Source organism: Xenopus laevis, chromosome 5L, assembly GCF_017654675.1.
Source record: "Xenopus laevis strain J_2021 chromosome 5L, Xenopus_laevis_v10.1, whole genome shotgun sequence".
NCBI classification, from domain to species: Eukaryota; Metazoa; Chordata; class Amphibia; order Anura; family Pipidae; genus Xenopus; species Xenopus laevis.
Genome location: NC_054379.1, coordinates 147,290,385 through 147,362,473, shown reverse-complemented (window position 1 = coordinate 147,362,473; position 72,089 = coordinate 147,290,385).

Sequence of the window (72,089 nt, the reverse complement as noted above, 5' to 3'; positions counted from 1 at the left end):
CTTTTTTTTTTTCTTATGGGCGTTTTTATCTGCAACTTTTCTGATGCAGAACATTTTTCTGCAACTAATTAGTGCTGCAGTTTTGCAAAAAAAAAATAGAAATGGCAAAATGCAGAATTATGCCGCAAATCCATGGCAGACAAAAAAAAAAACGTCCATCACTATTTAAAAGCTTACGAAACATTAAGAGATATTCCAGCAACTAATCTATCAAATTGTAACAGTTTAGTGTACTGTCTCCCAAACTGTGGGATTGACTCCCCCAAGGGGTGCTTGGGAATAGCTGGTGGGTCCTGCATGAAAAACCGTTAGGGTAGGATTAGGTAAATCCCATTTTTAAAGTCAGCTAAATTGAAAGTTACCTTTGACTTATATTTTAGTATGTACATGACCTTTTCTAAGAAACAGTTGGCCTAGTTGGTTCAGCCTGCAACTAAAAATGTTGATAATTTGTTCCCAATTTAGAAAGTTCTGTCATAACTTTTTTGTGACTTGGAGTGGACGCACCATAGCATGAGCCCACTATAATGCTAGAATTTCGGGGGGAAAACTGCAGCTTGAGAAAACCCAATGTTGATTTACATCCAACCACATTGCGCAAGCTTTGTAAATGAGCCCACTGGTATAACACATATAAATGAATTCCTTGCTGAGATTTCATCCTCCTTTAAAAGGATTCAGTATTTTATAGTAATTGGAATAGCTAACTTTCTTACACAGACAAAATACCAACTGACAATGTCAACTGACAATGACTTAACTGGTTTAGCGGAAAGTAGGGGATTAAAAAACCCTTCTGTTATTGCTAAATCTCTAAAACATGCAAAGCCAGCCACATTTTTTATGATTTAAATACTTTTGTGCAATGTTAAACTTGCTTTTTATTTAAATTATCAACATACATTATTTAGTTACTTATTACATTTAAATTGCTAAGGGAAAATGAACTATAATTTACATTTTGTGCTTGAGTCTAAAACATCTGAATAGCTTATAAAATAATAAAATGTATGGAGACAGTGGGAATTCAGAAAGAATACATGCCAAGTGGGTTACAATACATTGATATTTTGAGAAATGAAAATTGAATAATTGGGCTTTTTTTTTTTTTTTTACAAAGAAAAACTCCAGACATGAATACTCAATCAAAAAACATGCTATTAAATATGCAAGTAGTGGCAGCAGGTCATTTACACACAATTGTATTACTCACGGATACTGTCTGATCCTTTGTTAGTCAGCTTTGTGAATTGAGCTGCCCTTTCCTGCCTTTGGTGCACAATCCCTATTGAAGGTACCTCACAGCTGGTTTTACACTCCAAGGATCTCTCTATCCCTGAGCCTAACCACTTGAGTCCCTAACCTGGCGGCCTTGTCATCGCAGGGTGCTAAACCTTCACTAATCGCCTTGGCTGCTCACTATCTTTCCTGTCACTCCTATAGTGAACTATTACAGTTTCTGACCTGACACTTGCTTGCTCCTATACTGAGGCCTACCTCTACCTCAGGCCCTCCCAGCTACACACCATCTCCTCCAGCGAGTGGGTGCAGAGAAAGAGAGGGAACACATGGCAACATCCCTTTTTATAACCTCTGGGGAAACTACTCTCCCTCTCCTATGGGAACCCAACCTAGCTGGCTAACATAATTCCTGGATAGTGATGTGCGAATTTATTCTCCAGTCGCAAATTCACATAGAATTCCCGCAATTCGGCGCTGGTGAATAAATTCACGAAAACGCTGTGAAAAAAAGCGTAAAAAAAAATGGACACCGCATCTGTTTTTTTTGGACGCCGGCGCATTTTTGCCAGCAAATTTGCGCCGTCAAAAACGGACGCCGGAGTCAAAAAACTAAACTCTGGCGATATTTCGCAGATTTTTCGCCGTTTTGCGAATGTCGCGGTAAATTCACGAATTTTGCGGCAAAGCGAAACGTTTTTAATATAGTTAGTTAGCCAGAAATGTAATCTATAAAGTCTGGAGTGAGCGGATGTCTAAATGAAAAGAACAGAACCCAACTTCCTGCTTTTCAGCTCTGAGTTAGTGAGTGAGTTTAAGGGGGGCCACATGGGACATAATTGTCCAGTGAGTTTTTCATTTGATCCTTAGCATGCAGGTCAGATTCAAAAGCAAACAGTTATGACCCATGTGACCCCCTCAAGTCCCTGATTGGTTAATGCCTGGTAACCAATCAGTGGAAACCGAGAAAGCTGGAAAACAGGAAGTTGGCTATTATGTTAGACATCCAGTTCCTCCAGTCTTTATACATTACATTTTTGGCTAACTAGCTATACTGAAAATTTTTTCTGCACTATTTTCCCTTAACTCTAAGGATGATGTTGAAAGTATCAGTCTTCCAACCTATATTGAAATACAAAATATTTTCAAAAAAAACTGTACATCACTTGTTCTTTAGGCTTTTTGTTTTGTAGGGACCCTGATAACTTAGTTCTTCACACAGATACAATCATTTAACACTTATATGTAACAGACATGTAACAGCTGTCCTTAAGTTTAGTTTTCTGTTTTAAGATAAATTAGGGTTAGAAGGATCTGGGCTCATAAAAGCATAGAGAGGGAGTTTGTCACTGAGAGACAGTACCCTGGACTTCTGAAGAAAGGTTTCATTTATTCTGTACACAGTTTAATTTTCATTTTAAAGGGGTGATTCATCTTTGGAGGTGGGGCAGGCAATCACTTTCACTTTTCATTCTCTACTTCCTAGATGTCGCTGCACTCCTTTACATTCCCCCCTCTCTACTCACTGTCTAAATACAGTGCATGGGTATGTGGATCAGGTCCCCCATTTTGGCATATAAACAAAACTATGGCTTGATGTAAATTTGAAGACTGAAGGAAACACAATTTAAATAATTTATATAGTGTAAGTAAAGTTTTTTTGCTTGATAAACTCAATTAAAAACTAATTTGGAAATATTTCTTAGGGTTACAGGTCCCTTTTAAATCCTCTTAATTATAACATGTGCCCAGAAGTGGTAATGATTCATAAAAAATAAATAAAGAATTATTAAAGCCTGATGCAGCAAAAAGCCTGAATCAGAAAATCCACCATCTCAGACCTGCCCAGGTTGTGTATAAGTCAGTGGCAGAAGTCCCTATCCTGTTTTGAAGTTTCTGTGGTCTGCACTGGTATTAGCCAAAAAATTCTGGCTGTTCGAGAAAAAACTCGATAAAATCATGTGAAAACCCGAATCGTACGATTTTTCTGAGTTTTGACCCGAACAGATTAAATCAAGCTTTTTTAATAATAAATAAGGTCATAGTGGATTCTAGTTTGGTCACTTTTTTATTTAAATAATCAGAAAAATTCAGATTTTAGTAAATAACCATCCTCATGTACTTTTGAACATAAAAATAAGTAATGTTATATAAAAAAGTCATTACAATCTTGTTGTTTTTGAGCCACCTATATTTTTCTCTTAACTAAACCTTAAATTGTAAAATCTGACTTGAATTCCTTAGCAACCATGCATGATGGGGAAGATTTAAATTTTTAGGAGTAGAACAATGAACAGATTATATAAACACATATCAATGTTCCAATTTTTGGAAAATAATTTTTTTTTACAGACTATCCAAATTACAGTGAAGTTGTTATCATTTCCTCCCCACCCCCCATCTTTAGATCGGCACCTTGGAAACAGAATATGCATATAAGCATGATACCAATTAAGTTTATGTAAAGTTCATACTGTGTTATATATAACAATGGAGGACTGTTTACATTAAATAGACGAACAATATTTAAGTATTAATGAGAAGTTTTTTTAAAAGAAACACAAAACTATGATAAAAAGTCTTTTTCATTATCTTTAGGCATTGCTATGCACAGGAAGTGAAAGGAACAAGAGTAATAAAGGTGGAATAATTATTCTAGCTTTTATCTTCTGTGTACAGTATTGTATTGAATTATTAAAATGTATTTTTAAAAAAACAATAATTTAATAACTGGTTTTCAAGATGCTAGAATAAAAAAAATAAAGCCTCGCTGTTATTAGAATTTACATTGGTTAACAAAATGTATCTAACAATAAAATTGAGTTACAGTTGATATTTCAAGAACTATTTTTTTCTTATAGCCTAATTGCTAGAAAACTGCAGTAGTATTGGTAATTTAAGAAATGGATAGCTTTGTCTAATGTACATGTAACCCTTATTTTCCACACAGGACTAGCTTCCACTCAAATAGTGCAGAGACCCTCAGTCTTAGCTGGGTCCTTGCATACATGTGTGGAGAAAGGGAGAGGAGTTGCAATACTATACCCCTCAGCTGCTCGGAACATGGTTTCTGGACACCAGGAGTTCTTAACCAAAATAACTTTAATAAAAGTTTTTTTACAGGCACAAGGTAGTCATAGTACATGGTTTCTTTGAGGCAAAGTGGTCAAGGCACATTCAAAATCTGCATGTATCACACACTGACACTCTCTTGATGTCAGGGAGCCGGGAGCTCCCTCCAGGGAGGTAGTCTGGATCAAGGAGGAAGCCCTCTTGAGGGAGCAAGGTTGTGGTATCCAAAGGGTTAAGCAGAATCAGTAGTAGTGGTCACAGGCAGGAGTTAACGAGGGCAGGCAGATCAGATGCAAATATCAAGAGTTCAGGCAGGGGGTCAGAACCAAGGTAGGAGCTAGAAACAGACTGGGAGCAGGATTCAGGCTGGGAGCTGGAAACAGGCTGGAAACAGGCTGGAATAAGGCTGGAATCAGGAATCAGGAAACACAAACGGGAAGCCAGGATTAATGGCAGCAAATCCTATTCTTGGGCGCCGTCACAGTGTTTTGGGCGCCCCTTTATGATGAGATCCCGGCACCAGTGATGACATCATCATACAGCGATGCTGCAGCCATTTGTTCAGCATGGGCGCCGCCATCTTGGATCTTCACTGTGACCGCCGGGAATGTAAACAGCGCCGTTGGGTACTTCTGTGCCGGGTACTTCTGGCAGTCCTGACACTTGAGGACAGACTTGGCAGGATTCCAGTTCAACTCTGTGACACCCTTTAGTGAAACATCCAGGGAAATCCTCTAACCTGATTCACTTTCCACTATGATCCTTACAGTAACAGGCAGTATCACCTGAAAGAGATACCTCCAATCTAGCACTCTATGTTGGAGCTCAGAACTGCTTTTTCTAGCTCAGCCTATATGACATATGCCCCTAGAGTGTACTATAACAGGAGCTCACCTGTTACCAGACTTCTCTAAGGCTTTCCTCCCTTGGGGCCTCTCCTTTTCCGAGGCCCTGGCTCCCAGAAACTTTCCACTCCCTCCAGAGGTGGAAGTCCAAAGAGAGTGAGAACATATGGTGCCTCCCCTTTATAAAGAAATAGGAAATAATGACACCTCCTGGCCAAATCTGCAAATGCTAGGGAAATACTTTAACTTGTGAAGGGAAACACGCCTCCATTGCATCTCTAAATTAGATTCAAGACTTAGCTGGCCTACCAGTAAGGATTTCCAAACCATAGGGGAAGTTAATCCTATGGATAGCTATATACATTATCTAGAATAGACAATGCAAGATCAGAAGAATATTTGAACTAGTTAATGCCTGAAAAGTAGTTATGGGCGAATCTGTGCCACACAATTACCGCAAGATTTGCAAAATGCATTGCAGTCAATTGGCGTCAAAATAATTTTGACGTGAGTGACAATTTTTATATGCATGCCAATTTTCTGTTTGGTGCAGCAGATATTTCACAGGCGAATTGTTGCTGCAGTTTCGTGAATTAATGCGCTTGTGGCAAAACACGGATATTTGCCGCAAATTTGTGTCTGGCAAATTTATTCGCCCATCACTAATGAAAAGGTATTCTGCCTAAGGATCACCTGGGCCACTATAAGGTTATTTTTTTATGGATAATAGATTCTTGGATTCTTGGATTATCCAAATCTGATGGTTTTGATGAATACCTAGCTGTAGGGATTTAATAGCTGTAGGGAAATGAAGATTTTAAGATGTCAAGGCAAATAGCAATGGTTCTATAGCCTCCTTTATAAATCAAACATAGAAGTCATTAATATGAACCATTCTTCAAGGAATGAATTACATTCCTCATAGGGGAGTACTTATCAAGGTTTCAAATTATGGAAGATACATATTGTAAAATGTCCATGTTATAGAATCAACAAAGGAGAAAGGATACAGCACTAATTTTTATTTACACAGGACAATTTATTACAAACTTTATGACAAACCTTATGACAATGGGGTTGACCTTAAGAAAATGAAAGGCTGGATTAGGTAAGCAAAACATAATTAAAAACAATTAAACAATTAAAATTAAACAATTAAAAACAAAGTCAAGTCCCATAGTCAGTAGACTGCTTTGTTATTACACTGTACTATTAATATTTCCAATATAAAAAAGCACTTTGCACTTCGCATTTTTTATATATATATACATTTTTATATCTTAGGCTATTCCAAAAGTATACAGAGCAAAACGGACCAGTAAGCTTTTACAGATAAGAAATTCTCTTACATAGGGATGAATGCAGGAAAAGTGCATTGCATGACATCATGATGTCAGTCTGATCTGGAGCTGTCACTCAAATCTTATCGAATATCTTTATTTTTGGATAATAAAAAGTGAATCTGTGTACAGGCATATAACATTGGTTCTGAATATATAGAAAACACTCAAACAAAATAACATAAATCAAAGCTTATCTTCATGTTTATTTAAGACTAACTCTTTGATGATGATGCCTTTCAAAGTTTCATAAGATGCAAGACGGATGATAGTGGTGGGACAGCACAGGAATTTATTACTTAGCTGAGCTGCTTCATGTATCATAATAGTGGCAATTAAATGTAGGATACAGTTAGGTCTGTAAATGTTGCCCTAGCTGTAGTTTGTAATTAGCCACTCAATATTCTTCTCAAGGCTGATCAGATAATCTCTGCTCAACCACTCCACCTCTCACTACTGGCTGGTCTGCTTCCAGCTGAAGCCAGTAAAGCCTAGATACACATGAGGTAAACCCAACACACATGAAGGATATTAATGAGCTGGAGAAATGGAAACTGATGTGCAAGTAAAGGAATGGAACTATTAGGTCATGGTAGCTGTCAAAGTTGGGGTTCCCTGGAGAACAGGTGCTTGCAAAGTGAAGTGACAGCTATGTTAAAGGATATTATAGCATAGGCTTCTTTTCAAAGAAATGAACAAATGATGCAACCCCCTTGATATGAAAGGCATTTTTATCTGCCTAGGGCAAGGGTGGTAAAGGTCTTCAATACTCTTGTTGTGTCTCAATGGCAGATAGCCATAGTCATGAACTCACAGAGTGCGAGAAGCATAGTTGGCAAGATCTTTTTTCCTAGGTCAGTGATTCTGGGTGATACACTGAATGGTTGAACTTGACTGACAGGTGTTATTTTTTTTGCTCCCAAATTCATAATGTAACTACAGTATATGTAACTAAGCTGAGTAAATGAATGCACTAGCATTATATCCATCATGTTATGTAGGTTCTGCTGATCACCTGTCCCAATGCAGTGAAGCATTTAAACATTTACTGACAGCTTTCCTGTAAGTCCAGATCTGTGGTTTCCACCTGATTTCTACATTTGTGTGTCTATGTACGTGCATAATTGTATAGAAGAGGTAAACACATTGCAATTGCCCAAGATTCAAGTCTTTAAATATTTGCATGTGTGGAAGCTGATAAAGCTGATTAGTCCAGTGAAATACATTGGGGGGGGGAACGTCACATGATGGGAATACACACACAGGCAGGAACCTGCTCATATAGCAACCCTGTAAATTTATATATTTATATGTGACTAGTGATGGGCGAATCTCTCCCGTTTCACTTTACTGAAGTTGTAAAACAGAGAAAAAATTCATGGAACACCGACTATTTTGTGCAAATGTATTCAATTCAATGGGCGTCTTGCTGACAATTTTGACGTGCAACATTTTTTTTGACGCACCAGATTTTTCGCCTGCAAATTTTCAATGCAGTTTTGCCACGAATCTATGCCTGACAAATTTATTCGCCCATCACTATATGTGACTGATCCCAAGAAACTTAAGGTGAATCACTAAAATGTATTGGCTTTTCCACCAAATCAATTTTTTTGAGTATTTTCCTGAAAACCCTGAAAAAGTCAGATTTTTGGGCTAAACTCACTAAAGACCTTGATAACTTCAAATTGAGATAGGTGCCTCTCCCACTGACTTATACAGGAGACCTCAACAGATCTGAGTTGGCAGATTTTTGGATTCTGGCTTTTGGCAGCATCAGGGTATAATAAATCTCAAAAGAATTGTCAAAGGTGAGGTTAGGGGGCTCTGTGAAGGCAGATGAGTGAAGGTCATTGAGTCCTTGAGGCCATAGCTGTATGTGGTTACAGGAACTGAAAGGGAAGGGCAGAACTGGGTGATGAGGGCAAATAACAAGGACTGGAGCAGGAACAAGAAGGGCAAGGCAGAGCAAGATTCAGGCAGGTCAAAGAAATATATAGTTCAAGGTACAAGATATAAGGCAGAACAGGACTGGAAGCAGAGCCAGGACTGGAAGCAGAGCCAGGCCAGGGCGGGCATGCGCCCTAGGCAACCTGGCCAGCTGTTGCGCCGAAGGGGGGCACGCATGGGCAAATAGACGCTGGCCCGCACAGACACTGGCGCGCATGTGCGAATCACTCCTGGCGCGCATCACTCCTGGCGCGCATGCGCAAATTACTGCTGGCGCGCATGCACGGACTGACGCCAGTGCGCATGCGCCAATCGATGTGAGCGAACAGACGCGGACAGTCGAGACAGGAAAGAGGGGACCGGACTAGGGGGTAGGAGCCAGAGGAGGTACGTGCCTGGTGCCCCCTCAGCTTTGCGCCCTAGGCAGGTGCCTACTCTGCCTACCCCTAGTTCTGGCCCTGACTGGAAGCAAGAACAAGGTCAGACAAGGCAGGGCAATATTAATGCAAGGGAAGGGTTTCGCAAGGCAGAGGTAAAGCAAGGCAAGGGTAACGCAAGACAAGGTTAAACAAGGCAAGGTTAAACCAAGGCAAGGTTAGGATGAGGCAGAGTCAGGCAGGACAAGGCAAGGAAGACAAGGCAGGTTATATGGCTAGAGCAGGAACCCAGCTAGGGGCAAAACCACAGTGCATAGGTAGGTCAATGCTCAGGCAAGGAGGGTGAGGAGGGCTTGCCTTATATAGGGCAGGATCAACCCTGATTGGATGACCAAAAACCACCAATCACGCTGCTGCTGGGCTAGGGCTGCAAAGGCCAGGTAATAGATAGTGAGTCAGCCTGCTGGCTTCTCATCTGGCCTAAAGGTTAAAGCTTAGAGCCAGAAACCCAAAGGTCTCAAATCCCAGCAGAGTCTGAGAAAATTAAAAAAAAATTGCCCCAAAAAGCCAGAGGAAGAAAAATGTAAGGGTTTAATAATTGAAATTACTACATAGGCACTGATCTATTATTGCATTGTGGGATATCATATACAGCCGGAAGACTGTGAGAAGATTGGCAGGAGAAATAAATCCTGAAGGACTAACACTCTTATTATTTGTTGTATTATTTATGTGTGCAAAAATACATGTAAGGTACTGAATTGTGGAACTGACTTTGCTTTTGATTTGATTCACTTTTGGTTTTTTAAGATTAATGGCTTCAGTGCCTCAGAGACTTGTCGCAAAGCTTCGTTTTGCATGGCTTGCCATTTTTGTCAAACTTAATAGAATAATGTGAACCTGCTGCCGCCATCATGTTAAAGCAATTATATTAAAGCTTGATCTATTCGGCATGCCCACACCACTGATAATCTATTTAATTAATGCTCACCTTCGTACAGAACTTTTTTTTTTTTACATAGCTTTAATAAGAGAGGCATAGGGAAAACTCAATTTTCTTTGTCTTTCTTTGTCTCAGGCTAACAATTTGCTGTTGTGGTTAGCTACCTCAACTTAGACAACTACTATTCTAGGGCGTCACCACAACCTCATTAAAAGGGGATTATTCTGCACTGTAATACTTTTTTTGCATCCTCCTGCTTCTGCATGATGGGAAAGAGAAAGAAAGTTACCCCAGTGTTTCATAGGTATTTATACAATGTAATAAATGTAATAGGTTTAGATTTTACTTTTTGTAAAATAAAGCCAAAAACACCTGAAACTTTGACACCTTCTCCATTTAACTAAAACCAGCAGAATAATGCAAACAGGGGCAGATTTTTAAGGGTCAAATTGAAAAATTTGATTTGAATTTTTTGATTTTTTTATGGTCAAAACTCTCAAATTTGAATTGTGAATAATCCAAACTCAATTAGAATTTTAATTCGATTTCGAATTGCGAGATTTATAAAACCTTGCCCCTTTCGAATTTCGAATTTCATTATTCGCCACCTAAAACCTGTCGAGTTCTGGTATAAGTCAATGGGAGAAGTCCAGTGACCAATTTGAAGATGTTACAAGCCTTCCTGACATTCAAGTTTTTTTTAGTCTAATTTGATTCTAATTCGATTTGAGTTTTTGGGTTGGCAATATTTATTCGAGTTTTAGATATTCAATTTTTTTATTCAATAACCCCCAATCAAATTTAGAGTATATTCAAATTTATAAGAGTTAAAAAAATTCACATGAATTCGAAATTCGACCTTTGATAAATGTGCATCTCCTAGTCTACATCTAGTAGGTGAGGAGCTAGTTGGGCATAAAATATAACTTTTTTGGGGGTTATTTACCAAAACTCGAATTTATTTCATTTTTTTATTAAACCAACCTCAACCAAACTCCCATCCACAATTTTTTTTTTTTTAAAATCTTTATTTTTTGTCAGGCAAAAAAGAAACATTACAGCAATTGCACATAGCCATAAAAGACATAGCCAAAAAGGCAACATTTCAAAAACACATTACTTCCGTTGCTACTACAGTTATCAAGATTTGCATAGAAACAAGAAATCCTAAGAGTAGGCTAAGCAATGGATCTTTACATAGAGCAGACAGATCTAACTTCAGTACGCTGCCAGGAGTATACAATCATAGTATAGTGCAATCTGATCAGAGAACAGATATAGGGGGGTAAGAAAAGGGGAGAAAGGGGGGGGGAGAACAGTCCAGGCTTACTAATACATTCTGAAAAAGCAATGATTCACAATAGAAAGGAAGCAGTGTGACAATATAAATACAGTTTAGGCGAAATGAAGTACCAAATGAGGCAAACAAATGCAAATAATAGCAGACATGATTTAACCTAAGAGGTGGCCCTGTCATGGTCTGGCAGAGAGCAGCCAACTAGGCGACCGGGTCTAGCTCCTTCCAAATATTGAGTCCACGGCAGCCAAGTGGCCCAGTGTTTCCGAATAGCTGTTTGGGTTACCGCATGGATCTCCTCAAACTTTCGAATCTCCTCCATTTCCGTCCACCATTCAGAGATAGTAGGCACCAAAGTGGATTTCCATTTACGAGGAATCAGGATTTTTGCAGCATTCAATGCATATTGAACCAAGGATTTATTGTAAAGGGATGGTGAAATATCATTGTGATGTAGCAATACCGCTGCCGCCGTCAGCTCGATCTCTAGATGTAGCTGCTCCTTGCATACAGACAGAAGCAGCGTCCAATATTTCTGAATTTCAGTACAGTCCCATAAAATATGGAGCAATGTGCCCCGGCCAAGTCCACACCGCCAGCAAATATCCGAGACCCCTGGGAAGATTTTGTTCAATTTAGTAGGGGTATTGTACCATCTCGTCAGGATCTTATAATTGCTTTCCAAGATGCGGCAACTCCTAGGACCAATACAGGATTTGAGAATCATCTGTTCCTGTTCCTGCTCAGAGAACGGATGGTTAAGATCGTGGCTCCATTTAGCAAAATGCGGTTGTGGAGGCAGTCGCTCATCAGTACCTGTCAGGAGTATCCGGTAAAATAGATGAGATGTTACGTCTGACCGGAGCTGCTTGACAACACAGGGATTCAAATGTCGTAAAAATAGAAGTGCCCAAGGGCTGCGGAAGCTTAGGGCGAATAAAACTCGCCAACTGTTGGTAGCGAAAGAGTTCTGATGCCGGTAGGTGTAATAACTCTTTGAGTTGTACCCAATGAGGTAAAATTCCCTTGGGGCATAAATGGAAAATTTGTGTTATTGTGCCTTGTTGCCAAAGAGATAGATAGCCCTTATTCACACCAGGAGGAAAGTCCGCATTATGCGTAAGAGGGGTCAGCAAGGATTTTGCCGACATAAGACCATTCCTAGTCTTAAGCATATCCCAAACGTTGAGGGCATAATTAGAAAGGTGATGATGTGAATCAGTGTTGCGATGCTTCGGAGAAAGCCAAGGAAGAAGTTGCAGAGGCTGAGCTGAAAATGTTTGTTCCATAGAGACCCAAGCTTTAGAGCGGCCATGATAAGTCCAATCCAAAATTCTTAGCAAAACACTTGCTTGATGATATTTGCTGAAGTCTGGTAAACCTGTACCTCCTCTAGTTTTAGAACGTGTGAGAATGTCGAATTTAATCCGAGGGCTTTTGTTATTCCACACAAAATTCCGGATCAAGGAGTTCAAAAGTCTGAAGAAATCGAGCGGAGGTTTCATCGGAAGGGCCTGAAACACATACAACAAGCGTGGCAAAATATTCATTTTTACTGTATTAATTCTGCCAAACCATGACAAAGCCTTACTAGACCAATCACTCAAATCACTCTTGATAGTCTGCAACAAAAAAAGATAGTTAATACGAGCCCAATCTGCAAAATTCGGAGTCAAGTGGATACCCAAATACAAAAGTTTATCTTTTGCCCATTTAAAGGGAAACTGATCCCTAAGCGCCATGAAAGTAGTATGAGGTAAGCTGATATTAAGTGCGCTGGACTTATCATAATTTATTTTAAAATTACTCAGCCTGCTAAAGTGTTTTATTTCAAGTAACAAATTAGGCAGCGTAACAATAGGTTGTGTAAGCGTGAATAGCAAGTCATCTGCGTATGCACATATTTTGTGTTGTACCTTGCCATCGGAAATACCATGGATATTAAGATTAGCTCTTATTTTACACAATAGAGGCTCCAGAGACAATATGAACAGAAGTGGCGATAATGGGCACCCCTGCCTGGTACCATTATGAAGTGAGACAGATTCTGATAGAGAATTATTTATCTTAATTTTAGCAGACAACTCAGTATACAGGGACGTGATCCACTTCATAACATTCGGGCCCATGCCTATATACCGAAGACAGTGGAACATATAGTCCCATCTTACCCTGTCGAACGCCTTTTCGGCATCAGTAGACAGGAAAAAGAGGGGGACCCGATGCCTCACAGCCAACGCAATAATATTACCAATTCTGTTCAAATTATCTCTTGCTTCCCTGAGAGGGAGAAACCCAGCTTGATCCAAGTGTATCAGTTGAGCTAAACCAGGTTTGAGACGTGTTGCAATGATTTTGGACATTAATTTGACATCATTATTAATTAAAGAAATCGGCCTGTAACTGGTGGGGGAAGCGGGATCCTTTCCTTTTTTAAGTATAAGACTAATATGTGCCTGTAGCGAAGTGTGAGACCATAGATGTCCCTTGCTAACCCATCCACAATTTTATCTTATTTATCAATAAAATAACTCAAAAATGTTGAGTCAAAAGAAGACTCGTACAAATGATTTGAAGCCTGAATCGCTTGATTTGTTTCGGGTTATCACCTGAAAACCCTGAATTTTTGAGATTATTGGATGAAACCCAGCGCAGATCATAATATCTTCAAATTGTAAAAGGGACACCTGCCATTGACTTCTACATGACCTCAGTGGGTTTGCGATGGAAGATTTTGGGATTTGGACTTTTAGCAGCTTTGGGTTATAATAAATCTCTAAACATTTACGTTTTTTCCTCTAAAATTTGAAAAAAATTCATGACCAGAAAAAATCAAGGTTTAATATGTAAATGTTAAATAGCTGTGGCTGCTTATAACTATATTTCTTTTACAGGTAAAAAGAAAATGAGGTCCTGCTCATTAGCCATAGAATTGCTTAAACCCATTAATATACAATTTTATTTCTCTTAAGGGGCTAGTGGAGTGTATTAAATGTTAATTATTTAGAAAACTGAAAGCAGGCATGAACAGTTGTCTTGGAGGTAGAATCACAATTTGAGATAAAAATATCTGTTTTAGCATTTTTATTCCATTGTATTACTTCTTGAGCAAAATAAGAAGTGAAGCTTGTGCTTTAATCTAGCAAGTGTATTGCCGGCATTTAGTGACTAAATCCCTGAGTTAGGAAGAAATACTGAGCAGTTTTTAACTGTTTCTCATGTACCATTAGGATAAGTACAGTATGGACACAACAGAAATAAACATTTACAGAAACAATGATACTATTATTTAACTGTGCTTCTATCTAACACCATTAGGATTTTTGATGGAGCTGTAACTAACAAAACACAATTCTTTATGTCATGGCATGTGTCCTGTACAGGCTTCTGATTAAAAACATAAAATTGACTGATATTTCAATCAGTGGTGCATTATTTGCCTTTAGCAGTTTATTATTCTAACCATTTCCATCAAAATGTAGACACTATAGATATTTTAGACCAGAATCCTATTACCATTAGACTTTAAAACTATGTGAAAAGTCCAAAGGAATAATGTTTTCATGCGGCATATTAACTTGATTAGTGAAATAAAACATTCAGTTCTTTTTTTTTTTTAATTCCGTTATTGGAATTAGAATTAGAAAATAGTATTTGTGTTACCCTACTCAAGTATAAATATTAGCGGCTGTCATTAATGTTTATATGCATGTACAAATTGGACATATACAAAACCCATAGGTTTGCAAGGTTTTGTAGAGAATTTTTTTTTAAATATTGTGCAAATACATTTAAACTAGTGAGGCAAATTTTGTATATGTGGTCATTTTCCCCTTGGTCCTTGGCTGATCTTAAAGGGGTGGTTCACCTTTCAGTTAACTTTTAGGGCCAGATTTATAAAAGGTCGAGGTCAATTTTTGAATGAAAAAAAAAATCGAATTTCGAGCTATTTTTTATGTACTTCGACTAGGGAATAGTCCTCATTCGATTCAAATTTGAAAAAAAATTGAAAATTCGAATATCGGAATTTATCATGTACTGTCTCTTTAAAAATTTGACTTTCGACAATTCGCCATCTGAAACCTGCCAAATTGTTGTTTTATGGGAGACCTCATAGAATCTATATGGAGTCAATTGGTGGACGTTTTGGGGAAAATTCTTTGAATCAAATTCAATTGAATGCGCTATTCCTTCGATACGTATGATTCAATCAGGAGAGGCAGTACAGATTCAGGAGAAAAGAGAGTAGTCGAGGTCACAGGACAAGTCACACACCAATATTACAGTTCAAAGCAGGATCCAAGAGAGTAGTCAATACACAGGCAAGGGTCAGGACAGGCAGTGGACTAGATACTAGCAGGGACAGGCAGGGTCAGTAACATCAAAAACACTAGAAATTGCACCCAGGAATGATGAAATAGACCTTACGTTGGGCAGTGAGTATTTGCCCGAGGCCCCTTTAAATATTTGAGCTTCGCGCCAAGGCTAGATGATGTCATGTCACTACCTTCAGGGACAGAGCAGCAGCGTGCATGGCCCCATAGAAGATTAAGGCTGCAGGGGTCCCCGCTTGGGCATAACCGCTGCCCCACTGGACCACCAGGTATTCCCACAGATAGTTCTCTTTAGAAAGTAGCAAAAACAGCATATAGAATAATTGCCAATCAGTTTAATAGTGGCATTTCAGATAAACACAGTGAGCCTAGAAGAAGGATAGTGATGCTGACTTTTTAGGGCTTTGTTTTCTATTTCAACCAACAAAAATACAAAGAAAAATATATAAATGATGTACTGACTATTGTTAGTAAGACAACAATTAGTACTTAGGCTGCTACCTTTTATATGACAGTATGATTGTACATAAACTTGTGTTTCAGTTATCGCAGGTTCTGTTGTTAATAATATAAAACTGTAATGCGCAATACTGTATTAAAAAGATATATAATCTCCCACGTTTTATGAAGCTGCAGCACTGGCAATGTACTATAGTACAATGAAAAATATGTACTGTCCTAGACATAACAATTACACTCTTTTTTTTAGAGTACAGAGAGGGCAGTAACAACCAAGCAGCAGTTTCTGTCAGTATTCTGATTTGTATGATTTACTGGAATTGTAGATCATATAAAAACAGACTTGCCTGTATTTGTCTTTTACAACCCAATATTCACATAAGTAATTACTTGAATCAGCTGCACTTAACTTTCAAAGAACTACTTGTAGAAGTCAGCATTTTTTTAATTAATAGGTGTGTGGCATTCCCCATAATGGCTGGGAGCACATATTATTTAATCATGTAATGTATTTTTTTAACATATTTTACAATGATAGATTTCTTGGGGGGGAATAAAGGCCATGGACTGTCTTTAAGAAAACTACTAAAAACTATGAAAGCCTGTGGTTTTCACTTCAGAGAATCTTTCACACATTAACGTTCTACTTACTTTTGTGCCTGGATGTGAATGAGCCAATTTGAGATGTATAAGATAGCAAATTGTTTTCATTAATTCACCTGGACTGAAATTCTTGCCTTAAGGGCTAAGGTCCCAAAATCCCATACTAACCTCCTCATGTTTGGAGTTGAAACCCATTGATGGTTTCCTAAGGACACTTTTTTTCATTATTTGAGGTATTACGGCATTAAGGAAAAACACCCTCAATCCTATAGAGGATAATTCAAAGTCAAATAAATAAATGAAAGGTGTATTTAAAAAAAAAATATATATAATTTATTTATCAAACAGAATTCTTAAAAGCTGGCCGGCCAGGAAACACAATAAATAGATAATCAGTAAAATTACATAAAAACAATTATCAAGTTACTCCAGGTGGGTAGTAGCTTGTTTCAGTTTTATTAATACAATATACACTCCTTGGTTATGATAGGTGCTTGCCCCAATTATGCAATAGCAAGGCTGTGAGTTAGAGTTCTCCAACTTAGAAAAGTTATTTTGTGTTTAGAGTGTTATAGTTCTCGGTAAATCGGTGTAGGGTACAAGGTACTTCTCTCAGTGGATTATCAAGCTAATTTGTATAAGCCTGTAGATGAAAAATGGGTTTCCAAAGGGATTTGTTGGGGCTTCCCCCACTCCCTCTTTTTTTCCAGCTGTAAATGCCTCCCAAAATAATTGGATTGATCTCACCAGATCCTGCATTCTGGTCTTTCCTCGAGAGCACAGCCAGGCATAGACTTTTAGTGATAACCAGCCTGTTAACGATGTCTCCACTTTTTCCCGAAGATCCAAGATGGCGCCTGGTTCACTTCCACACGTGCGTTCCACTGTGGTGCACAATTCTCTGAATCTCCGCACGATTTCCACTGTTTTACAGATTTTTAAGGTCTTTACCAATTCACAAAGTACCGGCAAACTGCCGATTTTCCCCAACCTTCTTTCTCCTGATATTACTCATATGTTCCCCAATTCTTTGTGTTAATGGACAAATAGTTTTCTCTATATTATACTAAATTATAAGTACATTGGATAAGGTAAACCACATATTTAGATTGACAATTATAAAAGTTATTTATCTTAAATTTCCCAGAGTCTGCATGCATTTGGGATGCATTTTTTAACCCAGCAGCATTTTGAGCAATGTCCACATGGGAACATTCCTTTTATATTTTGTGGAGGAAAGGTTAATTGATTATGTTGTGAGTTTTTATTTTTACTACTACTGTTTTCCTTCCTTAGGCAACTGGGAGATATTATATCTTTAATATTTAGATAGTATCTTGAAGATTACATTCGGTTTTTTTTCTAGAATCTTTCCCAACACTTTGTCCTCCATAAGAATATGCCAATGTTTCTTAACAATTTTCTTCAATATCTTCCAACTGTCTCTACTATATTTCGTTATTATGCATCAACCTTTTCTTTTTTCACTCTTTTTCTGTTCTTTTTGTTTTTGGGGATTAGTAGCTACTAATTCACAAAAAAGAACAGAACAAGAGTGAAGGTTACAGAAGGGGTTAATTGGGGAATCCCCCACACCCCCTCTCTTTCCAGTTATATGTGCCCCCCAATAATGGACTGATCTCACCAGATCCTGAGTTCCGGTCTTTCCTCAAGGGAACAGTTGGGCACGGTCACTTGGTGACAGGTCACTTAGCGCTGGATCCAATAGCCTTTTCGTGATGTCTCCACTTTACAGGTAGCTCTTTCCAAAAATCCAAGATGGAGCCTGATGTTTCTCAGGGTGTGCATTCCACTGCGGAGCACAAAATTCCAAATTAGCTCACAAGGAATCACCACAATTTCACGATTTTGGGGTAAATTCACCAAATATTTAATTTCAACCTTAGGAGTGACACACTACCTAGATATTGCCTATTTAAGGCTTTATCAAGAAGTTTTGCACTAAGTGACCATACCCAACTTTACCCTTGGGGGGCATGTGTAGCTGGAAAGAGAGGGGGTGTGGGGGACACCCCAATTGACCCCTTCTGTAACCTTCTGTACATATATCTCCACACTACAATACTCCCAAGTTGGAGAACTGTAACTCACACCAATTTTGCTCTACATAATTGTTGTTGCAAGATTCGGGGAATCTTTCAATACAACCTAGAAGATTTGGAACATTCCTATTACTGTGATTTTAAGTGACCACCTACCTGAACCAAATATTTTTGTGTATTTATATTGTTATATGTTGGGTTCCTGGCCGGCCAGGTTTGAAATGAATTTTTTTTAAGTAAAATAAAATTCTTATACATTCAGATTAATTTAGTCTCCCAATACACCTTTTAATTAATTTATTAGTTTAGTAAATAACCCCATTAATGTTGATAAATAATCCCCTAAAGTTTGCTTTATTTCTTTGTTGGGTTTGTACCTATTTTACATACACTCCCTCCATCTGATCAGAAGAAACTGTAGGAGGAAAAATATGTTTTTGTATCAATGTAAAGCCACTAAGGCGATAGTTTATAGAAGTTGCAAACAATGCAGACAAACATCTGATGCTATGGGTTACTAGCCCCTTTAAGTGCATACCCCTGATTTGTACTTTGTACAACCTTTCCATAAACTATAGGCTATGGAAATAATGCTGGAGACTGCTACAAATTAATTTATTAAATTGAAAGAAGTGGCATATCTAATACTATATAACTTTCTTATAAAATAGAATAAAAAAATAAATAAGGGGCACATTTACTTAGCTCGTGTGAAGGATTAGAATGAAAAATACTTAGAATTTCGAAGTATTTTTTTGGCTACTTTGAACATCGAATTTGCTACTTCGACCTTCGACTTTGAATCGAACGATTCGAACTAAAAATCGTTCGACTATTCGACCATTCAATAGTGTCTTTAAAAAAAACTTCGACCCCCTTACTTTGCCACCTAAAACCTACCGAGCACCAATGTTAGCCTATGGGGAAGGTCCTCATAGGATTTCCTAGCAATTTCTGATCAAAGGAAAATCGTTTGATCGATGGATTAAAATCCTTCGAATCGTAAATGATTTTTCCTTCGATCATTCGATCAAACGAAATGTGGTAAATCTTTAACTTCGATGGTCGAATATCGTGCCCCTAAGTGTTGGATTTTTTGAATTCAGTTTAATGATTCAGTTTTATATTCATTGTTGTGAATAATAAAAATAGAAAGAAAAAATGATCGATGATAAAAAAATTTTCATAAATTTGATATCTTGGCAGTCACCTTTGGGGTCTCATTTGTCAAAGTAGGTGAAAGAAAAATATATGCAAGTATAAGTATGTAGACATGCTGTCAAGGTTATAAACCTTGAATTTTGAACAATAGCAGGTAAAATTGTATGAAGCTTAATGGAAAACCAGCCTGTCACAAGTCACAAACCTTTTGAATATGTCCTCACCTTTGGGTTAGAATTATTCCGAAAAATTCTGTTCAATCCTCTTGATACAATCATTCAATCCACCCCAAGGAAAATATCTCCTATTGAGAGTATCCCAGAATATCCCATCACTGTATATTCTAAACTGGGCTGCTCTATTGCATCTCCCTTAACTGATACAGAATATAAGCTATGTGAAGTAGTTGATAACTAGATGTATTTAAACTCTGTTTTGAGAGTTGTATTGATTTTGTCTGTCAAGAAGTGATGGGCGAATAAATTTGTCTGTCACGAAATTGCAGCAAATTTCTGCATTTTGCCGCCAGCGAATAAATTTGCGAATCTCCCATGAAAATATGCCCGTGAAAATTTGCTGGCGGCAATTTGCCATTTTCATGTTTCTTTCCGTAAAAAGTCAGATTTTCATGATTTTTTGAGTGAAAACCTTAAAATTTCACGATTTTTGAGTGAAATCCTTCAAATTTCACGATTTTTGATGAAATCCTTCAAATTTCATGATTTTTTAGCGAAATCCTTCAAATTTCAAGACTGTTAGTGAAAACCTTCAAATTTCAAGTTTTTTGAGCGAAATGTCTGATTTTCACGATTTTCGAGTGAAATCCTTCAAATTTCAAGATTTTTGAGTGGAATCCTTCTAATTCCACGATTTTTGCGTGAAAATGTCCGATTTGCATGATTTTTAGTGAAAACATTTGAATTTCAAATTTTTTCAGGAACTTTCCTATTTTCATACATTTTTTTGCCGTTTTGCGAATTTTGCGGGAAAATTATCATGTTCAGATGATTTTCTTAATGCAGTGTTTGAATTGAATTGTGACTCGTCTTCAGGAACAAGTTGGGTCACCTCCAGTATACTGCTTGTGCATGGGCCTAGGGAATAATATGAGGTTCTTAAGGGCTGCATGCATTCACCCCTCAACCACTGCCACTGGTATTTCTGTATAATAAAAATAATAAGGGGTACATTTATCAAAATGTGAGTTCGCAATTTTTTTTCGACTTGAGAAAAAATGCAGCCAAAAAAAAATAATTGGGAATTGTGTAAAAACCTGATAAAATTGAGCGAAAACAAGAATTGTATGATTTTTTCCGGGTTTTTTCTGAGTCACTTATTTTATTTTTTTACTTTTCCCTAGTGATGGGCGAATTTGCGGCGTTTTGCTTCGCCGGAAAATTCGTGAATTTCGCGCGAAATTTGCGAAACGGTGAAAAATTTGCGAAACGTCGCCGGCATCTTGTTTTTGACGCCGGCGCCCGTTTTTGATGCCAGCGCCCGTTTTTTTCCGCAAATTTTCGCGGGCGTTTCGCGAATTTATTTGCTGGTGGCAAATCACGCAAATTCGCTGCGAATTCGCACCTGGCGAATAAATTCGCCCATCACTACTTTTCCCCAGAAATCCCAAGTTTTTGGGATTTTTGTCCGAAAAGACCAAAATGGTCAGATTTCTGGCTAATTACAGCACAGAACACAAAAACTTCCAAATAGGATAGGGACCTCTGCCACTGACTTATATAGAACCTCGACAAGTCTGAGATGGTGGATTTTTGGATTCTGGCATTTTGCAGCATCAGACTTTAATAAAAGTCGAAAAAAAATGGAAAATTTGAGTTTTGCCTCAAAAAGCCTGACCAGATAAATTCGGAGTTTAATAAATAACCCCCAAAAAGTTTCACAAACCATTTCACTATTTACTTATATAAAAACTCAAGCCTCAAAAACAGTGGGTTTAAATCTTATTTAATTGCAGTATCCTGAGAAAATAGTTTCACTGCTATTGTGGAATGTGAAACACAAATTGAACTTAAATTAAACAGATTTTTATGTTTTGGGTTTTGGGAAGTAAAGATATTTTCTACACAGGCTTTCCCTCTGTATACATGTTTTTTTTTTACCTCAAGAATTAGTAAATGTGCCTCCATGTTTCATTATTATTGCCTATAAGGATATAAATAAAATTCACCTACCACTTAGGGGCAGACTTATCAAAATGTTTATCAAATGATGAACTCCATTGATAAATATGAGTCTAAAAATCCCATAAGAATGAATAGAAAATTTTTCTGTTGTGAATTCTAGGGGGCCGATTCACTAACTTCGAGTGAAGGATTCGAAGTAAAAATCGTTTGACTATTCAACCATTCGATAATCGAAGTACTGTCTCTTTAAAAAACTTCGACCCCCCTAGTTCGCCATCTAAAACCTACCGAACTCAATGTTAGCCTATGGAGAAGGTCCCCATAGGCTTTCCTAAGTTTTTTTGATCGAAGGATATTCCTTCGATCGTTGGATTTAAATCCTTCGAATCGTTCGATTTGAAGGATTTAATCGTTCGATCGAAGGAATAATAATCGAAGGAATAATAATATCTGCGCTAAATCCTTCAACTTCGATATTCGAATTCGAAGGATTTTAATTCCCAGTCGAATATCGAGGGTTAATTAACCCTCGATATTCGACCCTTAGTGAATCGGCCCCCTAATCTCACATTTTGGTGAATTCTAATCTCACATTTTGATAAATCTGCCCCTTACTGTTCAGTGAGGGCATCAGAAAAAAAAACATTGACCACACCCCCAAATTAAAAACAATGTTCATAACCTGCTAGGGACCTTTCATTTTCCTTAAATGCAGCCAATTTCGTCATCTTAAAAATGCTTTGTTCTTGTGCAGTTCTTGTTCGACAAAAAGTCAAAACCTGTCAGTCCCTTGGTAACTGACTGCAAAGGTGCTTTAAATTATAGATAGCTGTCATTGCTGCATGTATTTCCAAATAGACAGAACCACAGGGTTTCCCTATGCCTCCATCACATATGGTTTTATAAGTGTTTGACCCATTTACTATTTTTTATAATTTCTCTCTCTCTCTCTCTCTCTCTCTCTCTCTCTCTCTCTCTCTCTCTCTCTCTCTCTCTCTCTCTCTCTCTCTCTCTCTCTCTCTCTCTCTCTCACTCTCACTCTCACTCTCTCTCTCACTCTCTCTCTTACCTGGCATTGAACCTACTGTATTTATTAACTAAGGTAAAAACCAAGTATTGGATTTATTTAAACCAAATATCTATATTTTTCTATCTATCTGAATTTATACAGCTCTATGCTATGTTCTAACAAATATTCTCAGTGTTCAGTTTAACTTGAAATATAAAGAAGAAGTCATAAGAATTAAAGATGATCAAGCTTAGTATAAAAAAGTTGCATATCAGAAAAGTTGTATATCAGAAAAAGTGACAGAAAAGACATTTATTCCAGTTACTAATTAAAACTTTTCTAGTTGGGGGTATTTTATAGTATATGGCTATTTTAATTTGCCCTTTTAGTAATGCAATATGCTCATACCAATGAACTTTTCAAAACTGGTTCTAAGCGCATTTCCCTTTTAAATTAGAGCATTCGGTTTGCCAGCCGCCATATGTTCACTGCCCAAGCAGGATAAATTAATAAAGGATGTGAAAAGGACTCGAAAATGACATTTTGCAGGTGTAATGAAAAGTCATACCACACAGTATATATGTATACATGCAGGATGACTGATTGTTTAAAAAATCTCAGACTAAATTGCAGGCTTTTATTCTAATTTTTGAAAGTAGAAATGTACTGTGGAAAAATAATGCATTATTGGCAAACTGGCAAAAAGGTGAACAGGGGTCTAGGATAGAGTTCTAGGGGGTTATTTACTAAAATCCCAATTTATCTCTTAGGAGCAAATTTAGCAAGGGATGAACTGAAAAATTAAATTTTTCAATTTCAATTTTGAGCTAGCTCCGACTAGGGAATAATAAAAATTTTATTTGAATTTGAAAAAAAAAAAATTGAAAATTCGATTATCGAAATGTATCATGTCCCCCATAGGCATCTTAAACCTGCTGTTTTAGCCTATGTGGGACCTCCTAGAACCTATTTAAAAAAATACTTTGAATCAAATTCAATCGAATATGATACGAATTTGATTTGAACCATCGAATACAGCCTATTCACTCGAAGTTAAAAAAAAAATTAAATAAATTTTGTTTATTGAAATTCAGAGTTGATGGGAGTCTAAAAAAACTCTGATCACCTCGAAATTTGACACTTGATAAATCTCAATCAGAAAAATTTGAGTTTAGTAAATAACCCCCCCTAACAAGGTCTATTTATCAAAGATCGGATTTTAGTGGTTTTAGAGGTTTTTGAAATCAAACTCTAAAGAAACCAAAGTAAAAAACTTCGAATTTCGAGTATTTTGTGCTCCTCGACTATCGAATTGGCGTAAATTCGCCTGAGTAGAATGATTCGAATAGATCGAGCGCAAAAACGCTGCGACTATTCGCCCATTCGATAGTCGAAGTACTGTCTCTTTTAAAAATACTTCGACTGCCTACTTCGCCACCTAAAACATACCGAATTGCTTTAAAAGCCTATGGGAAAGTCCCATAGGCTTGTTTTCCAAGTTTTTGATCGAATAAAAAGGCATTCGATCGAATGAAAATCCTTCGAGCGAATATTCGATCGAGCGCCTATTCGCCTGGGGAAAATTCACCAATTCGACTATTCGCTAGCGCGTAAATTCGCCCGAATTGCCTATTCGATTCTATTCCCCAGTCGAATTTCGAGGGATTTAACCCTCGAAATTCGACCCTTTATGAATTTGCCCCTAGGTCACTCCAATTATTTTCAAAAATAATTATTAATAAATTAGAAAATTTGTTAAATTCATGAAGGGAGTTTGGTTTTTTTTCATAAAAAAACAGAGTTTAAGTAAATCAGCCCCTTAAACTATATGGGGGCCATTTACTTAGTTCGAGTGATGGAATAGAAGGAAAAAAACGTAGGCTACTTCGACCTTCGACTACGACTACGACTTCGAATCAAATGATTCGAACTAAAAATCGTTTGACTATTCGACCATTCGATAGTCGAAGTACTGTCTCTTTAAAAAAAACAGTTAGACCCCTTAGTTCGCCACCTAAAAGCTACCAAAGTCAATGTTAGCCTATGGGGAAGGTCATATACCGACAGGATGTACAAGTAGGACATCTAAAACATCCCATCTTTCTGGTTAGTTAACCATCCTGTCTGGTAGCTCTGAATAGGATCTGTTTTACTAATAAATTGTGTAAACTGACACTCCTCTTGTAAGCCATCAGATGAGGACTGTACCAATTTTATATATATATATATAAACATAGCACAGTCATACAACTGGCCAGTAGGCTGGTATTTTGGATTGCTACGTGAAGCATATGTGTCTAGCTTTTAATTTAGGCCAATAATAATGTATCAACTTGCAAGCAAACCAAATACCAATATAGAGACTAGTAAGAGTATAAGGTAACACCACATCACAGCAATAATATCAAGATCATATAACTCTTCTGCTATCCTGGACTTCATTTGCCGACTCCCTGTGGACAAGCGACAATTTCATATCCTAGTGATACCATGTGTAAATGTTTGCATAAAACATATTCTTTGATAAAACATACATACAGGGCAAATCACTTACAAGGATTTATGTATTTTAGATTTCATTTTCTGATTTTCCCCTCAATACCCTGGATAGTTCTCCTTCCAAGCTCCTTTATTCCTGGATTTTGTGGGTTTGCATTTGTTCAGATTTTCACGCTAAGCTCCAAAGTGATTCATCTCAAATTCAAATGCTCTGTTTGCTTTTCAAATGTAAATTTTTTCACTTTCAGCATCGGTCTTTGTGCCTGGTTGCCACATGCCATGTGCCCGCAGTTTTGGCTTTAGCTCACATTTCTCTCTTATTATTACTACTTTAATTAGGTTGACTATACAAAAAACCCCAAAGAACGAAGGAGGAAAGCAGAAGCAACAATCTATAAAATATAACAGCAGTTTCTTTTTTATGCCAGTGTGCGGTTTGATTTTAGCTGATGATTTGCTTTTTGTTCCAACAGAATTTTATAATTGTTGGGTTAAACATGTCATTCTATATAAGATAAGACTCAAATTATTGCTTTTTAATTTTGTTCAAAGTCCATCATTTTATTTTTATTGTTTAAATAAATCGTTGAAGAAGATTGTTTCAGAGGCAAGAACATATACAGTACAAAGGTGTTTAAGAAGAACCAGGCCACGAGAGACTCAAATTATTGCTTTTTAATTTTGCTGAAAGTCCATCAATTTATGCATATTGTTTTAATAAATCATTGAAGAAGATTCTTTCAGCGGCAAGAACATATACAAAGGTGTTGAATAGGTTTATTACAGCACTCAAGCCCAGAAAAACCAGGCCACGAGAGAGAATAAAGACAAGGTTTGTCAATACTTGGTACCTTGATGTGGGCATACTTAAAATAATGTGTTCTTATAGAGTCAGGATAAGTTGTGCTTATCAAAGCGGGGCCAGGCCAGCCAGGCGCCCTAGGCAACCAACTGGTTGCGTGCATGCACGAATAGACATGCAAGTGCAAGCAGACAGTCTGCAAAGAGGAGAGAGGAGACCAGATTAGGGGTAGGAGGCAGAGAAGGTACATGCCTGGTCCCCCCCCCCAGTTTTGCGCCCTAGGCATATGCCTATTTGCCTACCCCTAGTTCCGGCCCTGGTGCTTATCATAACTTGCTGCATAAAGATCAGTTCACATCTGTGCATTGCCATTGTTAGGGTGTTAGGGTAAAACTAATTACCTGTTAAATAGCTCCACATTTTTTGGTAGATAAAGTCCCTACTTTAGATATGAAGCACAGACTTTGTCAGTTTTCATTGTTCAACATCACACTTTTGTGGTCAACAGGAAAAAGGACCCAGTTTCTTTATGAAAAGTCAAAATACTGTAAATGCGTTGTATTTGCAAATTTGGGGGCCAATTCACCAAGCTCAAGTGAAGGATTCAAAGTAAAAAAACGTCAAATTTCGAAGTGTTTTTTGGTCTACTTCGACCTTCGAATGGGCTACTTCGACCTTCGACTACGACTTCGACCTCGAATCGAAGGATTCGAACTAAAAATCGTTCGACTATTCGACCATTCGATAGTCGAAGTACTGTCTCTTTAAGAAAAAACTTCGAACCCCTAGTTCGCCACCTAAAAGCTACCGAACCCAATGTTAGCCTATGGGGAAGCTTTGCTAAGTTTTTTTGGTTGAAGGATAATCCTTCGATCGTTGGATTAAAATCCTTTGAATAGTTCAATTCGAAGGATTTAATCGTTTGATTGAAGGATTATTCCTTCGATCGAACTTTTTGCGAAAAAACCTTCGACTTCGATATTCGAAGTCGAAGGATTTTCATTCCGCAGTCGAATATCAAGGGTTAATTAACCCTCGATATTCGACCCTTGATACATCGGCCCCTTGGTGTTAGGCTATTTCCTGAATTAGAAAATGGCTCACCATTCTGAATAATGCGGCTGATACACTTGCAGAGCTAAAAGTATAAAAAATATTGACTTATTTCCATAGATGCTACACTGTATTACTACAATTAACCACTGCAACCAATGTGATCTTTGCCATCATTTTCTTACTTGTAGTAAATTGATTAATGAAATAGCTGAGTGTTTGGAACTGATAACTGATGTCTGATTTTCAGGTTGACCTTGTGCCTTTATTTTGATTTTGCCTTGACTGACTTGATCTTAACCTATAACTTGACCTCATCCTCAAGTTTGTACTTTGCCGGTCAATATGTTCCTGACCCTGGGATACTGGGACCAGATTCCTATTGCTTCTTACATACATATAGTGCTAGGCATTAATTACAGTTCTCCAGCATAATACAGACTTAAAAGCACAAAGCCAAAACTTTAGGAGCTGTGTTCTTTTCTAGTATAGCTAAATGGTTAACTAGACATAGCTTCTAGAGCACTGGATTGTTGTTCAAAGGGAAACTACTCATTTAGAAATACTGGAAAAGGACAAGGCTTCTAGAACATTGGATTTTTGTTCAAAGGGAAACTACTCATTTAGCTATACTGGAAAAGGACAAGGCTTCTAGAGCACTGGCTTTTGGCTCAAGGGGTAACTACTCATTTAACTATACGGGAAAAAGACATGGCGAGCATTCAATTTTTGCTCAAGGTCTTAAGATTTGCTTAAAGACTTAGCTCTGATCTCTATACTCAGGTCTGGCTCAACAATTATTAGCTAATATAGAGGGAGCACTTTTCAAAATATGCTAGAATAAAGATAACAGATAGGGATGAATTTACTAGCCACTTATCTTGAGCTTTTCCTTTTCTCCTTTTCTAAATGTTTTCATACAGTGAGTTTGAGGATACAGTAAGAGCTACACTGTAATTGACACCACTGAAACTTGAAACAGCATGTGTAGCAAGGGTTGATCTCTCACATCTGGTAAAGGCAGGCTTACTTCAACTTAAGCTGTCCAGATACCAGTCAGTCTGCTTTTTATTTAAAATCAATCCATGCATAATAAAAACAAGGCATCCAAAAAACTTTCAATGCAATTTATAATATTCTTAATACCTTGTAGGCATTCAGAATAAAATCCTCCCACAGACAAGCAATGCTTTACCATAAGAATTAACTTCTTAGATGTAGAAGCCTCTAAATACAGTGCAATATGCCAACCATGATATATAATTAATACCAAAAAGCTTTAGAGCTTTAAGTGCGCTTGAACCATAAGGGGCCGATTCACTAAGCTCGAGTGAAGGATTCGAATGAAAAAAATTCGAATTTCGAAGTATTTTTTGGGTACTTCGACCATCAAATTGGTTAAATTCGTTCGAATTCGAACGAAATCGAACGAAAAATCGTTCGACTATTCGACCATTCGATAGTCGAAGTACTTTCCCTTTAAAAAAACTTCGACCCCCTACTTCGGCAGATAAAACCTACCGAAGTCAATGTTAGCCTATGGGGAAGGTCCCCATAGGCTTGCTAACCTTTTTTTGATCAAAGGATTTTCCTTCGATCGTTGGATTAAAATCCTTCGAATCGTTCGATTCGAAGGATTTAATCGATCGATCGAACGAACCTTTAGCGCTAAATCCTTCGACTTCGATATTCGAAGTCGAAGGATTTCAATTCGAGGGTCGAATTTCGAAGTATTTTTAACTTCGAAATTCGACCCTTAGTGAATCTGCCCCTAAATGTTTGTTTTGTTTATCTTCTTTCTTACCTTTGTTGGGTTGCCATTCAGTTCAAGTCATTGCAAAGCTTACTGGCTGATGTTTGTACAATTTCCTATAGTGCATGCAAACTTTATGGGGTATATTTATCAAAAAGTGAAGTTAGAGATCTCCACAGTCTGCTAGAGTGAAATTCCACCAATCTTTATTCATTTCTATGGGATTTTTAAAAGATTATTTATCAATGGGTGAAAGTGAATGTTCACCCTTTGATAAATACGCCTTTAAAAATGCCATAGAAATTAATTGAGAGTGGCGGAATTTCACTTTAGCTGACTGTGGCAATCTCTAACTTCACCCTTTCATAAATATACCCCTAAAGCTCCCCATAGACGCGATGATTCTTCTTGCCGAACGAACGATCTTAGGTAAGCCCGACCAATCCTTCGAAATTATCGTGCAGTTAGTGGGATTCGAACGATCGTACATCTTACGATTTTTCGGCCGACATCTGTCAGGAAATCGATTGGCCAGGTCAAAAAGTCTTTGTCGGTCCCAGTGCAATCTATCTATGTTTGCAGGGCCAAGCAGGCAGCTCCCCTTTGTTTTCCTGGTAAATTGGTCTTTTTAGTTGATGGTAAATTCGTACGATCATTCTGAGAAGATCGTGGTCTCACGAACAGGATCTGATCTTTTAAAAATCTCAACATCTATGGCCAGCTTAAGGGGCAGATTTATCAAGGGTTGAATTTCGAAGTAATGGGAGTTTTTTTAACTCCCATAACTTTGAATTTCGAATAAAAAAAGACCAATAGAAACTTATAAAAAAAAACAGTTTTTAACTTCAGGTGAATAGGCTGTATTCAATTAGTTTGAATCTAAGTTTTAGTGCATTCGATCAAATTTAAATCGAATGATTTGCTCCAAAAAAACTTACATTTTTCAAAGTCCACCAAATGACTTCAAATAGATACTAGGAGGACATTTATCAAGCTCCAAATATGTAAACCTCGAATAATTTGTAGTTTTTGGAGGAAAAAAACCCTACAAATTTAAAAGCTCTAGAGGTCCTGTATAAGTCAATGGGGAAGGTCCCAGTGTCTGCACTGATGTCCATATTGATATCTGATGAGTTTGTGGTTTTTGCACAAAAAACTCAGAAAACTAAGGGGCAGATTCACTAAGGGTCGAATTTCGAAGTAAAAAATACTTCGAAATTCGACCCTCGAATTGAAATCCTTCGACTTCGAATATCGAAGTCGAAGGATTTAGCGCTAATCCTTCGATCGAACGATCGAAGGATTTAGCGCTAATCCTTCGATCGAACGATCGAAGGATTTTTCGTTCGATCGAACGATTAAATCCTTCGAATCGAACGATTCGAAGGATTTTAATCCAACGATCGAACGAAAATCCTTCGATCAAAAAAAGGTTAGCAAGCCTATGGGGACCTTCCCCATAGGCTAACATTGACTTTGGTAGCTTTTAGCTGCCGAAGTAGGGGGTCGAAGTTTTTTTTAAAGGGCAAGTACTTCGACTATCGAATGGTCGAATAGTCGAACGATTTTTACTTCGAATCGTTCGATTTCGATCGAATTCGAACGAATTTAACCAATTCGATGGTCGAAGTACCCAAAAAATACTTCGAAATTCGAAGTATTTTTCATTCGAATCCTTCACTCGAGCTTAGTGAATCTGCCCCTCAGATTTTTTTTCATAGTTTTCTGAGTTTTTTGCTCAGAAACCAAGAACAATTCGAAGTTTTAGGGGAAAGCTCCAAAGTTTGCCCGACCCTATTTTTTCAGGTTTGTTTCTTTATATATAAGGTCCATTTGAGCGATTGGAGTTGCTCAGATTTCTAACTTAGAAATACTGAGATAAATTCGGACCTTGATAAACAACTCCCTAAGATTCTGTAGAGAATATGCAAATTGCTATAATGCAAATAATAGGCATCATAAAACCTAACTTAATAAAGATATTAGGTACACACTTCTGAGCTTGATTGAAGTAAATAAAATACAATGGGGCAGATTTACATAGGGTCGAATATCGAGGGTTAATTAACCCTCAATATTCGACTGCCGAAGGTAAATCCTTCGACTTCGAATATCGAAGTTGAAGGATTTACCGCAATTAGTTTGAATGATTCGAAGGATTTTAATCCATCGATCAAACGATTTTTCTACGACCAAAAAAAGCTTACAAAGCCTATGGGGACCTTCCCCATAGGCTAACATTGCATCTCGGTAGGTTTTACTTGCCGAAGTAGGGGGTCAATTTTTTTTTTAAAGAGACAGTACTTCGACTATCGAATGGTCGAATAGTCAACGATTTTTAGTTCGAATCGTTCGATTCGAAATCGTAGTCGAAGGTCAAAGTAGCCTAAAAAATCATTCGAATTTTTTTTATTCTATTCCTTCACTTGAACTAAGTAAATGTGCCCCAATGTGTTGTTTTGACTGTAGTTTTAAGGGGGTATGTACTAAAACTAACATTTATCTCATTTTTTTAATTAAAACAAAGTCAGCCCAGCTCCCATCCATGAATTGAACTAATTTATAAAAAAATCAGCTAGTAAATGTTAGTGCAGAAAAAATGTTGCGACAAAATCGTATGTCAATCTGAATTGTGCAACTTTTTCAAATTGTCGCTGCGACAACTCAGATTTTATCAGATTATCAGATGAAAACCAGAGCAGATCACAATGTCAAAAAACATTTTCAGGGACATTTGCCATTGACTTCTACATGACCTCGACAGGTTTTAGCTGGAGTATTTTCAGATTTGGATTTTTAGCAGCTTTAAAGTATAATAATAGGGGGTTATTTACTAAACCTCAAATGTATCTGCTCAGGCCTTTTGGGACTTGAATTTTTGCAAGATTCATTGTACTCTGATGCTGCAAAGAGCCAGAATCCAAAAAGGTCCTGTATAAGTCAATGGGAGAGGCACCTATCTCAATTTGAAGTTATCATGGTCTGCACAGTGTTTAGCCCAAATTTCTGACTTTTTCAGGGTTTTTGGGCAAGAACTTGAAAAAAGTGATTTATGAAAAAAGCCTGAACAATTCTTACAATTCGTGTTTTCGCTTAATCTTATCAGGGTTTTTCCCAATCCAATTTATTCAAGTTATGTTATTAATAAATAAGGCAAAATCAGTATGGGTGTTTGGTCAAGCTTTTTTATTCTAATTATGAGATAAATTCGGATTTTAGTAAATAACCCCCTAAGTGTAAAGACCACAAATACCACTAATACAAAACTTCGGTTGGTAAAAGTTGTCAAGGTCCTATTGATCCTTTTGACCCACTTTAAATCAATTTGGAATTTTAGAGGTTTTCAGATGTTTTATTCTCTAGGAATTGTCCAAAAAACTGGAATTTTTAGAGGTTTTCGATGTACTCGTTCTTTATCGTATTGTTCAGCTGAATTTTCCATTTATACTTTTTTTATTTGAATTTGTAATAAATGTCTTGACATTCATAGTTTTAGGGGCTTATTAATGATGCCTCAATTTTTTATGGTCGATGGTTGAGATTTATTATACCCCAAAGCTACTAAATATCTGAATATAAAAATTCTCTAGCTAAAACCCGATGAGGTCAAGTAGAAATCAACGGCAGATATCCCTTTTACAATTTGTAGAGGCTTCTTTACACCATGATCTGCGCTGGAGAACGTTAAAAAGTTGGGGTTTTTGCATTTCTCAAGCATCTTTTTTGATTAACGAGTTAAATTTGTGGATAGGAGTTAGATTGACTTTGTTTTAATAAAAGAACGAGATAAATTTAAGTTTTATTAAATACCCCCTTAATAAATACCCCCTTAGAATTTGTGAGTTTAGTTGTGGTTTCAAAAAACAATAAAATCATTAAAATCTAACAGTTGATAAATAGGCCCCAGAGACACTGATAAAAAGCAGGAAAACAAAGTAGAAAAAAACATATATTTCAAACGTTAATAAATATTCCCGTAATTTTATAAGTAATTATTGTGTGCCATGTTTGCTATTCTCCATGGAGATGCACCATAACCCACCATTATCTCAAGTTATCAGTCAATCTTCACTGAAAATCTACTGTTACAATGAAGCTATAGAACATAAGTTACTGAGCTAATTGGGTGTCTCACTTTTTTCTTGCATGATGGATTGCTGTGAACTGATCTGTGTTTGCCAGAAAAAGATTTAATTATCCTCTGTGGGAATGTACACACTATATTGAGTTCAACTGAACTGTGGATTTTGTCAAGTGAGTGTTCTGACTGCTTTTAAGATAGGATGAGCGAGTAGAATTCATGCTATCAGCCAACAACAGCGGAGACAGCAGTATTTGCTATTTGCCAATAAAGCCTAAGCCCAACTGAGTTACTTAGAGTCAGGCATTGATCTATCCATCTGACCTCTGTTTGGGAAAATCCTCAAGGCCTTTACTCATGGCAGTTATTTTAGGGCTGATTTGAATTTCACTGTTCTACATGCCTTTATTTTCTTCATTATCTTTCCAATACCATAGCATTGGTCCTGACTTGGGAATCAATTGATAAATTGCATTTGCAGGCCAATCAATTAGCTGATAGCAAGGGGACACTTTCCCCAACTAACAATTATTTTTGTTCACAAAATGATCATTTGTAATTTTTATTTTTGCCTAGAGCAATTTGTTGTACCAGAATGTCTCTTTGAGACTGGAGACTGATGCCTTATGTCTTTATGCCTGGATGTTGCAAGGGAGGATGTAGAAATAAGATTGAAAGCAAGTGAAGGCTGCTGTTTGTGACCAATTTATGTGAGAAGTCCTCAGTGATGTGGTAGGTAGTAATCTGATCAAATAAAATACAATTACGTCTAGCTTTCAATCTGTAAACCTCAAGAGTCTTGGCAGCTAAAGTGCTTGCTACTGTGACGTAATTTAAACAACAACATGTCTGGTTCCAGACAGAAAATCATTGATCTTGCCCAGACAATTTTTTCGGGTGTTTTTTTTTTTCTTCTTCTTGAATATTTACTGCATAATTACAATGATCAAGAATAGAGAAAACAGCCCATTGATTCATAGGGAATACAATGCTGTTATACCTCCAATTGTTTTATTTCCAAGTTATTGTCCCTTTAACCATTTACTGGATTGTTGTAGAAAAACAAGCAATTCATCCATTATGTTTAGGTTTCAGGCAAGTGTTTGCAAAAAGGATTACAGGCAACAATATAATCAATGTTTGTTTGCATGGGGTTGAAAGGAATAAATTGTTAGGACGTTAATCTGACATACTCAGAATGAAATGTTTAGTTTTCCTTCTTCTTTTGGGTCATAAACAAACAAACAACATATTACATGTACAGTGCATATTAGAAACTGAAAGAACTTTAAAACTTAAAGGGATGACATACCTTAGTCTACATTCAAAATATTTTCTAATAGTGATGAGTGAATTTGCCCCGTTTTGCTTTGCCCAAACATTCGCGAAATGGCAAAAAAATTGTAAAACACATTAGTCTATAGACAACTTTTTTGTAACAAAATATATTAGAGTCTATGGGTGATTTTTTTCTCACTCCCGATGCTTTGACGTTTTGAGCAAAAAACACTCCAAATGCTTTAAAGTCAATGGTTGTTTTCTTCTCACTCCCAATGCATTGAAGTTTTGAGCAAAAAATACGCTGATGGCAAAATGAGGAATTTCACTGCAAAACGAGGAATTTCACCGCAAAACTATGCATGGTGAAAAAATGCGCTCATCACAATTTTGTATAAATGCTCAGTAAAACACGTTGGTATAGATTATTCTGTACAGGAAAACGTTATGCATAATTCCTTACATAATATATTTAGAGCCTTGGAGAATTATCTACTTTTACTAACAAATCCTTCATTAAAAAGTTGTTGCCTGTAACATTTTTATTTCAAAGCACTAAAAGAACAAAATCTTAAATATATTTGAAAATACTGCTGTTTGCCCACGGGAAGGCCCATTCATCAAAGGTCGAATTTGGAGTTCATGTGAGTTTTTTTTTTAATGTAATCAAAATTTGATTGGGAGGTTATCGAATATCTAAAACTCGAACAAAATGCGATTTACTATGCTTATTAAATCTGTTATTATTGTCAATTATTTAAGCCCGAAATGTAAAACTCGAAAAGTGAGTTTGTTTTACTATAGAATCCAAATTTTTAGTGCAAAAAAAAAACAACTTGATTTATTATACCCTGAGGCTGCAGAAATAGCAGAGGTCCTATTTGCAATTTGAAGATATTATTGTCTGCGCTGGGTTTCATCTGATAATCCAAACATTTTGAGCTTTTCTGTGAGGATCCGCTTCCGCGTTCCTTCCGGCGCAGGCGCAGGCGCGCTCATCGGGGAACCGATGCGCGCCGGCGCGCGGTGTTGGACGCCGGCGACGGACGCTGACGCGAAGGCGTTGGCGACGGTCGCCGACGCAAGGGCGTCAGCGATGGATACCAATGACGGACGCACTGACGTCAGCAGTGCGACGCCAGTGTGAGGACGCCAGTTTGGCGTCAAATAGCTCTATTTAAACCTATCTGCTTCTGTGACTTATTGCCTGGTTATTAGGTTATCTGACTGAACCCCTAGCATTGAATTCTACTTGATCTTCTGTGTTTGACCCTAGCTTGTTTCCGGATTGTCTTATTGCCGCCTGCCCTGATCTTCTTGCCTGACTACATTTACGATTCTTCGCTGCCTGCCCCTGACTTCGGCCTGCCTGACTTCGCTTCTGCCTGAACCCCTCTGTACTTCGCCTTGGTTAGTCTCATTGGCTACTCACCACATCACTACTCCCTGTCCACTCCAGGTGGGTTAGTGTTGTGCGAGGCGCTTGTGGGTTCGTATTCTGCAAGTTCCTACTCCTTCCTCGTTGGATCAGACGGTAAGCCTGACAGTATAACCAGGCCATGGATCCAACCGAAGGGGCTTCTCCGTTCGCTGTCCTGACGCAACAGCTGTCGTCTTTGACTCAAGCCGTTCGGGAGCTACAGAGTGGTTACTCTCAGCTACAGGAGCATATCCGAGCACATCCCCCGGCTGTAACTCCCTCCTCTGCTACTGCATCTTCTTCCTCTGTTCCAGCTGAAGTACAAGTAATTACTTCCGAGATTTCGGAGCCGAAAGTCGCCTTCCCAGAAAAATTTGCTGGTGACCGGAAGTTATTCCGCAACTTTAGAAGTAGCTGCAAGCTGCTATTCACCCTTAAGCCTCACACCTATCCTTCTTGACTGGCGAACCCCAGACTTGGGCCTTCCGTCTTTTGGATCGGCAAAGTCCTGTTTTGGCTACGGTGGACTCTTTCTTCGATGCCATGGCAGTGGTCTACGATGACCCACACAGAACTTCCACTGCTGTCCTGTTGAGGATTATACTCTGGAGTTCCGTCAGTGGGCAGAGGATACTGAATGGAACCCTGCAGCACTGAAGAACCGTTACCGTTTGGGTCTTTCAGCTGAGCTGAAGAATGAATTGGCCCGTACAGGCATTCCTGACACCTTGGAGGAGCTTATCCATATCTCCATTCAGTTGGATCAAAGACTGAGAGAACGTAGGGAGGAGGAAAAGGCTGAAAAAGCTGGCCTTTTATCTCCTACTTGGCTCTTACCTTCTGCTCCACCTCCTATCCGTATGCCTCCTATGATGACATCTACGGTTCCTACAGCCTCTATCAGTACAGCCCCAGAACCGATGCAAATTGGTGCCATTAAGTCCGCATTAACTCCTGAAGAGCGCCTCAGACGTCGCAGGCTTAATCTTTGCCTATACTGTGGTCAAGCGGGCCATCTTCTTCGGAATTGTCCGACCCGTCCCTTGGGTAAGGAGGCTTGTGAAAGAGACTTTAATGGTTGTAACCCTTCTGTGTCCTTACTGACAATTTCTCTATCCTTGCAGTGGGGAGACAAGGTGGTGGAACTTCAAGCAATACTTGATTCCGGGGCAAGTGGGTGCTTCTTGGACAGTAAAGTTGCTCTTCAGTTCCAAATTCCTCTCCAATCCAAGAAGAACCCTATAGCACTTCGTGTGGCGGATGGTTCGCTGATTATTTCAGGTCCTGTGGTTCAAGAGACTGCTGCACTTTTTGTTGTGATTAATAAAATTCACGCTGAAGTAATGAACTTTGATGTGGTTACGTCTCCATTATTCCCTATCATCTTGGGGTTACCCTGGTTACAGAGACATAACCCATCTATCAATTGGGCCACTGGTGGTGTAACATTTTCTTCAAATTTTTGCCTTTCTAGATGTAAATTAGAGAATTTGTCTTCTTCAATTAAAGTATGTTCCCTTTCTTCTTCTTCTGAAATCCATGATCTACTTCCCCTGGCTTATTGGGAATTCGCTGATGTTTTCAACAAGAGAGGGGCCGATAGGCTACCTCCCCATCGTATTTATGATTGTCCCATTAATCTTCTTCCGGGAGCCCAAATTCCTTTCGGACGTATTTATCCTTTAACTGAGCCTGAACTCCTGGAATTATGCACATATTTGGATGAAAATCTAGCCAAGGGATTTATCCGACAGTCTTCTTCTCCCGCCGGGGCTGGGATTTTCTTTGTCGAAAAAAAGATCATTCGTTGAGACCTTGTATCGATTATAGAGACTTAAATAAGATCACGGTCAAGAATCGTTACCCTCTTCCTCTCATTCCAGAGCTATTCCAACTATTTAAGGAGGCCAAGATTTTCACTAAACTTGATCTTCGAGGAGCATACAACCTAGTTAGAATTCGGGAAGGGGATGAATGGAAGACAGCGTTCCGCACCCGTTATGGTCATTTTGAATATCTGGTCATGCCGTTTGGACTTTGCAATGCCCCTGCTACATTTCAGCATTTCGTCAACGATGTTTTTCGAGACTTTCTTGATATTTTTGTCATCATTTATCTGGATGATATTCTAATTTTTTCTAGTTCTTTGGAGGAGCACAGAATGCATGTGAAGAAAGTTCTTGCCCGCCTTCGTACTCACCAGCTCTATGCCAAAGTCGAGAAGTGCTTATTTGAAGAAACATCTGTGGGTTCAAGAAGAACTCCATCCAGTTGCTTTTTTTCACGTAAATTGGCCAAAAGCGAATGTAACTATGACGTGGCGGATCGTGAATTACTCGCTATTAAATTGGCATTAGAAGAGTGGAGGTATCTCCTCGAAGGGTCCAAACACCCAATTCTCATTTTCACTGATCTTAGGAATTTGGAGTACCTGCGATCCGCCAAGAGATTAAGACCTAGACAAGCAAGGTGGGCTCTTTTTTTCATGCGATTTAATTTTCACCTTACTTACCGGCCCGGGTCAAAGAATGTCAAGGCGGATGCCCTATCTCGCATGTTCTCTTCTGAGGACGAGATTCTCTCTTCTCCTGAGACAATTCTAAATTCAAAAAACTTTCTTTTGTTACAATCTGTTCTTGTAAACCAAATTAAGGATGCGTCTAAAACTGTCTGTGAACCTTCTTTAGTGCCCAAAGAAGGGTTTCTTCTTCATGAAGGGAAAATTTTTGTTCCAGAACTAATGCGTTTGGAGGTTCTTAAAAATATTCATGACTCTAAACTGGCGGGTCATCCAGGTATAAAGAAAACTATTATTTCTGCTAAAAGACTGTTTTGGTGGCCTGGGATGACTAAAGACTGTTCGGAGTTTGTTTCCTCTTGTGAAGTCTGTACCAGATCCAAGGACTCTCATGTTCGACCTATTGGCCTCCTCCAACCTCTTCCAGTTCCTTCTCGTCCTTGGGGATCAGTGTCAATGGACTTTATTTCTGATTTGCCACCCTCCTGTGATTGCTCCACTATTGTTGTTTTTATTGACCGCCTGACCAAGATGGCTCATTTTAAATCTTTGCCTGGACTTCCTTCTGCCTCTGAGACGGCTGATTGTTTCATCAAGGAAGTAGTAAGACTCCATGGTCTTCCAGATGAGGTAGTATCTGATCGTGGCCCACAGTTTACGTCTCAGTTCTGGAAAGCCTTATGTGGTGCTCTTAAGATTTCTGTGTCACTTTCATCGGCTTTTCATCCTCAATCCAATGGCCAGACGGAGCGAACTAATCAGACTCTTGAGCAGTATTTGAGATGTTACTCATCGTATCTCCAGGATGAGATGGGTTAATCTCCTTCCTCTGGCGGAATTTGCCTATAATAATGCCCAACATTCTTCTATCAATCAGTCCCCCTTCTTTGCAAATTATGGTCTACATCCTGTAACCTTCCCTTCTTCCATTGTTTCTGATATTCTTGTTCCTGCAGTCAAGGACCGGTTGACCTTTTTGGCTGATAATTTCCTGAAGCTTCAAAGGAACATGAGGAGAGCGCAACAGAACTTCAAGATTTACGCGGACAAGAAACGAAGAAGTGATCCAGAGTTTAAGGTGGGGGACTGTGTTTGGTTGTCTACTGTTAACCTCAAGCTGTCCTGCCCCAGTAAGAAGTTGGGTCAACGTTTTCTGGGGCCTTTTCCTATTATTCGTCAGATTAATCCTGTGGCTTTCCAACTTAGACTCCCGGCTACCTGGCGTATTCATCCAGTATTTCATGCTGCTCTACTTAAACCAGCCTCCACATTTCACTTTCCTGGCCGTACAGCTCCTCCTCCACCTCCTGTTGTAGTGGATGGTCAAGAGGAGTTCGAGGTTGAGAAGATACTGGATTCCCGTGTTAGGGGCAAGCATCTCCAATATTTGGTCAGTTGGAAAGGCTTTGGTCCGGAAGAGCATTCCTGGGAACCTGTTTCTAACATCCATGCTGCCGAGCTGTTGAAGAATTTTCACAAGAGCTACCCTGATAAACCTTCTGTCAGTCGCGTCCTGAGGCCGCTCCTTGATGGGGGGCAATGTGAGGATCCGCTTCCGTGTTCCTTCCGGCGCAGGCGCGCTCATCGGGGAACCGATGCGCGCCGGCGCGCGGTGTTGGACGCCGGCGACGGACGCTGACGCGAAGGCGTTGGCGACGGTCACCGACGCAAGGGTTGTGCGAGGCACTTGTGGGTTCGTATTCTGCAAGTTCCTGCTCCTTCCTCGTTGGATCAGACGGTAAGCCTGACACTTTTCCACCAATTTAATGAAAAATTCTGACTTTTCGGGTGTAAAATCCGCAAAATTCTTAAAAAGTTGCGGTTTTTGTAGATCCAAACATTTTGGGCTTTCCAACCAACTAAATGAAAAATTCGGACTTTCCAGGCGTAAAATCCGAAAAATTCAGAAAAAGTTGCGGTATTTGTAAATCTGATCTTTATGGGGCCGATTCATCAAGGGTCGAATATCGAGGGTTAATTAACCCTCGATATTCGACTAGGAACTAAAATCCTTCGACTTCGATATTCGAAGGATTTAGCGCAGATAGTACGATCGTACGATCGAAGGATTATTCCTTCGATCGAACGATTAAATCCTTCGAATCGAACGTTTCGAAGGATTTAAATCCAACGATCGAAGGAATATCCTTCGATCAATAAAACTTAGGAAAGCCTATGGGGACCTTCCCCATAGGCTAACATTGACTTCGGTAGCTTTTAGCTGCCGAACTAGGGGGTCGAATTTTTTTTTAAAGAGACAGTACTTCGACTATCGAATGGTCGAATAGTCGAACGATTTTTACTTCGAATCCTTCGATAGTCGTAGTCGAAGGTCAAAGTAGCCCATTCGATGGTCGAAGTAGCCCAAAAAAACTTTGAAATTCGAAGCTTTTTACCTTCGAATCCTTCACTCGAAGTTAATGAATCGGCCCCTATGTGTTTTTTTTCATGATAAATAATAAATTAGGAAAATTTGCGATTTTAGTAAATAACCCCCAACATGCATCATTTCAAAATGTGGAAACCCCTTGACACAATGCTTTAAAATACATTTAAGTTAATGGATAAAGCAATACTATCATTTTTGTAATTTAGGTGCAGATTTATCAAAGGTGCATTTTCGAATGAAAAAAAATTGAATATCGAGCTTTTTTTTGTGTACTTTGACTAGGGAATAGTCCAAATTCGATTTGAATTTGAAAATAAATTGAAAACTCTTATATTGAAATTTATCATGTACTGTCTCTTTAAAAATTCAACTTTGACCATTCGCCCTAAAACCTGCCGAATTGCTCTTTTTATGGGGGACCTCCTAGAACCTATTTGGAGTCAATTGGTGGACTTTGAAAAATTTAAGTTTTTTTGGGGAAAAACTACTAATCGAATTTGATCAAATGTGTTATTCCTTTGATTCGTACAACTCTAAAACAGCCGAATACGGACCTATTCGATCGAAAATGGACCTATTCAACAAAAAAAAAGCTTTGACTTAATTTCGGTTGGTCTTTTTGAATTCAAATTTCAAAGTTTTTTCAATTCGACCCTTGATAAATCTTTTGATAACCATTAAAAAACTAAGGAACTTTTTTAAGTAACAGAAGAAAAAAATTGAAACAAGAACACTTTACAAATGTCACTTTTATTAAAAAAAAAAAAAAGTACCTTTAATGCAGAGGTTTTCAGATTCTTTTGTCAGACTCAATATGGTGAGAGACGTTTCATCTAAATTTAATTCCAGATATCCCCATAGACTTTTTATGAGATTTTTATGAGATAAAACATGAGATAAATCTTTCATATTGAATCTGTTCCCTTGGGTTCAACCACTGTTGTATGATCACATACCCCCTTAGCTCCTAATATGGTTACACAAATATAATAAAAATCTTAAAAGCTAACATAGTTATAGTGTGTAGTATGTATTCACCCCATTTATGCTTTAGGATGGGCCCCTATCCTTGCTGTGTGCCTCATCTTTATGGCCAACATTACAGTTTGGGAACAACAAAGCAAAAACCAAATGGCACACTTGTCAAATGTTTCAGGGGTAACCACATTTTCAAGTGCTCTATATACACAGTTGTGTGATAATTTGTTTATTAAGCTACACACATGGACTTATGTATTGTTCTGAAAAGTTGGGAAACCTCTGGTTTAATTTAAAGCAACTGAGTTCCAACCATTAGGTTATTTTGGTAAAAGTAAAACTTAATGAGCCAGCAGGAGTAGAGAGTTGTCTATTAGTAGGAATAGGCCTGGACTGGAAGTCAAAATAGGCCCTGGCTTTAAAAGTACACAGAGGCCCAAACAGCCACCCCCACCAGCCCAACAAATAGTTAGTGTCTGTGGCATCTTACAGAAGCTCCTCCGGCATTTGCCAGTCTGGGCCTGAGTAGGAAAGTAGTATAATTAATTTTAAACACAATTCTTGTGTAAAGGGACTTAAATCCTCAGAATATTAGAGTTTGTTGCTGCTGCTGGACTCTAACATAAAACAAATAATAATTTGTTAATAAAGTTGTAAGGTAGAGCAACATCTGATATTATTGCAGATATTGTCAGATATTTTAGATGTATTATTACTAATACAGGTTCTGCCAATTGTTTTTAGAGAGGGAAGGCCTGACGTTGTTGTACTTAAATGTTGTGTGACTACACCTCCTTTCAATCCACACTTCCTTTCAAACCACATCCTGAGCAAGGCCCACCAATAATTATTCAGGTATACAGTATAAATCAGGTACATACTTACATATTTACTGATCAGAATCATAGTTATAGTTTTTTTGCTTGTCCTTTTCTCATACTTTCAGCCTTTTGTCCTTTTATGTGCTTCTCTAGCCTTTTTTTCCCCCTGGTTATTCCTATTCTTTTTCTTTCTGCTTCCATCATTTTTTTCACATTATCTGTCCTCTCTTCTTTTCCCATTCATCTCTGTTCACACACTTCCACCTTCTGCTCTCCCCTTTCCCTTATTTTTTTCCCTTCCCCATTTTGGTACCACACTTATTCCTCATTCTGCTCCTTTTCCCTTTATGTCTTACCTTTTAATTAATATTATTCTATCCATTTCAACTACTTTCCTTAAACAAGTACAGAAAAAAAATGTAAATATAAATAAATGCTAATATTACTATTTTTAAGTGGTTGAGAGAAAATTGCCTCCTCATCAGTTCATATTCTAGCTGTGAAACTGGCACTGCTTAAGGACTAATTCATAATTCATCAGAATTGACTGATTCATAAAGATGTAACACTTGATCATACTAAATATTTTGGAAAATTCATCTGGAAATTATCTACCTGATCAGTCTTCATAGAAAGCCTTAATTGAATACATTTTGAACAATATTAGTCACCCAGCATAATACTAGGGGCCTGTGCAGACCTGTAGGAAGCAGACCACATCCACTGCCAATGCACTCGTCTTATAACCAGAAAAAGGTTTGGTCTAGGCTATTTTTCTAACTCCATTAGTGAAGGGCGAATTTATTCGGCAGGCGCAGTAAAAATTCGGCAGCTAAAATTCGCCAAAAACGGATGCTGGCGTCCGAAAAAAATAGACGCTGGCGCCGTTTCACAAATTTTTCGCCATTTTGCGAATTTTTTGGCGAAGTGAAACACCCAAATTTGCCCATCATTAAACTCCATTAAATAACCTACCATTTCAAGAGGGGCCAAGTTGACGCACAATATCGACTCATGTATGGCCAACTTGAGGCTTGTTTACCATCACTGTCAAACATCAGCACACACTTTAGTAACCAATTATTCATTTGACACCATACAGAATCCACATAACTTCAGACTTGGTCAGGAGAGGCCAGTTGATAATTTGAAAATCATTGACCCTCAGTCAAATAACAATACAGACTTTACTAGTATCAGTTAAAATTGCTGGTTTCAGACAGAGACTACAAATGCAAATTAAAAGTATATATATGTCCTATTTTTAATTATGTGTAGAACCTTAGGAGCCCTGACTATAGGGCCCAGCTACTGTATATAAATTAAAACATGCCAACATATTTAATGCTAGGTGATTCCCAGAATAATATGAATGCTTCACAATAATTCAAACAGTAAATACTACTTAAAAATATTTTCTCTGCAGGCTAAAAGAACATGGTATTATCCTATTTGAACAAAAATGTGGGATTTATTAATCATATTTGCACAGGCTATCATGGAAATGTATCTCTGATTTTGTTTAAATTCATTTTATTGAGTAAAGTAACGTTGGATTAACCTCAGGGTCCAAGTTAAACTATAGATTCTTTGTTCAAATCTGGATAGCTGCCAGGTCACTTTATAAGCTTTCTATTAATAAAAGTAAAAATACAGTGTATGAAATGTACATGTTTACCATTTTAACCCTTTACTAGAATGGTGGTAGCTAAAACAGAACTTGCCACTTATATTGTTTACAAGCTTCAATGTTAGAAATATGTTGGAAATGTTATGTATTAATTGCAAAGTTTCCCCAAGCTGGAAACTTTTACTCTGTAATATTTCCTTAGTTGTACATTTGGAAAAGGTTCACAGATTATACTTTCAAAATACTTTTTATAAATGTCTTTATAACTCTTGTTGTACTGTAAAAAATTGGGTACAGAAAGTACATTGCAATTTGACACCATATGATAAACACTTGCTTTATGATTTTTAAAGCATGTTTCAAAAAATTCCACAAAATCACAATTTTTTTAGCTGTATAAAATTTTGTTTAATAAATTGCCTGATTTGAATTAATCATGAAATCCCAAATTGTGTCCAATTTGAATTAATCTTAAAAGCCCAAATTGAAACCTTTTATCAAATTAAATTATTTTTATTTGAAGTCTTATTTATATTTTTAACTACAGAATGAGCCAAATCACAGCATAATATAAAAGAGAGAAGGTGGGGGAGGGGGACATAGTGACTATGTTCACTTATTACTACTAGAGATTAATTCCCATTATCAAACACTTTCAACATATGAGGCTGATGGTAGTACATTTTCCCAATGGACATTAAAAAAATTGAATACAGACCTAGTTAAGGAAGCAACTTTTTGGCAACTTTGGCAACTCTCATATGATTTTTGGAATAGTCTGGACTTCAATGGATTTTCATTTTCTCACCTCTTCTCATCAGTTACTGTTTTATAGAAATAGGGTGGTGTATACCTTTATTTTATGGTTTTGTAATATCTGGTTGGATCAAGTCCAGAAGGTAAAGTTATGGCATGAAGGATAATTTTAAATCCCAGATACTTTGAAAACAATATACCAAACTTTTCCATAGTAGGATTAGCACTGGACACATCCACCAAATGCTTAGGGAGATTAATGTGTGGCTGAGAGATTGGTGTAGGAAGGAGGGGTTGGGGTTTTTGGAGAACTGGGCTGATTTCTCAGTTGGCTATAGGCTCTTTGCAAGGGATGGGCTGCACCTCAAATATGATGTTGCAGCTGTTGTGGGGGAGAATTGGTTGCGGGTACTTTAAGGAATAGGGAGGACCACATGTCATTTGTTCAATATGGTACCAGTATTAAATGTATGTTTGCAAATGCAAGGAGTCTGACTGGTACAATTGGAGAGCTGGAGGGAAAATATGATGTGATTGGTGTGGCGGAAACATGGCTGAATGAGTCACATGACTGGGCAGTTAATATCAGTAGCTATACTTTGTTTGTACAGAGGCAATAGAAAAGGAGGAGGGGTATGTCTGTTTGTTAGGCAGGATTTATAAGCCTATATAAAGGAGGAGGTTATGTTAGAAAATGAGGGGACAGAAGTCTTGTGGGTAGAGTTCTTCACCAATTGTAAAGAGTCCAGCAAATTAATTGTAGGCGTATGCTATAGACCCCCTAATGTAAGTGAGGAGGAGGAGGCGAAGCTCCTGATGCAAATAGAAAAGGTTGCTAGTTTGGGTAATGATAATGGGGGGTTTTAATTATCCAGATATTGACTGGAGCAACAGTACTGCCAGATCAATTTATGGGAACACGTTTTTAAACTTGTTGCATGACAATTTTATGGCACAGGTTGTTGAGGAGCCTACTAGAAAAAATGCTATTCTGGATCTAGTGATCTCAAATGACCCAGAACTTATAGCAAATGTGCAAGTCATTGAACCCCTGGCTAATAGTGACCGTAATGTTATATCATTTAATGTCTGGTACAAAAAACAAATATACATTGGGGCAACAAAAACCATGAATTTCAAAAACACAGAAATGCTTATAATTTAAAATGATATTAAAATGTTTTTGTGCTCAATTTATTCTCTTAAGGAGTAAATGTAGAAGCTCTAAGAATCACCCTATGTGGCTTAATATAGAAGTAAGGAATTTAATAGCAAAGAAGAGAAAGGCATTTAAAAACTACAAGTCTGTTGGGACAGAAGCTGCATTTTTAGCGCAAATGCTTCGATCGAACGATCAAATAAAAATCGTTTGATTGAATAATAAAAAAGGATTTGTATTTGATCAAAAAAAGCTTAGAAAAGTGCTGGGGAAGGTCCCCATAGGCTAACATTGCAGCTCGGTAGTTTTAAATTCAATCGAATTTGACCCATTTGATTGTCGAAGTACCCAAAAAATACTTCGAAATTCTAATTTTTTTTTCATTCGAATTCTTCACTCGAGCTTAGTAAATCTGCCCCATAATGTCAGACAAATTTGATTGCTTTTTATGATGTGGTAAGTAAGATGCTGGACAGTGGGGGGCAGTAGATGTGATATATTTGGATTTTGCCAAAGCGTTTGATACTGTGCCCCACAAACAACTGCTTTCTAAACTAAGGTCTGTTGGGCTTAATGAAGTCGTTTGCACATAGATAGGAAACTGGCTACGGGATCGGGTACAGAGGGTGGTTGTTAATGGGACATTCTCTACTTGGAGTAAGGTTCTAAGTGGGGTCCCTCAGGGCTCGGTATTGGGTCCACTTTTATCTAAATTGTTTATTAATGACTTAGGGGAGGGTATTGTAAGTAATGTATCAGTGTTTGCAGATGACACAAAACTATCCAGCCCAATAAATTCCATCCAGGATGTGGCATCCTTGCAACATGATCTTGACAAACTGGCAATCTGGGCAGCTAAGTGGCAAATGAGATTCAATGTTGATAAATGTAAAGTCATGCACCTGGGATGTAAGAATATCCACTTATACCCTTAATGGGACTGCACTAGGCAAATCCATTATGGAAAAGGACCTTGGAGTCCTTGTAGATGATAAACTTGGCTGTAGCAAGCAATGCCAGTCAGCAGCATCAAGGGCAAATAAGATTTTGAGCTGTATTAAAAGGGGCATTGATTCAAGGCAGGAAGCGGTTATTTTTCCACTGTATAGAGCACTGGTAAGGCCCCCATCTAGAATGTGCCGTACAGTTTTGGTCTCCATTACTCAAACAGGACATTATTTTATTAGAGAGGGTACAGAGAAGGGCAGCTAATCTGGTAAAAGCTATTGAAAATCTTAGCTATGAGGAAAGACTGGCCAAATTGGGGATGTTCACGCTGGAGAAGAGGCACTTAAGGGGTGAAATAATAACTATGTATAAATATATAAGGGGATCATATAATAATCTCTCTAATGCTTTATTGACCAGTAGGTCTTTCCAGCTGACACCCATTCCGTTAAGGAGAAAAGAGGTTCCGCCTAAATATTTGGAAGGGGTTTTTTACAGTGAGAGCTGTGAAGATGTGGAATTCTCTCCCTAAATCAGTTGTACTGACTGATACATACACGGTTATGGAAGATAGCTCATAGTATAAGATGATCCAGGGACTAGTCCGATTGCCATTTTTGGAGTCAGAAAGAAATATTTTCCCACTTTGGGGCAAATTGGAGAGGCTTCAGATGGGTTTTTTTGCCTTCCTCTGGATCAACTGGCAGTTTTAAAAAGTTAAAAGGTTGAACTTAATGGACATGTGTCTTTTTTCAACCTAACTTACTATGTTACTATGTATTTGCTCTGTTTCCACTTCCTTGTTGGTACCCTGGTTAACTTTTTTTGTATACTGATTTTTAAGGGTTCAAGTTTACACCCTTAAAAAGAACCACAAATAAAGGGTAATTAGGAGTAATAAAAATGGCTTTTGGATTGGTGTCCTTTCTAGGTTATTTAGCATGCTTTTCAACTATTGCCCATCAGTACTATGCATAAACTAGGAGGGTGCATAACTGTATGACCCTAAAACACAGAGAAAGAAAGAAGACAAGGATGAATCTGCATCTCGTGTTGTTAGGTCACTTTGACACACAATTTAAAAGCTCACATTTTGGTGTGAATTTTTGTAACCAATTTATGTAACCCATAGCTTTCCCATAGCTTTCCAAAACTAGCTTCTATGTAGTTTATATGCTAAAGTAGTTTTCATAGTTACAATAGTCTATTGCCAAGAGACTAATTCCTTCCCCCCCCCTCTTTACTGTAGAGTTGCACCGATTGAATTACATCATTAGGATTTAAGTCATGTCATGGTCAAACATTAATAGTGAAGCTTTTGTCATATAATTTAAAGCTCTAGATTTTTGGTAAAATGGTGCATGGATTCTTGTTACTTGAACTGCTGAAATGTTAAATCCCATTCTCTCTTCTCTGATCTGCTTTATGACTCGAAATGCTATAAGACCTCCAATATCATATTGCTAGTAAATGTTAAATAGAATCTCCCAGAGGATATTCACTCTTATTTCCAAAGATTATGCCCAGGTAGCATAGCTAACTATAAGCCTTCCTCAGATCTTTCTGACCTTGGAAAGTGATTAAGAAATCCCTGAAATCCAAACTGAAATATGTTTTGGCAGTCACTCCAAAGTAAAATTGTACTGCTATAACTGCAAAGTTTACCAAAGACCTCAGACCAAGCTATTGCTGCAGATACATGTTTTGCTTATGTTATTTTGAATAATTAAAAAAATTATATTTCTTGCCTCAAACATTTGCTTTTGTGAACTTTCTTGCTACAGTTTATAGTCTTCATGATTCAAGGAACTAGGGTAGCCAGTCAATATTCTAGGTGAAATGTAAGCCATGTAGAATGAGTAGCTGCTGCCTAATATCTATAACTTATTTCCACTCTGAAGAAAGAATGAAAGCCATTACCCCTCCCAAACCACATTAGTTTGTCCCTTGCAGCAAAAAAAAATTTAAAATAGAGCAGAATGGTTGGTGGGCAGTTGGAATTGGCTTAAACTGTACATTATCAGTATTGGTGATTGTTTGCAGGAAACCATTAAGTGGTGGAGATGGCAATGTCAATCATGCTTACCAACAGGTAATAGAATAGAGCAGTATTGGGGGCATAATAGTCAGTTCAGAAGAGACGAGAGAGAGCTTTGCAGTGCTACTAGCTTTTATCTATGGCTTTCATTCAACTTTAGCACTCTTCTTTCACCCAATCCTTATAAACCTTCTTTACCAAGGCAGCCACTCACTAGTTTATGATAACAAATTAATAATATCTCCAACTATGTGACCTTTACATTCTGAATGGTTACCAGAACTGGACAATGGGCCAGTGGACAAACTTAGCAACCATTTTCAATAATTGGAATTCACTCAAATTTGTTTGATCATTGTTTTGCACGGCAGGGATGCTTTGAAAGGAGTATAAAATGATTCCGGGATTAAGTCAGAAACAAGGTAAAGTAAAATCTAGAACCAGTGTAAAATTCAGTAAAAGCTAAGACAAGACTTCTAGCTGAATATTACATTTGTCACTAATGTTTCCTTGGGTAGAGTGTGTGTAATTTCATCAATGCTCTTAAAATTTTCTAGTTATGGGGTGAATAGCTCCAGGACATGGCATAGTAAGCGCATACTGCCCATTGGTAAAGATTTCTTAGAATATCTTTGTTGGTTATAGTTCTTTTTATATGTCTACTAAGTGATTTATTGAAATGTTTTCCCCTGTTTAATATTGTGTATGGTTAGGAAGGAACCAAAAGACATAAGGAGCCATTTACAAATGTCTAAAACACAGATTTATCCCCTAAATCTTCAAAAATACTTCTCTGACATATAAATAGGCCTTATATGTGAAATAGTAAAATTTCACCAAATGGTCAATTTTTTTTTCTCGTGCCAAATGCATTGGAGTCGAGGGGCATTTTCTCTGCATTTTTTTACTACAAAATGCATTGGAGTCAGCAAGCTTTTTTTTTGCTTTTTTCTCATCCAAAAAACGATTTTTATTCCAACTGAATCAAATGTATGACTAAATCCTACAGCAGATTTGCAAACATTTTCACTAAAACATGAATTTTGTTGCAAAATTGCATAAATATTTTGTATAAATGTATATAAAAATTCACTTCTCCCTAGTTATCTGTTTAAAAGCCATGATCTAGTTTGTTTCTAGACTTGAACACTTCACCTTTTATTTCATTTACAGAAATCACTGAAATCCATTTTTCAGTAAGGGTCTAACCCCTATGTTTTCTATATACAGTAAATATAAACAATGCTAAGATTAATGTTGTTTCATGTTCCTAGTACACAAAATCCTTACCAGATTCTAAGGGGCACATTTACTTTGCTCGCGTAAAGGAATAGAATTTAAAAAACTTCAAATTTCGAATATTTTTTTTGGCTACTTCGACCATCGAATTGGCTACTTTGACCTTCAACTACGACTTCGACTTAGAATCGAACGATTCAAACTAAAAATCGTTTGAATATTCGACCATTCGATAATCGAAGTACTGTCTCTTTAAAAAAAACTTCGACCCCCTACTTCGCCACCTAAAACCTACCGAGGTGCAATGTGGAAGGTCCCCATAGGCTTGGTAACAATTTTTTGGTCGAAGAAAAATCGCTCGATCGATGGATTTAAATCTTTCGAATCGAATGATTCAAAGGATTTATTTGTGGTAAATCCTTCGACTTCGAAGTCGAAGGATTTACATTCGGCAGTCGAATATTGAGGGTTAATTAACCCTCAATATTCGACCATATGTAAATCTGCCCCTAAGTTATGGAAAAGTCTGCCATCAAGCTATGTCAATAAATATATATGCTAACTTAGGGGCCCATTTACTAAGGGTCGAAGTGAATTTTCGAATTCAAAAACGTAGAATTTTGAAGTAATTTTTGGGTACTTCGACCATCGAATAGGCCGAAATTCGATTAGAATTGAAAAAACTCCACAAATTTGACCATTCGAAAATCGAAGTACTGTATCTTTAAAAAACTTCGACTTCGACACTTCGCCACCTTAAACCTGCCGAATTGCTGTTTAGCCTATGGGGGACCTCCTTGAACCTCTCTGAGTTTATGACTTAGTTTTTAGAAGTCAACGTTTTTTTTTGTACGATCCTTCGAATCGTTCAATTCGAAGGATTAAATAGATTTTTACTTCGCTTGAAAAAAAACTTGACTATCGAAGTATCAAATTCGATGGTCGAATTTTGAAGTTTTTTAACTTTGAAATCCGACCCTTAGTAAATGTGCCCCTTACTGTCAGTCTTAAGCTAAAATCAACTGGTAAAAAAGAGAAAAAGATAAAACTACCTATGTCTCTTATTTAACAAATCATAAGGCTGAGTAATGTTTTTCAAAAAGTGTTTTGTTAATTAATATATGATATAGATTTTAATTTATATATGATATAGAATAGTCAACATGCATAATTAGAAAAATAATCCATTATAAATAGCAATTACAGGGTCTAGTATGAACCTATCATAGCTATTATACATTTATGATGTAATTAATACAAAGTTAACCCAGCTGATTAAACCATTTAATGAAAACTGGCATGCAATGTAATAAACCCTGTGCAAGTCATGCAGTCAGTACACAGGCTGTAAACTGAACTATTACATTGCGTAAATAGAATGCATCTTGAAAGAATAACTATCATTTTATTTTATATAAAAGTATGTGAACATGATAGTGTTAATGGAAATAGTAGATTAATACCTACTTTACTGAGTTTAATGGTATAATTGTTATTGGATCATAGACCTCAGTGAGTTTCATCTAACATCTGCCTGAAAAAAGTTAAATGGAATCGATGTGGTTGAATTATACTTACTGGTTTACCCTTAAAGGGGAACTAAAGGCAAAATTATTAGGTGACTCCAAGTTCTTAGGCATCATCCACTGATTCTTGTCATTTACCTCCTACTCGAGGTTGGCACTCCTCTTTTAAACAAAAATTACTGGACTGCAGTGTTTTCTTCTCCTTGCACTGGCCTCTGCATGTGCCCAGTCTCAAGCGCTGTAGAAAATGTTGGATGGGCACTTTAATGTAAAACAGGAAAACAAATAGAATCACTATGGTGGTACCTTAAATTGGCACCACAAGTGATTTTACCTTTAGTTCTTCTATAAACATATATAACGCCAGACAATATCTTAACACTTACAACTGAAGAAGGACCTTAGATTAGAGGTGAAATATTTTGACGTTGCATTAGACTATATATTATGACCTAGAAGAATGAAGACCTTCACAGACACATATAGTGACCCACTTTTTAACCCATTGCTGGATCAAGGTTGGCTTGATGATTTCTGTGCACCTCCTCTCTTCTTTGAACTAATAGTAGCTCTACATGGCAGTGATTCTTTCACCATACAGCGGATCATGGAGGAACATCTGAGCAATAAAAAAAGAAAAATTGAGGTTGGATGTGGCCATAAAGCACAAAAATGATACAAAAAGGTTAAAAAAATACTGAAGTTGGGCAAAGGGATGTCTGGATACTAAGGGACAGTTTTATTCATTTTTGATTTTTTTTTTTAAAAAATTTTTGGCAAAAAATCTTCCATGCTTGTGTTTTTTCCAGAAATTAAAGATTTAAGCAGGTTTTAGGCAGTTATATCACAGAAAAATATACAATTGCAGGAAAAACAAATACAATAGGGGATAAATTGACAAATCAGCCCCTATATAATGGCCCTTTCCTTACTTTGTGCCTTTAAATTATGTGCACTATCAATTATCATTGAAGTACATTATTATTATAATACTATGCAAATACATATTGTGTTGTGGCCTTTTATAGAGCATTTTTTGAGTTGAGCTTGTAACAATATATGGGAACCCAAAAAAGATATATATAATTTATGTGAAAGTATGGAGGGGTGTATGTATGGTTGCTGGGTTTTCATTTGGAGGGGATGAACTTGATGGACTTTGTCTTTTTTCAACCCAATTTAACTATGTAACTATAGTTAAGCCAAAGAGCAGTGAGAGGCCTCCACCTATCTATATAGTTTTCTGAAAAATGCTCTCTCGGCTTTGTTGTACATTTGTAAGCAAAAAATATTAAAACTGCTAATAAATTTGGCAGGATTAGGAAACCTTTGACACTTCATTTATTGCAGAACTACAATTCCCCGTATTTCTCCAACATTTGAGTTGGTGTCTTGATGTTGGTTCTTGCAGTTTTGACATAAAAATATTTTTCCTAGGTGTTTTTCAATTTATAAGGACTGAATTTGGATTCGAAGCAGTTAAATTAGTAAAATTCTTGGAAGATATTGAGTAACGAGTAATCTGGGTAAAATGCGCTATTTATCTGGTGATTGTGATGAATACAAGTGGGATCGCCGATTCATACATGACAAGGGCACGGTGATATACGATAAGGTAATAATGGACAAATTACACCATCTCATTAATGCCTTTCCTGTCAGTTGAAAAGATATCTGCTACGTTTTTGACAGACATGGTTGTTTTGCATAATACTTGTGATTCAGCTTTATAATCTCCAGGAACGAATGTGCTCATATAGGCAAAATGTATTCAGAACTTAATATTCTTGCTCTGATGCTTGGTTCAGGATCCAACTGTGTAAATCTGATAATCTGATCATAATTACTAATCAAATAAAATGAAATTACAAATACATATTTATTAATAAAATGTTGTTGAGACCAGGACTGGTTGGGTAATGCAGAACACACATTTGCTCCATTCCCTTTGGATCTGAACGGACTATTAAAGAGGGAGTTACTATACACAGAATTAATATAGGGGTAACATCCCTAAAGTGGTGTTTAACGGGGATTGGAGAGTGAGTGTCAGTGAGAGAGGCGAGTGTGTAAAATACATGATATGTGTGTATGTATTATTTATTTCACGTTTAGCTATTTCAATTATGGTAAATTATAATTATCAGCAAAAGTTTAATGTTCATTTTATTGCAGGAAACGTTTATCCTATATTACTATCAACATTTATTTTTCATAGCAAAATGTATAATCCCTAAACATGATATAATTGTATATAAAAATAAATTATAGATAATATTGCAGCGATATATCATTGATTATTGCTACCATACTATTCATATTTTATTTTATGCTTTATAGTTATGGTTACTTATGCGTAGTCTCCAGCTAAGCTACTGTATACATAAATCTGTGGTTTACCTACACACAAACTGGATATTGATGTTTGTCAGAAGGTGTGGTGTGTGTTGTAGACCAATTCTTCTTTAGAGCAGTGCTTTCCAAATTTTTGGGCTACCATTCTGTACAGTCTGAAGGCAAGTTAGGATTAGAATTTATGACAAAGGCCATTTGTTCTCCTAGATAACAGTAAAGGGGGTTAGTTATCAAAGTCCAATTTTATCTCAACATTTTCTGCTGCAAACTCCGATCAAATTTTTCAAGCTTATTTATTATTACATTTTACCGAAAATTTGCTTTGCTTTTTTCGGATTTTTCATCTGAAAACTCAGAATACTTATGTTTTTGCCCGAAAACTCTGAATACTTCCGGGTATTGCACGAAACCCAGTACACATCAAAAATCATTGGGACTTCTCCCATTGACTTATATGCAACCTTGACAGGTCTGAGATGCCGGATTTTCTGATTCCGAGTTTTCCATCCTCGGGGTTTAATAAATTCCAAAAAAGTTTAAAAGTCCAATTTTATAATAATAATAAAAAAGTTTCGTGATTTTTGAATTAAAGGTTAGTAAATAACCCCCTAAATGTCCAACTTGAAGGTCAGTTAGGGTAAGATTTGGGGAGAATGTATGTATGCTGTCCAACATATAAAACTATTACTGTCTTTTCCTATATCTGTATTATTTCCATGAGTTAAAGAGGCCTTGATCAAAGGTTTGGCCTTCAAGGGAAGCTCTGGACACTGATTATAGTTATGCAGAATGTATATAATTGCTATACATAGCAACATATCTCCTCCAGAATGACAGCAACACAACAATGATGCAACAAACAGGAATTATCTGTTCTTACATATACAGAAATATAGAAATAGTAGTCATCAGCACTGACAATTCCTTTGTGTTGAGCAGAGCAGAAGAAAGAAAAGATGTTACAGAAACAGCAGCACTGTCCCAAAGGAATCCATGTTGTCCTGAACCGTGTCACTGTAATTACATCTAGAAATGCAGCTGAGCAAATGGTCGAGGAGATATCTGGGATAGCCTAAGACATCACTACAGCATAATAAGTGCAGCATCTGTAAATTTAATTCTGCACCTTGATCTACAGTCTTCAATGTAAACTCTATAACATCTTGGACACAAGAATACAAAAGTCAACTCATTGGTTAGAATAATATAGAATAATGTCAGTGGTATAGCATGTACTTGTTGAAATAAATATGTTTCGCACTTTCCATGTGCTGCTTTTTTACTTGAATTATTTTTATCCACATCCAGAGATACAGGAGATTAAGCTGACAAGAGAGTAATACTTTCTTGGTGGCAGTATCACCCATTATATATAACTGAATATTAAGGGGATTATTTATTAAAATACAAATTTTAAAATCTCAACAAAAACATTTTTACTAGAAAACTCAAATTTTAAGAGGAAAAAAAAACAAGATGTATTATACCCCGATGTTACAAAAATCACAAATCTGAAAATTCACCATCTCAGACCTGTCGAGGTCCTGTATAAGTCAATGGGAGAGACACCTATCTGAATTTGAAGTTTTTATGCTCTGTGCTCGGTTTAGCTGAGTTTTTTCAGGCAAAAACTCAAAAGATTTGAGCAACTTGGGGAAAAAAGAATTTGAGTGAATCGGGTTTTCACTCAATTTTATCAAGTTTTTCCGGAATCCGATTAAATCAAGTTTTCTTAGAAAAAAATTGTGCATGGGAGTTGGGTGATGTTTTTTTTTTAATAAAATATGAGATAAATTCAGATTTTAGTGAATAACCCCCTAGATCAGGGATCCCCAACCTTTTGAACCCGTGAGCAACATTCAGAAGTAATAGGAGTTGGGGAGCAACACTAGCATGAAAAATGTTCTTGGGGTGCCAAATAAGGGCTGTGATTGGCCATTTAGTAGCCCCTATGTGGATTGTCAACCTACATTGATGCTCTGTTTGGCAGTGCACATGGTTTTTATACAACCAAAACTTGCCCCAAGCCCAAAATTCAAAAATAAGCACCTGCTATGAGGCCACTGGGAGCAACATCCAAGGGGTTTGAGAGCAACATGTTGCTCACGAGCTACTGGTTGGGGATCACTGCCCTAGATGTTATGGGTAAGAGATTGAAAATGAAAGAAAAAAACAAATACAACTTTATTGGCAGCTTAAAACGTTCTTGGTACAACAGCACCTATTAAGGAAAAATTACACTGACTAGATGTTTCATGCAACAGGTTCCCAACAAAAAAAACTTTATCAAAATATATTAACTAGACATAGATGTTATTCTTCGATGTGAAAGAAAACAATAAGTCCTCAGAATAAAAAATAAAAAAAATAAAATTGTGCGTTTCAAACAGCATTTTCTATAATGTGTGTATTTATATGCAGAACGATTCCTTGTCCAAAGCATGTAGAAAAGTGCGGCGGCTAGGAATGCAAATTGTTGAGATAATCATCTCTTCGTTTCTGCTTCTGGTTTAATGATACCATAGAGCTCAGAAAGAGCCTCGGGATACATTGCTTGCTTCAAAAGAAACCTCATTGTGAACGGATCTGTGGTGGTATATTGTATGTCATAGCAATCCATAAAGAATGCAATTTCCCCTAATTGTCATGAGCTGAGAAATATCTTGCACAGAACCATCTCTGTAGAATATGGTCTTAAGCCTGTATATTAAAGCTGACAACCTGTCCCAGTAAAAGTTACAACAATGGCAGAAATATTATTTTGTTAGGATTTACAATACCTGTAGGACTTTATGCACTAGGTTTTTGTGTGGAGGATGTTACTCAGGCTTCTTGGCACTATTGTCATGCAATATAGTTTAACAAAACAAAAAATAGAAATCTGTAACAAACATATTGGGTATAGGATTGACTGAAGTTTGTTAGCAATTGTGACATCACTGATGATTTTTAGATGGTAGACAACAAAACAAAATGTGCATCATATAGAAGTTTAGTAGAATGTACTTATAATGTGTTTCTAAAGCACAGTTTAATATTAAAATAAACAAGGTTATATACTTTACATCTTGGGTAATATATGACCAGCTGGAAGAGATGATTCCGTGTATTTTATGTTGTGTTATAATGTTGCCAGTATACAGAAACAGCACAGAATTCATCATTTTGAAGGCACAGTAAGCTTTTGATCCACAGTGCTTATATAGTAACTGCATTAAATATTAACTACATCCTGACACCATTTTTCTTGGAATTGAGATAGACTGATTGCCACCTGTGCAGTATCTTGATGGGGTAAAATGGAATAAAAGACTTTCATAGTGCAATGTATAATATCCCAGATAACCCAGATAACACATTTCTACACAATAGAGAGCATGTTCTTACACTAAAGGTTGTATATATATATATATATATATATATATATATATATATATATATATATATATATATATATATATATATATATATATATATATATATATATATATATATATATATATATATATATATTTTAGTAAATTATGAACAGGACAAAGGAAATCATAATAGGGAATAAGCACATTATAAATAGAGAATAGGAGACAGAATCAAAGGGTACGGAACTTTTAACAGCAAGTCAATAAATTCCATGAACAGCTCACTCGGCTGAAATGGAGAAATTATCCAACGTTTCATATTCTGTCTGAGGCAGAATTTAGCAGGGAATGACAGTTTATAAAGAAATAGTTATGAGATCTCTTATCCAGAAAACGCATATTCACAAAATTCCTGAATAACAGAAAGACCAATCTCTCATAGGTTCCATCTAAGAAAATAATTCAGTAATGTATAAATGATTTCCTTTTTGTCTGTAAGAATAAAATTTACAAACAAGTACCTTGTACTTGCTTCTAAGTAAACTGCACAGATTCATACAGGCATAAGATATGGCGATCCAAATCCAAAACTCTTATCCAGAAAACCCCAGATCTCTGGATTATAGATCCCATATATGTTCAACTTATAGTTAATTAGGCCTGCCACAATTGGCCCCTTCCAGTTTATTAAACCACTTCCCCTTACCTGAGTCTGTTCCAGAGCTCTGTACTGCCACCAGCTGTTTCTAGGGCTAAAGAGGACGTTCCTGTTTCTCAACCATCATACAGTATATAGGGATTTTTATTAAAATAAATGCTTACAATAAAGAAATAAACCATAATACAATTCTTAAACTAACATAAAATTAATGGCAGGTTAAATAAGTCCACTTAAGATACCCACCACCAGAAGACTCCCTCCCCATTCCACCCAGATGAGGACGGCCAACTATCAAAGTCCACCCCTTTGTCTATATTGACCGCCTCCCCTCCCCACACCCTCACCAATTCCAACAGCACCCAATGTATAGCCAGTTTCAAAGTCTTATCTCTGTCCAATCTGACTTCCATTCCCCTCCACCAAACCAAAATATCCAGAGCCCACCACCTCCCTAACCCCGTCCCCCTCCCAAAAGATAAAGAAGACCCCCAAACCCAAAACAAGGCATTTGCCATTATAATAAACGCAACGGCTTGAATCCACAGAAAATGCCTTAAAATAAACAAACAAAAAAAAAACAGAATCATGTTCTTGAAATAAAAATATGACAGAAATACTAAAAGAAACTCCTTAAAGAAAGAAAACTGCCATGGCCCGAAGGCTACAGAGTAAATCCCTTCGATAATGAAGCGGTGTACCAGGAGCGAGCTGACTCTAAGATCTTATATACAATAACTCTTCCATGATGGATTTAACAATGCTCTCAGGAGTCACATCCGAACCAAAAGTATAACAACATCGCCCGTGCCATAGATGGTACTTATATACTGTGATCACCAGGTACAGCATCTCGTGGTCGTGGCTGCTCTGTCTGGCTGACACTCCATAGACCAGTTTGGCATAGCCCAGGGTGAGCATTTAGAGCTCGGGAGACCTTTGCCATGGGACAATGCTGCAGAAAATGCTCCTTGGTCTCCTCCACACCCCCAGGGGCAGTTTCGGTCGACCACGGACAAATACTTGACATTCTCCCTGACAAAGAGCTTTCTCTGAAGGGAGCTCATATAATATATAGGACTTCTGGTCCTAAGACATCCCCACTCTAGAAAGTTCTAGGGAAACCCTCAACTGGGTTAACCGTAGAGATTGCTGCCACCTGCTGAACAACCAAAATATGACATTAACTTTTGCATTTATAATTCATCTCCTTACAACCAGCTAGTATTGAGTTTATCTTGTTTCTCCTTATGTACCTGTATACTTTGTATACCTGGGAAATCAGTTAAAAATTAAAAAGAGATGTTGCCTTCTCAAAGCTTGCCCTAAGTGATTTTATTTGTAGCTCTAGACTTCTCACTGACCCTAGCGACAAGGGAGTGGTTGGTAGAGATGTCGCGAACTGTTCGCCGGCGAACTTGTTCGCGCGAACATCGGGTGTTCGCGCTCGCCGGAAGTTCGCGAACGTCGCGCGACGTTCGCCATTTTGGGTTCGCCATTGTTGGCGCTTTTTTTTGCCCTCTCACCCCAGACCAGCAGGTACATGGCAGCCAATCAGGAAGCTCTCCCCTGGACCACTCCCCTTCCCTATAAAAACCGAAGCCCTGCAGCGTTTTTTCACTCTGCCTGTGTGTGCTGAAGAGATAGTGTAGGGAGAGAGCTGCTGCCTGTTAGTGATTTCAGGGACAGTTGAAAGTTTGCTGGCTAGTAATCGTTTTGATACTGCTCTGTTATTGGAGGGACAGAAGTCTGCAGGGGTTTGAGGGACATTTAAGCTTAGGTAGCTTTGCTGGCTAGTAATCTACCTTCTACTGCAGTGCTCTGTATGTAGCTGCAGTGGGCAGCTGTCCTGCTTCTGATCTCATCTGCTGACTGCTGCAATAACAGTAGTCCTTGTAAGGACTGCTTTTATTTATTTTTTTGTTGTTTTACTACTACTACTACTACTACTACTATAAGAGCCCAGTGCTATTAGTCTAGCAGTGTTGGGGAGTGGGACTGGTGTCCCTGAAATCACTAACAGCTCTCCCCCTACACTATCTCTTCCAAGCACACACAGGCAGATTTTTCAGATACATTTTTGCCCTTGATCCCCCTCTGGCATGCCACTGTCCAGGTCGTTGCACCCTTTAAACAACTTTAAAATCATTTTTCTGGCCAGAAATGTCTTTTCTAGATGTTAAAGTTCGCCTTCCCATTGAAGTCTATGGGGTTCGCGAACCGTTCGCGAACCGCTCGCATTTTTGCGCAAGTTCGCGAATATGTTCGCGAACTTTTTTTCCGACGTTCGCTACATCCCTAGTGGTTGGAAAGACTGGCAAGAAAATCAATAGGAAAGTGCCTAAACAGAGTATATAAGTAAGAAAATAATCAATATGATCATAATAAGAAAAATCAAGTCCCTGTTGTTTCAAATACTTCACTACATAACATACTAAAATGTAATTTTTAGGTGAACATCCATTTACATTTACCCCATGGACTGTTGGGTATTTGGAAAGTAGCCACATCAATCCATTTATTTGTGTATTTATTTTCATAGTTATTTGCTAATGATGCCAGCAATAAGATAAAACAATATCATGTATTTTCTTAACCTAGTGTAACATTTTGCTGGGATTTTACAGCTGGAAACGTTTAAAGCAAAGAGTTTCAAGTCTTTTCCCTAATGTGTGGCACATCACTCACAATGAAGAACCATTCCAACAGCCATTTTTCGTTAGATTCCCATCTATATGAAAGGGGATTACAGTCAGCGAAACCATACTAAACTTTAATAGAGTTTGACAAATTACTCTCAGTGTGTATTTAAAAGTTGGATGTGGAGAGCTAAGTCTGACTTGATTTATTGTGTGGGAGGGAATTTGAGCATTTGTTCTGTTAAAATCACAGTTTTCCTTTGCAACTAAATACTGTTTTTATTCATTATGATTATATTTAATGAATGTCTTTTAATATTAAATAAAATTGTGTTTTACATTCTACAGTATGAAATGCATTAGTAAAAAAATGTATTACCCTCACAGGTGTTACCCATTCTAAGGAAAAAAATGGTATGTTGTACAGCCCTTCCAGCCAATTAAAAGCATTGGCTCTGCTAATTCTGGGAAATGTCCCATTCAAGTGTTATTCCACTTCAAACCACAGTGTCATTTAATTCAAACTTTTGGAGGAATGGGCCAGTTGCTGGATCTGTTAACAAAATGGTAGCGAGACTTATAGAACACACAAGAGTTATGAAGAACTTGCAAAATATATTTGTATGATGAGGTCAGTAGCTATAAATGGAGCTTAGTGAGGTTACTTGAGTCATGGCAATCTGTATAGTCTGAAACACTGTACACTCTGTTTTAAAACATAAATATATTAGAAAGAACCACAGAGTTCCTTCCATAAAAACTCTTGGCTTGCAGCCTCTTGCCTCTATACTATTGTGTAAAACCAGTTACCAGAGATGACTTGAGATAAAATAAAACATTTATTTGACACAAGCTCCATGGTTTCTGAACTCACAATGAATCAGAACCCAGAACAAAGGAATCACATATACTTGGCAGCATATGACATGAGAACACATGCATAGAAGAATGAGCACAACCACACACCCTCCCCCCCCCAAGAACTGCTCTTAGAACCAAAAAGGTGGTTCTGCCTCAAGGCCAGGGTACTAGTAACCAAGGCTAGCTTGAAAACAGAATTATTCCATGTCAGGGGATCTCACAATGGAATCTGCATACACAGAATTGTATTCTCTCTCTTTCTCGATACTATCATGGAACCCTTTGGTGACTACTAATGTGCGTTTACATTGGGCACACTGTTTTGTTCCTTGTTATTTAACCTAATGACAGGGGATTGATCAGTATTAAAGGATAATAAAATAAATAGGTCAGAAATTCTTAACATTATATTTTGGGATTCTGTACCTGTGCTTCTGTCACATATTAGGAATGACTCATAATTTACACACTATATAAAATCATTGTGATAAAATACTGATTTTGTAATCAATTCAGAATCTCATCACATGACAGCTCTGCATCAAGCTCTACATCAAGTAGAGTAATAAGCTTCATAGCATCAGCTATTATGTTATGCTAATATAAATTTCTGCTTGATTTTACACAACCCATAAGTTAAACTTCTCAACATCACCCGGAGCACACTGAGCATGTGCAGCGCCCATGACACTCCTAATGGAATCCAAGATGGTGACCCCCTGTGCACAACTTTGTAGACCTGGATCATTACTATTACAGAGAGAAAGATATACCGTAGAAACCATTTAAACACACACCACTTAAAATCATATACAACCAAAATACTATAAATATATAACAAATATAATCAAAGTGAAGGCAACTAGAGCCAATGGCACCTGATTTCCAACATTCTCTATCAATCCAAGTCACAATAAAGAAATGGACCAGTGTCTACGGCAACGTAGAAATCAAAAACAGTATATAGTGCAATAAGTTTCAAATAAGCTTATAAAGCACCCTGTGTTCATCCACAAGTCTATACTGCGTGTTCACTCGGGAAGGATTCTCTCATGGACAGTGCACCACTGATTGATTCTTGCCAATCTGGCTGAAGTGCAGTAAAAATTCCGAAAAAAACGTGAAAATCAGATGAAAAAATCGTAAAAAATCGTGAAAATCAATTTTTTTTTACTGCACATTTTTTGGAAAATGTAATAATAAATAAGCTTAAAAAAACAGAGCGGTTTTGATTGGAGTTTGCAGCAGAAAATATTGAGATAAATTCGGACTATGAATAACCCCCCTTTGTGTGCAGAATTTCTTTCTTTTGTGTATTGTGTGTGTGCGGATACATACATCTTTTACTAAACATTCAGCAAAAATAGTTAGTAACTCTTATAAAGTAATTAGGAATACTTTAAGAAATATACAATTTAACATTGACAAAATTACCAAGTTTTAAGGGCATAACTGATCGCTGGTAGGCTCTTAGAAAATATATACAAAGTGCTACATGCAAAGCTTTCTCTGCTCCTATTCCAAATCAAAAACAGATGTGCCCTTTTTCCTCTCGTTTTAAATGAGTTAGCAGAATGTGCATTAATCCGTTGACCCTGTCTATAGATTTTTAATTGAGGGAGTCCTAGTTCTCTATGCCTATTGATATACGTGTTTATATAAAATTGTATTACAGTACAATACAGTACAGAGCAAAAAACAAGTCCCAGAATGATGCAGGTTCCAGTCGAATTGATCTGCTATTGGATTTCTGTGCATGAATAGCCGTGCCACTCAGAAATGAAATAGGGTCACATTTGAGTTACAAAAAACTTGGTGTTTCAAGATTCAAATATCGATATATGACTTATGGTTATTTATGAAAAATAAAAATAAAAGAATAAATGGAAAAGGCCTGATTGGTGTATCTGAAATACTGTACATGTTAATCCTAAATGTTCAAATTAACAAATTAAAGAGTCACTATACATTTTTATGTTCCCTCTGGATTTATATAATGAAAAATATGTAGGTAATATTTATACTAAACCCAAATAAAATAAATAATTAGCATTTATTCTGGTCTAAAAATTGACCCCAAATACATTGTGCCTTACAGTTCCACAGTTGTCCAAGGTCATATACTGCTACTCATTTATAATGTGTGTAAGTTCTCTTGGAAAGCTTCTTTCCTTCTTCACATATTGATACAGACAAGCCAGTGATGCAGTATAAAGGACTTTTTCAAAATTATACCAGACATGCTATACAGCCAACTGTTATAATAGTTGTAAGCACTTTATAGATACTGTTTGGATTAGCTTGAAGCTCTTTTGGGGCAGCAATTCACTCCTTTCTGTTTGTAGAACCAGTTGCACGGGATCTCCTTTTCAGCATTGGTTCAAAAGCACAGGCTTTACTATGCTCTTTCTTGATATACTGTAAGCATTAATGCTTAAATTATTTCATTTTAGAATATCCGAGACCATGGGAACTAACCTAGAGGTCAAATAATAACACAGATTAAAATTACATTTCAAGTATGCATAGCATGTTTGCACCAGGTTTATTTATTTAAAAATTCAGTCTTTGAGTCCCTATTATAATGAAATTGATGATCAAGACGGTGACAGTCCTTTTGCGCGTATTGACTTTTCACAGCATTTCTATATCTGAATATCTGCATAACCCGTATAACATTTACCAGGTAAGGGCAACTATGATTATCTAAGCATGTTCACTGCGCCTGACCCAAACCTCTCAAGCACACCAATTTACATGTGGCCTATCACCCAACTTGCCATGCACGGTCTCCCAAAAACCCAGAACAAGAGCCAAGGTTCTGGTCATGGCTCACACTTCTGCCTATAACAGCAGCCTTTAACTTCAGGAGGAGCCCTCCACTACTCGGATGCCGCCAGGTCTTAAAGTGAGTGAACCAGAGTAGAGGTTGTGGGCAGGCAAGGGAACCAGAGCATACAACAGATGAATGGGAAACAATCAGAACATAGTCAAGGGTCAGGCCAAGGTCAATACCGTGAAAGCAGTGAAGTACCAAATCAGAATCCAAGATCATAGTCAAAACATGCAACAAGGGTCGGGACAGACAGCTAACATCAAAGACAGGCACAGGCCAAACATGAGAATCAGATCAGAAATGCACCCAGGAGCTATAGTCAAACAAAACCTACGTTGGACAATATTTTCCAGTTACCAGCCTCTTTAAATATTTGAATTTCACGCGACACGTGATGACATCATGATGCTGCAATGAAACTAAAATTTGCACACGAAAAACGCTCTTATGCAGTCACTGCATCCCCATCGCACTACTAGACCACCAGGAACCATTACATAAGTGTTTTAAACCATACATCTCAGTATCTCAGGAACAACTAAAGTCTTTAGGATGGGCCTAAAAAAATGGCAACCATCTTTCCTCAAATATCTTATTAGAACCCATGTTGTCTGTATTATAATTATTTTATTAAAATATACAGTATCTTTGAATTGTATTTATTTTCAAAATATTTCTGAGACTTTACTAAATTTGAAAATATTTTTTTTTAGCATCCCATGGCTTAGTTGGGTTATTGATCTTTCTCACATAATTCTATAGCAACAAGAAATTTTTGCTCAATACATTTAATGCATAATGCAATTCCCTGATTTCACATTTTTCCAGATTTTACACATTTTTTTATGGTCCCTTAAAAACATAAATGGGAAGTCTACTGTATATTGCTATATAATACACAAAAACCATGACTATCCTGTAAATTATATCCTAATAAACGGTGCTTAGTAATGTCATTGGTTATAATCAGAGCTATCATTTCTGTCACATGACTCACTGAAACTTGTGTATGATAATAAATAAAGTACTCCCTGTTGCAAAATATGAGGATATTAGAAGTCACCTTGAAGTTTCACGACTTGTATTAAAACCTTCAGCCTCGTGTTTTTATATGGTCATGGAAATCCTCGGTAACTTAATATCCTTATATTTTACAAGAGGGTGTACTTTATTCACTATATATTGCCATAAACTTTCAGTCCCCAAACTGTAAACAACACTATTATATCCTTTATAATGTTACAATCATACAACATGTACAGAGCACACTAATCATGTATAAAAAATAAAATATGGCTCATTTACGACTCCAAGGCTTGTGTGCTAATATGCACAAAATCACATTGCCTGTAATAAATACTAGTCAAGGAACACACCTCCATTATTTTTAGTGTTGGTTTGTGGACAGGTCTTGTATAATCATGTGATATAAAAAGTCTGACATGACAGGAAATTCTTTGCATCTTGTAGACATTGAAGGGACAAGCATAGACTTCATTTCTTGTAAAAAAAGAACCTAGTAAAAGGAATATATATTGCCGTGTTTTTACATTTCTTCAAAAATGTATTCAAAACATGCTGGACATTAAATTAAGAATGTGCTGAAAGCTAGAGATGTAACTGCCAACTTGGATCAGTTATATTAAATCCACTAGGCAAAATGTCAAGGCACTGCTCTATAAAAGAAATTAGCCATCTGCAAGTTTTGGCTCAACGGTTTCATGTTCTCACAGCAGTTTCGTGTTCTCGCTGCAATTCTAGCTATTTTATCTATATACATTTTCAAAGCCATGGGGGCATCCTTAGCATCCTGCGCCACACAAGTCATAGCACAGCCAGAAGAGAACATCCAGAAGATTATCCTAGGGAAGGTTGGGGCCTCACAACTGAGTTGCAACAAAAGGTAATAGGTAGCACCTCCCATTGATAGAGAGATAGCAAAATAATGGTGTGCAGGGTCACATGACATATAGAATTGAAGTACAAGAAGGAAAAGTGTGTCCCATGTCATTGCACCATCCCATTATTTAGTCTGAGATCCCAACCATATAAGGTAAAATTTAACTTTAATTAAATCATCCAAATTAACACGAGAAAAAATAATAATAAGAAGAAATTAAAAGCAAGGTTAGGTAGGGTAGCTGTATAGACACAAGGTCATCAGCTAATGTACGATATATAAGATCGAGATTGTGATGTGGGTTTATGCTACAATAGCAACTGTTGCCCACCATCAATCCCAACTGCTGACGTGCTGGCGTGCCTCTGTGCGTATGAGGGATGGATGGCGTTTGGAGTTACTGTATGTAGGCACATAAAAAGTAAACACAATGTGTACTCTGTAAACTCAAATGCCGTAAATGGCAGCTTCAACCTGAGAGTCCCCGTGTCAACTGTGAGGGTACTTGCACCTCGTCCCTTGTATCAGGGAAGAGGTAGTGAAACAATAGGAGGCGGAAGCAAACCTCCGCGATCGAGAGCACCCCTCGTACCCTCCCACACCACCCTTCCTTTGAGATCAGTCCACGGTTAGGACGCGGGTAGCCGATCGGCAGAGTGCCTTTTGAGTGAGTATCGGCGAACTTAAAGTGCCCTTCTCCAGCCCTTCCGCCCTTCCTCCCTTCCACAAAGCCGCCCGTCCCAGCTTGTAATCGTCCCTGCCTAACAGTTTTAAAAATAGATGCGCCTGACGCGCGTTTCGCTTGTCAAACTACAAGCTTTATCAAAGGCTGTATTGGGCGCCAAAATTAGTGCAGGTTTAAATAGACAGGGGGATACTCCTCCGATTTGAATTAACCAATCATGGGGCAAGGGGAGGAGTCCTGTCTTATGCAATGTGTCAGATCAGTGTTAAGCATCACTTGGATCTGAGAATCAGGCCATTGGCAACATTGTTTAGAGACAGTTTCCTGGTGTCTATAAAGTATCAAAATTCTGATTCTCTGATTACAATAACAAATTCAGTAGTTTGTGAGCATTCAATAATAGGTAAAACACTATGATACAGTTACCATCTTTTGAAACAAAAAGATACAGTTCTGTAGATTAATTGCTTATAAAGATTATATCAATTCTGGAGATAGATAGAGAAATTCATGGTGATACTTTCCTTGAGACCAACTGATATGCACGCAAATGCACTATACAAAAATATTTAAGGGGTTATTATCTGATTTTACATAATTTTACATACAGGGCTACAATGTTCTTTGTGCTCAGCCACAGTTGCCACACATTGATACATGTCCAAGTTGCAGGACAAGGGGCTTGATGGCATACTCTATAGAACAACATTTGCAGCACTATAATAAGTAATAGGCATATATATTTCCTAGATTCATAAGTGAGCCAATGAGATATATATATATATATATAAAATACAAAAGTGGTTCTATTGATCATGTTAAGGAGCGACCCAGCAAAACTCACTGCAAAAGACTTAAATACATACTGCATAAGTCAAAAATACTGTGCACACTTCTATATACATCATTATAATGTGGTGTGCAATATATCTTGGTATATTTTGCCTTTATTTATTATGCCATATGACCACTGGATTGAGTGATTGCAATAGCTTTTTGTTGCCTTTGGCAAGCACTTTGTGTTGCAATGATGGATTGACTTTCTGTTTTTAATATTTTCTTAAAAGAATCTCCTTAAACTGACATTCGTTCCATCTACTGCTGGTAGTGTTCAGGGTCACTAAGAGAGTCACATATGGAAATGTTATCCTCCTATATTTGGCTGTTATTTTACAAACATATAGGTTTAAAAGTATTAAATTATCAACCTATGGCAAGTATCAACCTATGGAAAAATAGCTTCTTATTCAGGTACACAATTAGCTCATTAATTAATAAGTGTTGGGCAGTACTGGGTGTTGCTCATCAACAATGGTGGGCTAAAAGCTGTAAAACATGTTACTTTCATCAACTTCCTCTCCCATTGCTATTTTATTCCATCTGCTCCATCTTGTTCTGCTGTACTTAGTATCCACAATCTATTCCTGCTTAGAACTGCTGCTCTGTAAGGCCCACTATAATAGGGGATCTGGTCAATTTCCATTATTTGCACCACCAATATATGGTGACATTTAACATGGGCTCTATATATAGAAATAGCACTAGAATGCCACTAGAATTCTGGATATCAACCTGCTCCTTTTGCCTTATATTTATAAATATATAGGATAATGAGTTCTAGAAGCAATATTCAAATACATATGGCTCTGTTTGTAAGTTTCTTACCTCAGCTGCCATTTTTATCACCTTCTTATCACACATTATTAATTGTATTTTAATTTGTTGAACTGTTTAAAACCAGACTTAATCGCCATAGAGCATCTGTCAACACAAAATTATTGAATGCTCTGAACAGATGTTTTATTTTTTAGTGTGAACAAAGGCACACAAAATCTGACTTACTATAAACTACATTTTGCACGACTTTTTGCATGCCGTGATTTTCTCAAAACACTGCAAAAAACTTGGAATTTAATAAATCAGACGTCATTATACTGCATCCAATGCCTTGTATCCATCAACCAATCAGAACAGAGCCCTCCCCAGACCTCCCCGTCTCTATTTAAGAAGCTATCCAGGTGCCATGTTTGGAAGAAATTATCAACAGAGGAGCCATTTATTTATGAAGAACAGTTGTGCCATAGTGAAAAGGAGCTTCTCTAACAAGGTAGATCAATTTATATGTTTTTGCAGAACTTAAAACACATTAAACACATGTAATTTTACCTTCCCATTGACTCCAATGCATTTGGTGCCATTTTGGAAAAATGTGACCATTTTGCTAATTTGCAAATCAAATCAAAATGGGCCAGTTCTGCTAAATTAGCAGATCTGGCCCATTTTGACTTGATTTGCAAATTGGCAAATTAACAGTGCTAATCACTAATGTTTTTAGGGAAGGTAAATACTATATTAGGAAGCCCATAATTATCCTTTTACAAAGCAATTAGAAATGAATTATCATGCATGAAATTTATATACATAAAAAATAAATGTGTAAAAAAAAAAGTCATAAATAGTCTGCTTACATTTCAGAGTTTGTTTCCACTTTAATACCTATAAACAATGAATAATTCCAAAGAAAGATTTCACTAAAGCAGCAGGAATAAAAAAAAAACAAATACATCAATGCCAGGAAAGGCTTAATGTAAAATTGCCAAGATTTTTCCAAGAAAACAAATGTTTTTGCTTATTCAAATGTCCAGGTGCATATCAACCTTTATGAATGGGGTTTAGTAATAACCATAGTCTAAAACAAGATATGCTTTGTAAGTACGTTTTAATGCATATTTAATATGTTACGGACATTTTAATCACCAGTTAAAGCATCTGGAATAAAGATGGCTGAGAAATTTCATGGAGAAAGAGCTACATAAAATTGACCAACATACCAGAAAATGCATTGCACATGAATGGTTTATCAGATAAGGGACATCTGTACTTATATAATAAAAAGTCTTAAGTGCGGTTGAATTAGCTGTAAAATAGCCATTAGCATATGGGTAATAAATTGAAATCTCTGCCAACCTGATATATTTGAAAATATCACTTACTGCCCATTAATCAAGGTGCACCTTCTTATTTTAAACTGAACATTCTAATTGGTCATAAACAGAACCAATATTTACCGAAGCATTTGAAAGCTCTCGGCAACAGCAGAAAATGTCAAGTCTCGCAACTGCAATCTTATACACACCAGAGCGCATAAGTTCAACGATATTAAGGACACATTTTATTCCTGCACGTGTGAAAGAAAATTTAAACAAAGGGTAATGTATTCCAGATGTGAATAAAGTGCAGTTCTTATCCACTTGGTATCCATTTTTATATACAGACATAAAGGAGTTAACAAAGCAGTATAGCGTGAAGGTTGCAACTATTTTGTATTAACTATATGAACAGAAATTAACATTAAATAATATGTCTCGCTCCGTTTACCTAAAACTGTGTGCTTACGTGAACACTATTTTCCATATGGAATGGAATGCTTTTTGTGCTTCCCACAGGGCTGAAGTGATTATTTAATTCTAACTGCCTCTAAAGACTGATGGCCTCTAGTCTTACTATTTCTATTGTCTGGGGTGGTTTTACTTCCTTATGCAGGATTTTGCTATAAAAGTTCTCTATGCTATATCGGTTACTTCACCAGTCTGTTTTACCTTTTACATGATTATATAAAGAAATAAAAACTATATTTTACATAATGTAAATCCTATCTTCTTCATCTATCCCAGAACATTAACTCTAGATTTGTAGGACTCACAGCTTTGTATCAGACCTATTTATCAAAGGTCTGATAGTAATGCTTTTAGAGGTTTGAAACCACAAATAAACTCACAAACTCTAAGGGGGTTATTTATCAAAGTCCGAATTTATCTCAATATTTTCTGCTACAAACTCTGATCATAAACACTTGGGGTTTTTTTACAAGTATTTGTTATTCCATTTTCCCGAAAATTTCCTTTGTCGGAAAAAAAAATAATCAGATTTTCATTATTTTTCCAGGTTTTTCATCCGATTTTCACGATTTTTCAACTCAGAATTTTGCCCTGAAAACTTCGGGGTATTGCACGAAAACCAGCACACATCAAAAATCATTGGGACTTCTCCCATTGACTTATATGCAACCTCAACAGTTTTGAGATGCCGGAATCTGACTTTTCCATCCTCTGGGTTTAATAAATTCCTAAAAATTTGTAATTTTTAAAAAGTCAGATTTTATAAAAAAAAAAAAAAAATATCAATTTTTTTTTTTTATTTTTGCATTTGTAGTTTGCATTTGGTAAATAATCCCCTTAAACTCTGAATGTTATGATATTTATTAAAAGTTCAGAATAAAAAAAGTACAAATGGAAAATAATGTGCTAAAAAATTACAAATACATAAAAAAAATCCAGGTTTTTGGACAATTCCTTGCGGAAAAAAAATCCAAATTGGTCCAATAGGATCAGGGCAGCTCCCACTGACTTCTCTATGACTTCGACAACTTTTACCTGGTGAAGTTTTGTTTTAGTAGATTTTGGGGTTTTTACACACATTTCAAATTTTTAGAGCTTTTCAAAAACAAACAGGAAAATCACAAATTTTTGGAGATTTGTGGAAAAAAAGGAATTCAATTGTTATTCTCTTAGTAAAATCAGTCTAACTTACCTGCATCTTTACATTTATCATTTTTCTGTATTAAGTCCAAAATAGGATCTCCTTAAAAAGATAGATCGGTCCTGGAAGGGCTAGATTATATTATTTCAGATCGAGCTGTCTGCATCAAAATATGCCCATAGCCAGAAGTGCTCAGCTTTACTGCAGTTCCCACGGATAATTCTTTTGGCTCATCCTCAACTTTATAACCCATGGGTATTCATGGTCTCGAGCTTGAGCTTTGTAATTTCAAAACTGCATGGTCTTCCAGACTGTGCAGAATAAATGTCTCAGATAACCTAGTGACCACATCAAATTCACTCTTGACCAATAGGGAATGATGGCTTTTCGCTAAATCAACTTCCACCATGATGCAAAACCTCTGTCTGGTCTTGAGTAACAATGCAACACCTGCAGGATATCTGGGAGTTATTCTTAGCAATTAACATTGAAAAAAAAAGTAACCAGCCAGAAGGTGGTGGTCACTTCTGTTTTGT